The 72089-nt window shown below is 42.4% G+C and overlaps 2 long non-coding RNA genes across 2 annotated transcripts in view; one reads left to right on the forward strand and one right to left on the reverse strand.

Moving 5' to 3' along the window:
* Positions 1–12170: 12170 nt before the first annotated feature.
* Positions 12171–13016, reverse strand: LOC121394215. The gene is made up of 2 exons (XR_005961560.1): positions 12813–13016; positions 12171–12487 (listed from the first exon to the last, which is right to left on the reverse strand). It is a non-coding gene; the product is annotated as an uncharacterized LOC121394215 (long non-coding RNA).
* Positions 13017–68241: 55225 nt separating this feature from the next.
* Positions 68242–72089, forward strand: part of LOC121394216 — a 13338-nt gene continuing 9490 nt past the window's right edge. The window contains exon 1 of the long non-coding RNA XR_005961561.1: positions 68242–68508. This is a non-coding gene — a long non-coding RNA (uncharacterized LOC121394216). The remainder of the gene's footprint in view (positions 68509–72089) is intronic.

A 72089-nucleotide genomic window follows, 5' to 3' on the forward strand; every position in this document is an offset into this window, starting at 1 on the left:
TTAAAACTTCCCCATCTATCCACCAGGCAATTGCAAGATCTTAACAAGCCAATTTCTATAGAAGAGGTTATCAACATTATTAATAATTTAAAAAAGAAAAAAGCTAGTGGGCCAGATGGTCTCCCTAAATTTTTTTATAAGACCCTAAAAATTAATATAAGCCCCTTTCTCACCAACCTATTTAATGATATCTTAACACTCCCTTCCAGTTCCCTTTCCAATCTGGTAATTATACCTAAGGAGGGTAAAGACCCTGCTCTCCCAGCTTCTTATAGGCCTATCTCTTTATTAAACTAAGATATAAAAATTCTTTAAAAATTTTTAGCTGATAGACTAGCCATGATTTTACCTTCAATAATTTCCAAGTCCCAAAATGGATTTATGAAAAATCAGTCTGGTATCAAAAATATTAGAACCTTACTTGAACAGAAATAAGACTCCTTGTTCATTGATGCTTAGAAAGGATTTGACAATGTGGTTTGGGGACATCTTTTTAACTGTTTGGATTCATTTGGTATCATTTTGGTCCCTTTAACAGTTTTATTAAGCTCCTATATTCCAACCCTATCTCTCAAGTAGTAATAGCAGGAGCTAAATCCAGTACATTTAAAATTATGAAAGGAACTAGACAAGGTTGTCCTTTATCTCCACTCCTGTTCAACATCTCACTTGAGCCGCTAATCAGAGCCTTAGACAAATTAGAGGCTTTTCAAGGTATTATATTAAACAAAGTCCACCTTAAGACTTTAGCATATGCAGATGATTTGTTATTAATTGTACAAAATGCCAACAACTCTTTAAAAGTCATCTTTAATCTACTTCAGGAATTTGGTAAATTCTCAGGGTTTAAAATAAATTCACATAAAACTGCAATTATGAATATTAATGTTTCTTTGTCAAAAGCGCTTACTAGAAATTTGAATCTTAACTCTCCTAAATCACAGCATAAATATTTAGGGCTTTTTATTCCCAAAAACTTGAAATCTCTTTACTCCCTAAACTTTGTTCCAGCCATTAAAAAAACAGTAGCACTCTGCCACAAATGGAAAAACTCCCCTTTGAACCTAAAAGGTAAGGTCGCTCTCTTTAAGATGTTGATTTTCCCAAAGCTGATTTATCCCCTAACCAACTTGCCAATCCTGCGATCCTGGTGTGGTAAGAAAGCAAAAATTTCCTTAACTAAATGACATGCTCCTTATGTATTAGGAGGTCTAAAGCTGCCTAACTTCAGAACTTTTCATTTAGCCTCAATGTCAAGATACCTCATGGAATGAGTCTTAGGTGGTGATAAATTCACAAATCCGGCTCTGGAACTTTGCCCCGTATCTCATACTCATATACTAGAGATTCTTCATTTGAAGTGGAAAGACATTCCCCTTGTATGTAAACTAAATCCACTGTATAGAGACTCAATCTTTACTTGGAAACTTTTACATTCTAGTCATGGTTTTAATCATACGTTAACCCCTTTTATGCCCATTCATCTCCTTTGGGGTAAAACTAAACCTGGTTACTCTTCCTGTCTTGTACATTTCAAGAAACATCATCTGTTTCTGATTAAGGATGTAGTTAATCCTACAAATGGGAATCTCCTTACTTGGGCAGACCTGAAAAATCAAGCAAACTTAAAAATCTCTGACCACTACCAATATATGATTATTAAAAGCGCATTTCTTTCGGTTTGTAACAAAAGGTGGTTTGCCATCCAGAAACATTGGATAGCGGAGGCGATAACCAATCTGAGTGACAATTTAGGGCTCCTAAACATCAACTATTTGGCTCGCACTTTTTGGGGTCCCCCCTCTGACCAGAAACACCCCCTTTCAGATACAGCTTTGAGATGGTCAAACTACCTTTTTAGGGACATTACCCCTACTCAGTTAACTTCTTCATTGGTTAAATTTAATAAATGCTTTTTCTCGGAGGACTGGAGATCTCAACATTTCAAATTAATTCATCTTGGTTATGGTGAACTTTTTCGTTCTTATAAGGGTTTAAGTCAGGTTTCGTTTTGTCCCAAATGTAATCAGGAAAATGTAAACCTTTTTCATTATCTTTGGAACTGCCCTCACATTACTCTAGTTTGGCAAAAAGTAAGAGATTTTATTAACGCTAAGTTGAAAATAAATCTAACTATATCTCCAGTTTATGCCCTTTTGAATATTGGCACCCCTTCTTTTGCTTTGAGAAAACATTGTAAATCTGATCCTGTTTTGATATCAAACTTAATTTTACGGTTTATGGCGGCTACAAAGAAGGCCCTATTTCTATTCTGGATTTCAGAGTCTACCCCATCCTTAAAAGAAATTTTAGGATATCTAAACCACTTATGCTGGCAAGAGGCCATAAAAATTAAATTTGAAGAACCACACATTAAAACTACGTTTTCTAATAATTGGTATCTTTATTTTGGTCAAATAGACTCTAAACACAAATCTAATATTCAAGAGCTATTACGGATTTAACTATCCTAATGTCTGGGCAACATAATTAACTCAGTGTCAAAAAAGCTTGTATTTTTGTAACTCCACCATGCGAGGTTTAGGTTTGTTTTAGTTATGTGTTGCTTTTGTTAGTTTATACAGTAGATCTGGTAACTAAACATTATTATATCCGTCATATGTACTCTTATTTGAGGCAAGTATAATCCTCATGTTTTCACAATTGTATTATTCCTTTGTCGTGGCAACAGCACGTTAAATGCATTCAAATAGTTTAATTATACTCAATTTATGCTGTGTAAAAGTAATTCTGTATGTTTTGGAAAACCCAATAAAAATGTTGGAAAAAAAACGTGTTTACGGTGATCACACAGATTAGAAGAAAAGATTAGAATATCGTCTAGATAGACCACTATGAATAACCCCAACAGGTCCCGGAAGATGTCATTGACAAATTCCTGGAACACTGCAGGGGCATTAAAAAGACCAAATGGCATTACCAGGTATTCGTAGTGGCCGTCCCTGGTGTTAAAAGCCATTTTCCACTTATCCCCTTCCCTGATACGGATGAGGTTATAAGCACCTCTAAAATCAAGCTTGGAATAAATTTTGGCATTTTTAACCTGATCAAAATGTTCAGAAATCAGAGGAAGGGGGTGATGATTTTTTATGGTGATCTTGTTTAGACTTCTGTAGTCTATACAGGGACAAAGACCACCATCTTTTTTCCCAACAAAAAAGAAACCTGCCCCTGCTGGGGAACTAGAGGGTCTAATAAAACCTCTTTCTAGGTTTTCCTGGATATATTCTCTCATTGCCTGGGCTTCAGGCAAGGAGAGAGGGTAAGTTCGACCACGAGGGGGAGTTGACCCAGGAATAAGGTCGATTGGACAGTCATACTGTCTATGTGGGGGTAAGGTCTCTGCAGCCTTCTTAGTGAAAACATCAGAAAAGCTTGCATAAGCTGCAGGTAACCCCTCAAGGGAAAAGAGTGCCACCACCGGAGGAAGGCAAGAAACCTTATATTTAGAACCCCATTGGAGAATCTCCCCCGTTACCCAATCTACACTTGGGTTATGTGCTTGAAGCCAAGGTAACCCTAAAATTAGAGGAGAAGAAGCACCCTCAATAATAAAAAAGGCTAGTTCCTCATAGTGCAAGTTATTCGAACACATGGATAAGACTACAGTTTTCTTGGTTACCAGGCCTGAACCTGAGGGTTTTTGTCCACCGCTAATATTCTCATAAGAGGGGCTTAGAGAGGTTAAAGGAACATTAAACCTTACTGTGAAGGCAGCATCCAGAAAATTCCCCTCCTCCCCAGAATCCACAAAAGTGGAGACCTTGACAGAGCCCGTAGGCCAGGTTAATTTAACCGGTATCATAATCCTAGAGGAAGAATGGGGAGAGGAAACTTCTTTACCCAAATGGAGCTCCCCTTCTCCATTTAGGCTTGGAAGTTTCCTGGCCTCTTAGGACATAGATTTAGAAAATGACCCTTTTTCCCACAGTAAATGCAAATACCCAAAGATCGCCTGCGGGCCTTTTCCTCAGGAATTAGATGAGATATGCCTGAGGTTCTTCCTGAGGTAAAGGCACAGAGGGATTAGGAGGTTTGACATTAGTAACCACATTGGGAAGGAAAGACACATTGGGAAGGAAAGAAAAGGAAAGAATCTACAAGAGCGGCCACAGAAGGGGTGACTACTGGAGCTTGAGACTGAACAGAAGCATCCAGTCGACGGGTCAAATTGTGAAAACCTTGCATCAGGTAATCTTGCCTCTGCTCGTGTTCTTCCAGGCGCTGTAACAGTGTGGTGAGTAGCACTTCAGTGGTGGAAGGAGCAGTGGCATGTAACGGTTGGCACCCAGAATTTAGAACCAATGCCAAGCACCCTGGTCTCGGCTCGTGCTTCCGCCTGTAGTAACCGCCTTTGGCCTCGGGAGGAGCCCTCAGCTACTCTGATGCCGCCAGGTCTTAAAACAAGAGGTGCAACGTGAAAGGTTCTAAACAAGCAAAGGGACACAACTGTAAGCAAAGTCTTTGGGCAGAAGGTCTTGGTGCAAGGTGTTTAGACAGAATCATAGTCGAAACAGGCCAGGTCGAGGCAGGCAGAAAGTGAGTGTAAACAAATCAGGCCGGGTCTGGGCTGGCAGAGTTCAAAGTTCTGATCTCTCCAATCCTGATCCTGCCTCTCTGTGACTATTCTGACCTCTCCAATCCAACCTTTGCCTGTCCATCGACTATTCTACGCTCTTTATCCTGATTCCGGCCTGTCTGACCATTCTATCTGCTTGTGCTGGCCTGGCCTGCCTGTTCCTGGTGGTGTTCTTCCTTCCAGTATCCTGGTGAGACGATAGTGCCCCTTTGCTTGTCCAGAACAGTTAGCTTTGCTCATCTCTCTGTTAAGACCTGGCGGCATCCAATAAGCCGAGGGCTCCTCCCGAGGTGAAAGGCGGCGGTTTAAGGCAGAAGTGAGAGCCAAGACCAGGGAGCTTAGCTTGGGTTCTGGATATAGGGTGCCGAACGTGACAGTACAATGGGCCCGTGAAATGGAAGAAGATGGAAGAAACTATTCTGCAAACTACCGAATTGCTGTACTTGCCCCTCCTCCAGCGCCTTGATGAACAAGAGGGAAGAAAGAACTTTATTATTCAAGGTCTGCAGTCTCTTTCCGAGAGGTTGGATGCACAGCAATCTGAGATTCCTGAGGGGTCTGTTCCGTCAGCTACTCTGGGTAATAGAGGTTTTTCCCATGACCCAAAAATCCCCTTCCCTTATAAGTTTAGTGGGGATAGGAGTAAATTTTTTGTTTTTCAAGAGGCATGTAAATTATACCTCAGTTTGAACCCTCACAACTTCCCTACTGGTGAGGATGAAGTAAGGTTCATTATGACCTTACTACAAGGTGACCCACAAGTCTGGGCACTAAGATTACCCCCTCTGACCCTGCCCGTTTATCCCTAGAAGAATTTTTTGCTACCATGGCCATGTTATACGATGACCCGGATCATGCTAGCTCTGCCGATTCCGCTATTCGTAAATTCCGTCAAGAGAAAAGAGTTATTGAGGAGTATTGTACAGAATTCCGCCGCTGGTCAGTTGAGATGGGGTGGAATGATTCAGCTCTTCGTAGTCAATTTCCGGGTGGGTCTTTCTAGCTCTGTCAAAAATAGCCTGGTTAATTACCCTCCTTCATCCACCAACTCCCTTGTTTCCTAACCCTGCATTTGGGGGCTACACACTTGTCTCCCCAGGAAAGGTCCCGTAGGCGATCCCTGGGTCTATGCATGTATTGTGGGGATAAGGGGCATTTCCTTAAAAATTGTCCCAAGAGGCCTGGAAATTCTCCAAACCTATGTGGAGAAGGGAAGCTCCATTTGGGTAGAGAGATTTCCTCTCCCCAATTCGCCTCAAAAAACTTAGTACCTGTAGTTTTGTCCTGGCCTGGGGGTTCAGTTACAGTTTCGGCCTTTGTGGATTCTGGGGCTGGGGGAAAATTTTTAGATGCCTTCACAGAAAGGTATAATATTCCCCTTATTCCCCTCACACCTCCTGCGAGGATTTCTGCTATTGATAAAAGCCCACTGGGTCAGGTTTGTTAACCCAAAAATCCAAGGCATTATCCATGTGTGCGAACAATAGGCATTGTGAAAAATTAGCTTTTCACATTCTCGATGGTTCCTCATCCCCATTAATTCTGGGGTTACCATGGCTACAGGTACACAACCCCCACATTGATTGGGTAACTGGGGAGGTTATTCAGTGGGGTTCCAAGTGCAAAGACTCATGTCTAGCTTCCACTCTAATGGTGGCAGTTGCTTCCCTAGAGAAACTCCCTTCTGTCAAGCATTATTCTAAGTCTTGTTCTGGGGTACATAATTCCCTATCGGCAGCTACATCCGCTCAGAAAAGAGCAACCGATAAGTCCCATAGGGAAGTATCCAAATTTCAGGTTAGGGACTTGGTTTGGCTAGCCACAGGGAATATTAAGATTAAAATCCCATCTCTTAAGCAGGGGCCCAGATTTATAGATCCATACCCTATTGTGGAGATTGTGAACCCAACCATTGTCTGTCTTGAGCTTCCTGACCTGAGTTTTCTAACCTGTTTCATGTTTCTGTGTTAAAACCAGCTATACAGGTCCACCAGCAATCATGTTTTCCTCCAGTGTTGGTGAAAAGTCTGGTCATATCTGATGCCATGGTAGACCACCTTAGGAGACAGTCCCATCCCAAGTCTCCTGGTAAGTTTGAGGGTCCAGTGGCCCCTCCTAGAGGGGGGGTACTGTAATGAAGTTACCTGGTGGTCTAGTGGGCAGCAGCGGGGTGATGACGCCAGCGCGCATTGGCGCGAAATGAAAATAGTATAAAAGGCTCATTGTCATGTCTCCAGCATACGCTTTTACCATATCTGGGATTTCCCTATTCATTTGCTTGGAGCTCCCTCCTCTGGACACTTGTTGTAAGTGCACAAGGTCACTTCCTATTTCCATTTTACACCTCCATAATGCTTATGACAGTATTCTGGACTGATTAGGCTACCGTACTGCCACCACGTGACCTAGAGCAATGCCTTGTGGGAGCCAGGACTCCATTTTACAGACCATGCTGCTGGAAGAAGCACACAGTTCTGCATCTCCCTTATGATAGAATCGCTGGTAAGGAAATAGTTGCACCAAAACACCTCCACAGCTGCCAGCACCCCCCAGAGACATTGCTGCATAGACATTTCATGCCAGCTAACATTTTTATGTTGCATGTATATGCTTATGTGTTCATTTGCATATTTGATAGTTCATTGCAAAGCTTACTCATTATATTTTCTGTTATTGTATTACAGTTTCACCTCTATTCCACTTGCTTATTCAGTAAAATCTACAGACTTCAGTAGCTTAGTCTCTTTATTAGATTGTGGGAAGGTTTAGCTGCATGTCAAACTACACACTGCCCCAGAGTAATACGTAGCGAGGACAGAACAGTGAAACAGCGCTACCACAAAGGTGGGATTGAACTATAACTCACTGCATGCGCAGTAAAACAGCAGCTGACACACAAGTGATTAAACCAGCTACGCTGCAAGTGCAGACAACAGCATATTACAGTGATCCGGATACAGACACTGCCATTACAGCACAGAGGAGCCACTACAAAGGCTTATCCAGTGTCGCATAATGTCACAGAAAAAGACATCCCCATTAGTGACCAGTTCCCAGGTCTCAGGCTCCTCTCAACACTCATCTGTTACTAATGCTGCCGCCATTGCCCGCGCAGAAGCAGCAAAGGCCCGTGCTGCCTTCGCAGAGAGGGAAATGGAGGCAAAAGTAAAAAGTGCGGGACTTCCTGGGGGGTGGACCCAAAGATGGCCGCATTTTAGAGGAGCTCCTTCGTTGGGATTACAATCTACAGCCATCACAGCTCTCTACATCACAGATCACTGGGAAAAAAAGCCTTCCCAACCTAAGGATAGTGAGGGGAAATAATAATTTCATCTATTTGGCTCATCCCTCAAGTGCTTACCCCTGAAGTCAACGTCCCCATGTTGCGGGCCTGAACCGGCTGTCTTCCACACCCTCAGGATCCGGCTGCCAGTAAGAGACTCACTCAATTCTGCCACCTCCAGACCTATTCCGGTCCTAAAATCTATAACATCTGAAAACGAAGGTCTCTGTGCCACTTTCCAGCCACCGGAAGTGCAGACAGGAAACCGGAAGTGCAGACCCGAAACCGGAAGTGCGGACCCGCACCAAAGCGCAGCTATACATGTGAGGACAGTGATCAGTGAGTGTACACCACCCGACCCTTACCCTCCCACAAGCTGCGATACACTCCAGTTGCGGGAAGACACTTGCACTGCTACCCGTCCTGCTACTGACACTGGGAGCCAGAAGTGCAGACCACACGTGAGGCATCACCTATATCTCAAAGCACCTGCAACTGCCTCTGCCTCTATCAACAGGATAGTGTGGGGAATACATAGCCGTAGCTATTTCACTCATCCCTCTACTGCAATCCCTGGAAGTCGCCATACACTTGAAGCGCTCTCTTCGTGGACCCGAACCAGGCCGCCATACCCATCTGACCCCACTACAACGCTGGTCGGTAAGTGTGACTACACCCAACCACACCTATTCGGGCGTAACCTGGTTACGGGAAGGCGAAGAGCGCATTACAAAGACATCTCAGACGGTCAAACCGGAAGTGCGCACCAGATCGCTATCCACTCTGGAACAAGACACATGCACCTTGCCAGTACCTAAAATTACACTTGGCTAGTGCACGCACACCACGCAATTCTCCCTGTGGACCCGAACCCAACCGCCTTCCATATCCGACACTACTGCTACACTGGTCGGTGAGTGTGCCCACATCGACCACACTCACTTCGGCGACATCCAGTTGCGGGAAGGCAGGGAACGCAATACCGACACCTTAGACGGTCTGGCCAGTAAACCAGAAGTGTGCACCGAATCACAACTTACCTCGGAACAAGGCACGAACATCCTACCGCTGCCTAACATTCAACTTAACTGGCGCATACTTACCACGCCGTTCTCCTTGTGGACCCGAACCTGTACGACTCCACTTAAACGCTGGTCGATGAGTGTGCATACATCAATCACACTTAGCCAGGCGCAACCAGGTTACGGGAGGGCAAGGAGAGCTATAACAGTAACCCTACTAAACTCACTGGGACACCAGAAAAGCGCACCAGATTGTGTTATAGTCCAACTATCCTATTGGTGCCAGAATCCACATCACCCTGGTACTGTCAAAGGGCATTAACAACTCCCTGTACACTGCCAAGACATAAGGCAAATTGTGTAGAAGCCTTAACAAGACTTCTTGTACTGCCACGCTGCTTGAACCTTCCCAATTACGATTTCTATGCGTAACCTTACTCCATAACCTTTCCACATACCACAGCTCGGGCTATAAATAGTGACTTTGTGACCACCACAGCCCGCATTGCAATCTAAACACCTCGTAACCATCCATTATATCTGGCTTACAGGTCCTCTCACAACCTACGATCACCTTACACAAAAGCGCCAACTGCTTTTGGGATCATTACCAACTGCTAAACTATTCCACCCTAATGCAATGATTATTATGGGACCATGAGGAACTAAGCACTCTCAACTTGCCCACAAAGAGGAGATATCCACCTCAATCCAAAATCTAACAAAAAGAACTCCTTCCACTACCAAATCGCCTACCAAACTTCTAGGAGTTCTACCTGCAATTAACCAGCCTACGGCTACACTGTATTGACTATGGACAAATATCTGGGCCACTCAACTACTAAATCACAAAAACAAACAAAGTCTAAAGCCAAAAAGGCATCCCGGGAAGTCGACCCTACAGACTCAGAACCTGAATTAACCATGGACAAATATCTGGGTCACTCCACTACAAAATCACAAAAACAATCAAAACTAAAGACCAAGAAGACAATTCAGGAAGCTGATCCAACTGACTCAGAACCTGAACCAAACCAAGCAGAAGATTTGATGAAAATACTAGGCCCATGGCTGGTCCAAAGGCTGGACACTATTAAAGAATCAGTATCAGAAGTGCTTCAACAAATCACTAACCATAACCAGAGAATAACAGACGCTGAACAGAGAATTGGTACATTGGAAGATGAATTGGAGAAAACACAACAACTAGTTGACACCCAACAAAGAGAAATTACAATTCTAGCCGAAAAAGTAGAAGACCTCGAAAACAGGAGCAGGAGGAATAATCTCCGTATAATCGGCATTCCAGAATCAATCAAAGGGACTGAACTGGAATCTTTTCTACACTCTACCCTTCCATCCCTCTTAAAAATGGAGGAAGATCAATCTCATTTCTTGATTGAGAGATTCCACAGGATCGGCCCCCCACCAGCTGCTGACGCCAAAAAGCCAAGACAGGTCATATTCAAGTTACTCAACTACACTGATAAAACCAATATTCTCTCAGCCTACAGAAGAACTAAGAACATTTCTTATGACGACAACCGCTTATTAATGTTTCAGGATTCTCTGCCTCTTTTACTACGAAAAGGAAAGAGTTCTCATCGATCTGCACAACCCTCTTCAACTCTGGTTACAGGTTCTCCCTGTTGTTCCCGGCGAAGCTCAAGATCATAGACAAAGACAGTGGCAAACCTTTATTTTTTGATACTCCAACTCTCGCTAAGGATTATTATGACGGAAAGTCAAGAAATGCAGACAACACTTAACTTACAACTTGAGACACTAAAATTTTGTCGAACATAATGATGGAATTCCCGTATTCCACACTGGAACTTAACTAACTCCCGAGAAACCTTTTGAAAGATCTACTTCTTCTATAATTGACACTGATCTCCTCCACATGATTGAACTGTCAAGGATGGACTGTACTACTACGGGCACGATATGATATGTTTATTTCTTTGATTCCATTTTTCCCTTCTTCTTTCTCTCTCATTTACCTACTATGTTACTTTACAGGTTGAATAGTTTTTGTTTATGTCAGCTCACTGTAATCTCAGATAAGAACCAATTTTATATGCCATGGCTTCACCCTAATCCAGGGAAAGGGTCTGCTCGCTGGGACAGACCACTCCCAATGCACACTCATATTTTACAATTTGACCACTTGAAACTGGGTATAGGTTAGATTATGCACTCTACACATACGACAGGCTCCAAAAACACTTTAGATAAACCTATTGAACACTTTAAAATAGTTTCATGGAACGTGGGAGGCTTAAATACCCCTATCAAAAGACGAAAGGTATTGGATAAACTACGAAAGGAAAAAGCCCAAATAGTGCTCCTACAGGAAACACACTGGAAACACACAGATACCCGAAAATTAAACGATAACTGGATACGAACAACACTAGACGCCTCTTATAAAACCAAATCAAGAGGGGTAGCGATACTAATTAGCAAAAACTTACAATGTACTGTCTCACGAACCTACAAAGATAAAAATGGCAGATACCTGATAGTAGACCTAGATATTGCTGGCGCTAAGTACACAATAGTGAATGTTTATGCACCTAATGACGATAACAAATCTTTCTTTGCAGATATGTTACAGAAAATGACTTCCTGGGAGGCCGCAAATCTCATATTGGGAGGAAACTTCAATGCAGTTTGGAATGATTTCATGGACAAATCAGGCAAGCCTACCACACACTCACGTACTAGAGCGAAACCTATACACTTGACATGCGATACTTTAAATCTGTATGACACCTACCGACACCTATACCCCACAACTAAAGACTATACGTTCTATTCGGGTGTCCATGGCACACACTCCAGAATTGATTATTTATTCCTATCACAGACATTACTACCACTGTTGGAATCAGCTACTATCAGCCCCATAGACATCTCCGACCTTGCACTAATCTCAATCACTTTAAAACTACCCACACCCTGACCCAACTCCTATAACTGGAGATTCCCAACATATCTGTGCACTAGTGAGGATTTTCAAACCTTCTTAAAGACTAGTTGGGCTAATTTTATAGACGATAATATTGATCATTGGGATGACCCACAACTACTGTGGGCAGCGGCTAAACCGGTGCTGAGGGGACAAATCATCTCATACCTAATCAGACAAAAAAAGAATTATAATGAAAAATATAACTTCCTACAAAAGCACAGATCGTTATACGGCTTTTAAAAAGACAAATACGCAAAAGGACAAAAATAAATACAAAGAAACAAAGGAACTTTTTGACATTTTACTAACAGAAAAAGCACACAAATCAATCAGTCATACTGCAAACAAATTTTACAGATTTGGTAACAAATCGGGAAAATTATTGGCACAAATAGCTAAAAGAAGATCCCGTAACACATTTATACAAAAACTCAAAACACAGAATGGATGGACACATGACACGACACAAATTAAAAACATAATGGCAGAACATTTCAGGAAATTCTATGAGTCATCTTCCGATGATCCACAGGATGGTGTGGAATTCCTACGAGAAGCAGATCTTCACAAATTGTCAGTTCAGGACCGTGAGATATTGGATGCCCCTATAACGGAGAGAGAAATAACAGAAACAATCACACATTTGAAAAATGGGAAAACACCAGGTCCTGACGGCTTTTCTGCAGAATTTTACAAACATCTATTACCAGACATAACACCTATTCTGTCTAAACTGTATAACGACACTCTACAGGGTACACCTCTGTGGCATGAAGCCAACGTAGCCAGAATAATACTAATCCCCAAAGAAGGCAGGGATTTGACTACCCCAACCTCCTACCGGCCGATATCTCTACTTAATCAAGACCTTAAAATATTAACTAAAATTATGGCAGATAGACTACAACAAATATTACCATCAATACTTACCGAACAGTCCATAGGCAGCAGAAGATGGTTTCAGATGGGGGGGCCAGGACGAGAAGCAATTTTTGCAATTTTTTGGTCACGCCCCATTTTAGCCACTCCCCTTTGACTCCACCCACTTTCCCGTGTGTTTTCACCGAATTTTCAGGGAATTTCAACTTTAATTTCACATTTCAGGAAATTTCATGTATAAATACCCCCAGACTGAATGGCACAGTGGAAATTTAGGGTCTGTTTCTGCTGAATTGTGCTTAGTACAGGGAATACCTATGCTGCCATAGTTTTATGGGATCTCTCTGTACAGACTATGAGCAAATTTAGGGACTGTTCCTGCTGAATTGTGCCTTTGACCATGTCCACTATAGGAAAAATATTGAATATATAGATAGCTAAACGTTTCTTTTTAATGCACATATACTGGCGCCTTTTTCCCTGCCAGCGATTGGCTGTCATCTGTCCCATAGCTGAGGGCACACAGGGGACCTAAGGAATGCTCCTTCTCCCACCTCTCGACCACATACTTGCTCAAACCCCCACGCCCTCAGTCTGCTCAGGCTGAGCAGTCCAGATAGAAAAAGAAAAGAAAACAGACACGGCCCCTTGGGGTGGGCTCTTCCGACTAAAGAAAGAGATCTGTTAAGGTCACTGTTACTGCACGCACATCGTTTGGTGCGGGAGGAAGTCAATTGCAAGATTTTGCTATGGTGGGGGCCCCCATGGGCACAGGGACAGATTGGGCCCAATAGGTCTCATTAGCCTAAGACCAGCACTAGGCAGGAGGAAGGCGCAGCAAGTCCAGCTGTCTGTGATCTCTCCCTCCCCTAACACACGCCCCCTCCCATCTTCCAGCTAAACACACACACGGGAAACCTCTGCAGCAAACCTCTGCAGCATATAATTAAATCTTTAGCAATACATCACGTGTCTGTCTGTACGGAGTTTATTGGAGACGGAGCAGCAGGCAGAACGTCTTCATCCACGCAGAGCCACACACCAGATCCTCTCTCTCAGCAATCAGCATGGTATAAGCGCAGTATCAGCCTATTTGCACCTAAACGTTTTGGCGACATTATGCAAATAGGCTGAATTGGCCAGTTTTAGTCATGAGAGCTTTCGGCTTCTTCAGCCTCAAAATAAATGATAATGGCGTCAGGTTTTGGCACAAGTATTTTGAAAAAGGCTGCTCAAGCTGTTAAAGCAGAATTCTTAAAAAAAATAAATCCAGGAGAATTTTTTTTGGGGAGGCCGTGGCCCCTGTGGCCCCCCCGGTTCTGACGCCTATGCCGAACACCAAGTAGGTTTCATCAAACATCGCCATCCAGTCCAAGCACTTAGGAAGATAATCACAGCAGTTTATCATTCCAACCTGGAACAAAGAAAACATGGAATGTTAATAAATCTAGACGCAGACAAAGCTTTTGATAGGATATCACATGCACATTTACGCCGCCTGCTTAAATTCCAACACTTTGGCATTCAAACCTTTCACCTATTTAAGACACTATACTTATCACCTACTACATTCCTTACGGTTAATAACACTAACTCAGACCGATTCGTAATTAGCAGAGGTACCCGCCAAGGTTGTCCACTATCGCCTCTTTTCTTTAACATAGCAATCGATCCACTATTACGACATATACTGAACTGCCACCAAATACAGGGAATACAAATAGGCCAAACTAATCTAAAAGTGACAGCTTTTGCCGATGACATCCTGCTTTTTGTCAGTCGACCAAAGACGGAGTTACCCGCTCTTTTGCAGATTATACAAAGATTTGGCAAAATAGCAGGTTTTCAAATCAATTTAGATAAATCAGAAGCCCTTCAACTACATCACACGGTAAATACAGATTGTAAATACAAGCTTTTTGGGAAGAGGTCATTTCATATGGTGCACAGATGATTGAGAAATCCCTCCAAATACACATAGAATGGGCTCTGTTTAGTAACACTACTTCATTCACACATATTACAACTACCGAAAAACATCTAGCGGGGAGATTGGCGGCGGCAGCCAGGAAAACGATATTGCAACAATGGTTACACACTACGCCCCCACGATTGCTATTGGTGAAACAAAAATTACATTACATTTTCCATATGGACTGGTTGGAAACCTTAACTAAAAAAGAACACAATACGTCCAAGTTCTTTCATATGTGGTCTACCTACATAATACATTTCCCACAAAGAATTAGATGCCTCACAGTCTACACCTTTAGACACACGTCATGGTACGATATGAAATCTTTGAAGGATCACCCTTTGATCATGGAATCATCCCAATATCTAGCCACGTCACAACAAGAACAACTACAACCTGATAATGCGCCTCACAGGAGTCATCAGATTAACAGATTGCTAACCTCTTATCTGAATTAATCCTCATAAGACCCGCTCCCTCATGCTACTTGCCATAACTGAGCTGACTGTTTAAAAAGTTTGTTGAAAAGTTTTGATAATAATAAGTTGTCATAATCACTATATTCTTTGCTTTACTATGTACAAATGCTCTATGTGATTATAATCTATTATCCTATAATAAAAACAAGTTATAAAAAAAAAAAGTAAAAAGTGCACGCTTAGAAGCAGAAAATGCACGCCTAGCAGTAGAGGCAAAGCTGGAAAGTGTTCGCTTAGAGGCAACCCTAGAAAAGCTGGCCAGTGAGAGAGAAGCTGCAGCAACTTTGGCAGAAGCAAAAGCTCTAGAGATGATTGTGTACCCTAGCAACGAAGGACACAGCGAGGTAGCTAATCTTGAGACTGAACCCCATGACCCACTACAACGCACTAGAGAGTATGTCTACCAGCACTCCAAACAAGACACAGATTCTCTTTCAGCACAGCAACCAAGCCAACATGCTGCTCCTGAACCAAGCCAAGGATGCCATACACCTCCAAAGGCCATCAGCAAGCTGCAATTGCATCAGAGAGACCACGTTGAGCTAAGTGATCCTGCCTACAACACTCACTTCAGCCAGGTACTGAAGCCTAGGGTTAACCCTGCACCTACTTCCTCAGCTGTGTCACAACAGTATGTCACAGTCCAGCCTAAAAGAGAACCTCCAGACAGGTATGACTATACAACACCTTCTCACTACTACACTCATCCACCCTCTTATCCTGGTAGTAACCAGGTAACAATGGACTTTGCCAAGTTCTTTGCACGACCTGAGCTAGTCACAAAAGGACTTGTAAAGTTTAACGACCGCCCAGAAGGCTTCAGAGCCTGGCGATCCTCCTTTCGGAACACTATCTGAGACTTAGACCTTTCATACAGTGAGGAAATAGACCTCCTTATCAAATACCTAGGAACTGAGTCTGCAGAGCATGCCAAAAGGATCAGAGTCATTAACATAAATCACCCAGACACTGGTCTCAGAATGATTTGGCACAGACTTAATGAGTGCTATGGCTCAGCAGAGGTTGTAGAAAATGCACTCTTCAAGAGAATTGATGACTTCCCTAAAATAACCAATAAAAGTTACCAAAAACTTAGGGAATTAAGTGACTTGTTAATGGAACTACAAGTAGCCAAAGCTGAAGGAGACCTACAGGGGCTTGCATTCCTAGACACAGCCAGAGGTGTTAACCCCACACAAAAAATTAACCTATAACTTGCAAGAGCGGTGGATGGCACACGGGTCAAAATTCAAAGAAATGCACAATGTTCCATTTCCTTCTTTCACTGTATTCATGGACTTTATATACCAACAAGCCAAGATGAGAAATGACCCCAGCTTTGATTTCACTTTGCCACATACCACCCCTTCAGTACCTAATACTCGCAAAGCAGCAGTAACAGTACATAAAACTAATGCTTCCTCTTTAGATTCCTTTCACAGATCTGCAGAACCTTCTCATGAGGAGACAAGGAATAAAGGCCCTGGTAAGCAGTGTCCTTTACACCAGAAGCCTCACCCCCTTCTGAAATGCAGAGCCTTTAGAGAGAAGTCCATAGAGGACCGCAAAGCTTTCCTAAAGGAAGACAACATCTGCTACAGGTGCTGTTCATCAACATCTCACCTTGCCAAGGACTGTACGGTCAGTGTAAAATGCATAGAATGTGACAGCACGCATCACAACACAGCTTTACACCCTGGGCCAGCCCCATGGACTGTACCTTATGCCAAGAGTGCCAGCAAGCATGGCAGGGAGGAAGATAGCACTGTCACAAACACACAAGAAATCACTTCCCAATGCACAGAAATCTGCAATGGTGCCGTAGGAGGCAGATCCTGCTCCAAAATTTGCCTGGTCAGAGTATACCTGGCAGGCCAAACAGATAAAAGCATTAAGCTCTATGCAATCCTGGATGACCAGAGCAACAGATCTTTAGCCTGCCCAGCCTTCTTTGATGCATTTAAAATCAAGGGCCCAAACACTCCCTACTCTCTAAAGACATGCTCAGGAGTTGTCGAAGACAGCAGGAAGAAGGGCATCCGGATATCAAGTAGAGTCCATAGACGGAAAGGTACGCCTACCCTTACCAACTATAATAGAATGCGTCCAGATCCCAGATAATAGATCTGAAATCCCTACACCAGACATAGCTAAGCATCATGTACACCTGAAGCGCATAATGCATTTAATCCCCGAACTCGACCCTAAGGCTCAGATAATGCTTCTCCTTGGAAGGGATATCCTGCGGGTCCACAAAGCAAGGGACCAGATAAACGGCCCTCACAATGCACCTTATGCCCAGAAGCTAGACCTCGGATGGGTCATAATAGGAGACGCTTGCCTTGGAAGTGTACACAAACCAGCCTGTGTAAACAGCATGCTCACAAAAACATTAGAAAATGGACGCCCCTCCATTTTCCCACCATGCCACAACCAGTTCCTAATAAAGGAAAAACCTTACAGCACCAGCCTGGGCACACACCCATCCACCTTTCTGATGATAGTTTCACCCATGACAGTGATCAGGATCATTTAGGATGCACAGTGTTCCAGAGGACAACCAATTAGCAATGTGTATTGAAGATAAACTCTTTCTAAAAATTATGGAACAAGAACTAGTTAAAAACAATTCAAACAGTTGGGTCGCCCCTCTACCCTTTAGGCCTCTGAGACAACGCCTACCTAATAACAGAGAGGAAGCCCTTAGACGTTTCTCTTCTCTCAAACGCAACTTTCAAAGAAAACCAGAGATGAGAGATCACTTCTTTTCTTTCATGGGAAAAACATTTGAGAATAACCATGCAGAGATAGCACCCACCCAAAGAAACCAGGACAGATTAGAGTGGTCTTTGATTCCAGTGCCAAATTCAAAGGTGTTTCCCTAAATGATGTTCTCCTCACAGGCCCTGACCTCAATAACAAACTTTTGGGAGTTCTCCTTCGTTTCCGCAAAGACTCTATTGCCTTTATTGCTGACATTCAACAAATGTTTCATTGTTTTCTTGTCAGAGAGAAAGACAGAAATTTCCTGAGATTCCTTTGGTTCAGAGATAACGATCCTTCTAAAGACATCACAGAGTACCGCATGTGGGTGCACATCTTCGGCAACAGTCCTTCACCCGCAGTCGCAATTTACGGGCTCAGGCGCTCTGCTCAGGAATGTGAGGTAAGGTACGGGTCAGATGTTGCACAATTGGTAGAAAGAGACTTCTACGTAGATGACTGCTTAAAGTCCTCACCCTCAAGTGAAGCCGCAGTCAGCCTTCTCAAAAGAGCACAAGAAGCACTTGCCTGCTCCAACCTCAGGCTCCACAAAATAGCTTCTAATAGCAAAGCAGTTGTGGAAGCCTTCCCTTCCCAAGACCATTCAAATGATCTAAGAGACTTAGACTTGGGAGCTGATTCCTTACCCGTGCAACGGACTTGGACTTCTGTGGGACTTAAAGTCTGATACCTTTGCCTTCCAAGTAAACAGAGAAGAAAAACCCTTTACTCGCAGAGGTGTTCTGTCTACAATAAATAGCCTGTATGATCCCCTAGGATTCGCTGCTCCTGTCACCATACAAGGTAAAGCACTTTTAAGAGACTTAACCCAGGAATCATCTGATTGGGACACCCCACTGGCTCCTAACAAAGGTAATTCGTGGAGAGAATGGAGTTCCCTAAAGGCTCTAGACAACCTTTGTGTTACACGTCCATATGCCCCGGTACCTTCTACAGAGGTACAAAGCCAAAGACTTTGTGTGTTCTCCGATGCTTCGGTTAAGGCCATAGCTGCTGTAGCATACCTTAAAACTGTGGATATCTATGGTCAATGTTACATTGGGTTTGTTATGGGCAAGGCAAAACTGGCGCCAATCCCAGAACACACTATACCCAGACTAGAACTCTGTGCTGCAGTCCTAGCCGTAGAGCTAGCAAAGCTCATCGCAACAGATGCAGGCATAGAACTCAAAGAGACTGTATTCTACACAGACAGCAAGGTAGTACTAGGCTACGTCTATAACGAAACCAGAAGGTTTTATGTTTTTGTCAGCAACAGGGTGCTCAGAATCAGACGATCCACTCATCCAGGACAGTGGAACTATGTATCCACGGACTGCAACCCTGCAGATCATGCAACTAGAGCTGTTGCCGCAAGTCATCTTAAAGACACGTCTTGGCTCACAGGACCAACATTCTTGTACAACACAGAGCAAACTAATCCCGAAAGCGAGACATTTGAACTAGTAGATGCCAACTCAGGTGGTGAAATTCGTCCACAAGTGTCTACATGTCATACAACGACCACTGACAACCAACTTAAGCCCAGCAGATTTAACAGATTCTCAACTTGGAAATCACTCATCCGAGCTGTCACTTGCTTAACCCACATAGCTTACTCCTTCAAACATACTTCATCTACAAATGTAAGTACCTGCAAAGGATGGCATCACTGCCAGAAGGTCTACACAGTGGCAGAACTTCAGAAAGCAAAATATGTCATCATCCGCACCGTACAACAAGAGACCTATTCCAAAGAGATTGACTGTATCATAGGAAAACAAGCCTGTTCCTAAAGATAGCACTTTACGGAAGCTTGACCCATTCCTTGACCAGACTGGCCTATTGAGAGTAGGAGGCCGTCTCAAAGGTATGAAATTAGAGTTTGAAGAGAAACATCCTCTAATCATCCCTGGTCACCACCACATTGCAAGTTTGCTTGTGTGCCACTACCACGATCAAGTCAAATCAGGGTCGTCAATTTACAGAGGGAGCCGTACGAACGGCTGGATTGTGGATAATTGGAGCAAAAAGATGTGTTAACAGTATCATTTACAATTGCATTCTTTGTCGTAAACTCCGTGGGAAGCTGCAAACACAAAAGATGGCCAATCTTCCAGCTGACAGACTCAGCTTAGACCCACCTTTCACCAATGTTGGATTAGATGTGTTCGGCCCTTGGTCCGTCTCCACACGCTACACGAGAGGAAGTCATGCCAACAGTAAACGTTGGGCAGTCATATTCACTTGTATGACCATCAGAGCTGTCCATATAGAGGTCATTGAGTCAATGGACACTTCAAGTTTCATAAACGCTCTGAGACGCTTCATTGCAATACGAGGTCCCGTGAAGCACATTCGTTCTGACAGAGGTACTAACTTTGTTGGAGCAACCAAGGAGCTGCATATTCCTTCAAACGTCAATGTTAAAGATGTTGAAAGATACCTAACTGATCAGGACTGCATCTGGACATTCAACCCACCTCACTCTTCTCATATAGGAGGAGCTTGGGAAAGAGTGATCGGCATAGCCCGAAGGATCCTCAATTCCATATTCTTACAAGTGGGAACCCATGAGTCTCTAATTACATTTAAGTTTCAGCTATTATAAATGCCAGACCTCTTACTTCTGTCTCAAATGACCCAGAAGATCCTTTCTTGCTTACACCGGCCACTCTGCTTACTCAAAAGACTGAGACAATTAGTGTTCCTTCTGGAGAGTTTACTACCAAAGACTTGTACAAGCGCCAGTGGAGACAAGTACAGTATCTCGCAAACACCTTCTGGGACAGATGGAGAAAGCAGTATATCTCTACTTTACATCCACGAAACAAGTGGCAAACTATCAAACCCAATCTCAGACTTGGTGATGTTGTTCTCGTGAAAGACTGTCAATCGCAGAGAAACGAATGGCCCTTAAGCTGGCCATAGACGCAAAGATCTGATCGTACGAATCGAGGATTCGTACGATTTTCGGAACGTGTGTGGAGAGTCCCGACATTTTTCGCCCGGCGGCGATCGGTCGTTTGGTCGATCGGACAGGTTAGAAAATTTCTGTCGGCTGCCGATAATATCTCTGCGTGTATTGACGATCGTACGATTTTCAGTGGGAGACTGTCACTAGCTTTGGTTGGACATAGATATCGTACGATTGCTGTCAGGGGCAGAACATCGGCTGATCTGTTCTGTAACTAATCTGACTGGTAAGACTTTGATCTGAATGGTTAGTGGCGGGTCGGGAGATGGGAAAGTCCGATCGTACGATGATTCGTACGATCGGATCTTTGCATCTATGGCCAGCTTTAGGTCTGGTCACCAAAACATTCCCAAGTGAAGATGGGAGAGTCCGCAAAGTTGAGGTCAAAACCTCCAAACAAGGAGAAACAAAATTGTTCTTCAGACCAGTAACAGAACTAACTTTATTGTTGTCTCCTGAGGAATAATGGTGCCATCCATGGATGCCAGACGGGGAGTGTCATGTCTCCAGCATATGCTTTTACCATATCTGGGATTTCCCTATTCATTTGCTCAGAGCTCCCTCCTCTGGACACTTGTTGTAAGTGCACAAGGTCACTTCCTATTTCCATTTTACACCTCCATAATGCTTATGACAGTATTCTGGACTGATTAGGCTACCGCACTGCCACCACGTGACCTAGAGCAATGCCTTGTGGGAGCCAGGACTCCATTTTACAGACTATGCTGCTGGAAGAAGCACACAGTTCTGCATCTCCCTTATGATAGAATCGCTGGTAAGGAAATAGTTGCACCAAAACACCTCCACAGCTGCCAGCACCCCCCAGAGACATTGCTGCATAGACATTTCATGCCAGATAACATTTTTATGTTGCATGTATATGCTTATGTGTTCATTTGCATATTTGATAGTTCATTGCAAAGCTTACTCATTATATTTTCTGTTATTGTATTACAGTTTCACCTCTATTCCATTTGCTTATTCAGTAAAATCTACAGACTCCAGTAGCTTAGTCTCTTTATTGGATTGTGGGAAGGTTTAGCTGCATGTCAAACTACACACTGCCCCAGGGTAATACGTAGCGAGGACAGAACACTCATTAGGGCTTCAGGTCTTTGCCCGTTGTTAGGTTCTATTTAGAAGTTCCTGGGTGTTAATTCCTTGTGAATCCTTACTGATCTATTATATTTTGACCCTTGCCTGCCTGATTTACTACTCTGATCTCTCTGATCCTGATCCTGTCTGTGACTATTCTGACCTCTCCAATACGACCTTTGCCTGTCCATCGACTATTCTACGCTCTCTATCCTGATTCTGGACTGTCTGACCATTCTATCTGCTTGTGCTGGCCCAGCCTGCCTGTTCCTGGTGGTGTTCTTCCTTCCAGTATCCTGGTGAGACGATCGTGCCCCTTTGCTCATCCAGAACCGTTAGCTTTGCGCCTCTCTCTGTTAAGACCTGGCGGCATCCAATTAGTGGAGGGCTCCTCCCGAGGTGAAAGGCGGCAGTTAAAGGCAGAAGTAAGAGCCGAGACCAGGGAGCTTAGCTTGGGTTCTGGATATTGGGTGCCGAACGTGACAGGATACAGAGGTCAGAATCATCAGGAACAGGCAGGGGTCACAACAGGTAGTCAGAATCAAGATCAGAATAAAATCCTATAACGGGCAAGGTTTTTACACATAGATGTCCCTTTTAAACATTTGAATTTCATGCCATTGTGCACTAACGTCACGACGCCAGCGCGCATGCGCTTTTATATACAGGAGATGCGCACGTGCCTTAGGAAAGTTTCACTAAGGAGGAACACATTGTGGCGGGCGTCCCCGCCGAGGGGGTGGCAGGCGTCCCCGCCGATGGGGCGGCAGGCGTCCCTGCCGTCCCCCCACTAGACTACCAGGGTGAGTCTCTTTTATTACAATTTATCAACAGATTTGCCAGCATAGTTGTCTAATGTTGCGTCCAGTACTGCTGCATTTTCTGGTTATTTTTGTCTGGTTGATGCCTACCAAGGCTAATACAAATGTTGCTTCTAATACTGCTGAATCGCTGGTTTATTTTTTCTGGTTGAGGCCTACCTCTTCTAATTCTAATTTTAATTCTAATAATGTTGATGCTACTACTACCATAAGGTTGTCTAATATCTTCTGGTTGGGGTCTGTCAAAGCTCGCATAAATTATGTTGCTTCCAATACTGCCGCATTTTCTGGTTAAGTTTTTTTAGTTGAGGCCTACCTCTCCTTTTTTTTTTAATTTAAAGTTTTTATCGATTTTCAATTTTCAGGTGAAAAACAGGTTACTGTTGACAAAGGTAACAGGATTACATTTTGAGAAATACTGTACATATAACTGACTGAACAGCATCATGACATTTTAATCCTCAATTAGTAGGCATCTGAGCCGGGGTGAGTCTCCCTTATCATGGTATCGTTGCGCCAACAGAAATTAAATAAAGTTTTACATTAGAATAGGCAAGAGGCGTGTAGTAAAGGAAAAGAGAAACGGGGGGGGGGGAAGAGAAGAGAGGGAAATATATCAGGTCCTAGCTATATAAGGTCAGAATATCTTGCGTTCAGTTTGTGATACCTCTAGGCTGTGAGTTCTCCAGGTGCTGAACCCACGGATACCACTCCAGCTCATAGCTTCTGTCCTGAAGTTTGTCTCTTATGGATTCCATTGCTCTGATCCAGTTTATCTTTGATGTCATCCTGCCTGCCTCCCTGGGATTTTAGGTTGTTTCTGGTAATAGAGATCTTGCTGCAGTGAGGATGTGAGTAGCTAATCTGCAGGATTGTTTAGAATGTATGGCTCTGATCTTCATTCCTAATAGGAATGTGTGTGGGGCTGCTTGTATGTTGCAGTGTAGAACCTTAGAGAGCAGAGTAGCTACCATCCCCCAGAATTCCTGAGCTACAATACAGGTCCACCAGGTGTGCAGGAAGGACCATCTTTCTCCGCAACCTCTGAAGCACTTAGCATGATCTGGGTTATCGCTAAGTTTACTGTGTGGGGTTGTATTACCAGCGGAATATAATTTTGTATGCTCTTTCATTAGAGACTGCGCATATTGATGTTTTTTTGGCTGTTTCCCAGATTGCTGACCAGGTTTTCTCCGAAATCCTGATATCTAGATCTTCTTTCCATTTTGACATATAAGGTTGTTTTTTGTCTGTATTATTTGATGCGAGATGGAAATATAGTAATGAGATCCAGTGTGATGGATATGAGTGGTTGCGACACATTGTTTCAAAGGATGAAAGGGTCTGATTAATTTGTGTTTGAAGTGAAGTTTCCACATAATGTCTTAATATCGGAAGAATAATTTATTAATATCGGAAGAATTGTGTATGTGGGATATCATGTTCTTCCCTATACTGAGTTAAGTGTCTGATCTGTTGTAAAGTCAAGCAGAGTTAGTAAGTTTGCTGTAATCCATGGTCTGAATTCCATTGGGGGAGCATCCTGGTGGGAAACCTTTATTACAGAAAATAATTCTGTATCTGGTAGTTGAAGTGCTAAGCTTCATTTGGTTGCTATGGCGTCCCAGAGATCTAGTGCTTGTTGTGATGTGGGTAAGAGGTCTGGTGGGGTAACTCTAGATGTCTTGGGTATCCAAAATAAGTGAGCCAATGTGTACCATTACTTCTAATCTGCTGGCCAGATAGTATCTATATAGATGGGGTACTCATAGTCCTTCTAATGATTTCAGTTTGGTCATGATAGCTGCTTTAATTCTAGGTTTCCTCCCCCAGACAAAATCTGATATAACTTTTTGAAGCGATGAGGCTATTTTGTAATGGAAATGTACTGGCAGTGTCCTAAATAAGTATAGCAGTCGAGGTAATAGTGTCATTTAACAGCTGCTATCCTGCCAAACCAGGATAGGTTGTAGGAATGCCATTATGTCAGGTCCTTTTTCCGCTTGTCTATCAAGTCAGGATAGTTGGCCTTGTATAGGGTCAGAAGATGGGGTTAGGTGTATTCCTAAATATGCTAATGAATTTTTTTCCCATTTATAATCAAAATTAAGTTGTAATAATTTTAATTCTGTTTTGCTCATTTTTATTGGTAGAGCATGTGACTTTGTAGTATTTATTTTGTATCCTGAGATTAGTTGGAAGTGTTCTAGGATCCTTAATAAGTTTAGTAATGGGGGAATGTGAGTGTGAGGAGGATGTCATCTGCGAACAGGTTAATTTGATATTCTTTGTCTCCCATTTGCAAACCTCTGATGTTGGGATGTTGTCTAATGGCGTGAGCTAATGGTTCTAGATATAAGGCGATTAGTAAGGGGGACATGGGGCAACCTTGAAGTGTTCCTCCTTTTTATTTCAGTATGGTCGGATTGAAGCCCCATGCTAACCACCTGAGCTGAGGGTGCCGTGTAGAGCTGTTTTATACATTTAAGAAATGGTTTGGGTATCTGTAATTTATCTAAAACCGCGAACAATCTATTCTGTCAAATGCTTTTTGAGCATCTAACGAAAGAAGGAGAGAGGATGGGGTCATACTGATCAAGTCTATTGCTTTACGGATATTATCTGCCGCTTGGCGTCCTGGCACAAATCCTACTTGATCATGATGAATGAGGTTAGGAAGTACCATTGAGAGTCTGTTAGCTAATATTTTTGCAAACATTTTTATGTCAGTATTGATTAGTGAAATGGGTCTGTAGCTATCACAGTTTTCGGGATCTTTTCCTGGTTTTAAAATCATTACAATGGAGGCCATTTGCATATGTTTCGTAGGGGGGAGGAGCCCTCTATAAACGATTTAAAAAGGTCTTTCAAGTGGGGGGCCAGGTTTTTGTAAATTTTTTTGTAGTATTTTGATGTGTATCCATCAGGACCTGGTGCTTTACCCAGCTTAGAGTCCTTAATTACCTTTTCAATCTCTTCAATGTCTATTGGTGCAGCTAGCATTTCCTGGTCTTCCTGTGTTATGCTAGGTGGTGTCCACTTGCCCTGTAGGTATTTAAGGTAGGGTTTTGTTTATGTGTGATAGCCAGGTCTTGTAATCTCTGTGATAATTGCAAGGTTTTCTCCTCTCTGCTTTTTTTGCATCTTGAGGCATGTTTGATAAATTTCCCCCTAATTATAGCTTTATGGGTGTCCCATCTGATAGCTTCCGATGTATCAGTTAGGGTGTTTGTTTTGAAGTATTCTGTGAGTGTGTTGGAGATTTCTGTGCAGATGACAGTATCTAGCATTAGAGATTCATTCAGTCTCCAGCACCCATGACCTCTTTTTTTGACCCATGTAGCGAATACCACTTCTACCATTCCATGGTCAGACCATGTAATATCATGTATTGTAGTCGAGTAGACGTAGCCTACAAATGTGGACTTAGTGAATATGTAATAAATTCGTGAATAGGAGGTATGAATGGCAGAGTAGTATGAGTAGTCTCTATCGATAGGATGTTTTTCTCTCTCCATATATCTAATAAATTCTCAGCGGTCAGATGTTTAGCTAGGTGTTTGGAGTCTTGATCTGGAGTCTTAGTGGGTCTGGTTTCCAGCACATCTCGTGACCTGTCTATGTTTTTATTTAACGTTGTATTGAAATCTCCGCCTATTATGACTCAATTTAGCAAAAAAAAGCCTCTGAAGAAGATTTTCCTAGAAGTGTTTGGGGCGTACACTGATCCCAGTGTGGTTAAGTGATTCTGTAGTAGGCCTGTTGTGATTATGTATCAGCCTTTTTGGCCTATGTATTGTTGTTTGAGTTGGAACTTGATCTGTTTGGCCATATGAATTGCCACTCCTTTAGTTTTGGAGCTAGCGAGATATACCTTAGGGCAGGGATCCCCAACCTTTTGAACCTGTGAGCAACATTCAGAAGTAAAAGGAGTTGGGGAGCAACATTAGCATGAAAAATGTTCTTGGGGTACCAAATAAGGGCTCTGATTGGCCATTTAGTAGCCCCTATGTGGATTGTCACCCTACATTGAGGTTCTGTTTGGCAGTACATCTGGTTTTTATACAACCAAAACTTGCCTCCAAGCTAGGAACTCAAAAATTAGTACCTGCTTTGAGGCCACTGGGAGCAACATCCAAGGGGCTGGAGAGCAACATGTTGCTCACGAGCTACTGGTTGGGGACCACTGCCTTAGGGTAATGTTTTGATATGTATTTAGGTGACGATGTCTTTCTAAAGTGTGTCTCATGTAACAGCAAGATATCTATTCTTTTTTTGAAATAGTCAGAGAAGGCCATTGTCCATTTTTGTGGAGCATTCAGGCCGTTCCTTTAGAACATACCTTTAGATCAAAGAAAGAAAGAAAGAAAGAAAAAAAAAAGGGGGGGGCACGAGTTTGGGTTAGCAAATAGGTAGGTAGGGGGGTTAAACAATTAAAAATTCACAAAAATTAACCACACAGTAAAGTAATTTGGAGTCTTGTAAAAATGAGACTAGATGAGGTTTCCAGAAGTTAGGCAGGGCCAGTCCACCACCGTTAGTGGGGCTTAAAGTGATTATAGGGCCAGTCTGGGTCATTCACTTGACCATATGAAGCCTCTTATGAATGTGTCAATGGTCTTGAACCAGGTTCGGGGCAGTGTCCTGGGTGCATTATGCAACACATACAGGAATTTGGGTAAAAAGACAATTTTCAGCAAATTACTTTCCCAGGTACTGATAAGGGGAGACCTAAAGTCCAGATAAATTGCCAAAGTTTGTTAGCAACCAAATCAGGGCTTGTAGAGAGCCCCTGGAATCTGCCAGATATAAAAGCATATCATGGGCGTATAATGATACTTTTTCCTCCAAATCTCCTATATGGAGCTCCACAATTTCTCTGTCCTCCAGTATCTTAATGGCTAAGGGCTCAATAGCAAGTGCAAAAGGAGAGGTGATAGTGGACAGCCCTGCCTTGTTCCCCACCTCAAATGCACCACTGGTGAAAGTGCACTGGCCACCAGGACTTTTGCTTGAGGTCGTGCATAGAGTGCCTTGACCAAGCCTACAAATCTGGGCCCAAAGCGGGTAAGGGCTTCACACAAATTGGGCCAGAATACCGTATTGAATGCTTTCTCTGTATCCAAAGCTACCACTTTTCTGGAATCTGAGTTTTGATGTTGAACACAGGAGGCTAGTTAAACAGATGCCCGATAGTTGCCCTGACTAGCATAAACCCAGTCTGGTCTGGGTGTATCAGATCCGTTATCACTCCCCGCAATCTCAGTGCTAGATGTTGGCATCACAATTAAGCAATGATATGGGTCTATATGATTCACATTTAGAAGGGTTTTTACCCTTGTGTGCCTCAATGCAAGAGTCAGGGAGGTGTGAGTCTGGTGTCACATTGTTATATATTGAACACAACTTGGGTGCAAGCAGTTTGGAGAACTGTTTATACCATTCAGGCAGGAACCCATCAGCTTTCACTCTGGGTAAACTATTTATGGCCTCCTTAACCTACTCCAGTGAGATATCCTTATCGAGTTCTGTAGCCCCTGTTCCAGTGAAAACTGGGGTATCTATAGGGTCTAGAAAGACTCGCATACCATCTGGTATCTGAGCTGGTTGAAAATCATAGAGGGTTTGATAGTATCGTGCAAAGCAGTTGACCATTTCTGACTTAGCAATGGTCAAGGAGCCATCCTCCAATTGTAGCTCCTTGAGGGCCCAGTAGGGTGTGTACAAGCCGCACGGGATTTATAGTGGATGGCAGATATGTATCCCGGGTTTTTAGGTTTAAGAATGTTCCCTTTAAGAAACACCAGAGGGTTAAGCAGCCAGAAGGTGGGCTGGACAGCCAAGGGGTGTTTAAGGGAGTCAGCAGCAGGTGTGGGAGAGAAGGAGCTGCACAGGAGGGCTGGGTTGTATTTTTGGAATGGCTGTACTTTCAGAGACATGGGGGGCCTGATAGCCAGGGGGATATTTTCCTGGTGTTTTCCCCACAGACCAAGCCTGGATAGTACCTTGGGGTACTGAAAATGTAACTGTCTTACACAAGGCTATCATTATCCGCCAGCACTCCACAGATGCTCAGTTATTGGCGTTGCGAGAGTCTGCAACTTCACAGGCAACTACCTTACAAGAGGCTACAATTACTCAAGCCAAGGTGTTGGCTGAGGCTTTTCAGCAGTTTGCTCCAGGACGGGAGTCCGTTGTCATGGCCCAGGGGAACCCGGTAACCACCCGGGCAAGTCATTTTCTCCAAAAGCTGAGTCCGACGGATGATGTGGAGGCCGTTCTTTCCATGTTTGAGAGGACTGCAGAGCGAGAAGGGTGGCCCGAAATATGGGCCAGCCTAATAGCTCCATTTCTGTCTGGCGATCCACAAAAGGCTTATTACCATCTTAACCCAGAAGACACCATGAATTATGATCGGCTAAAAGCAGAGATCCTGGCCCGCCTAGGGGTAACCACTGCAGTAAGAGCTCAGAGGGTGCACAGGTGGAAATATCAAACTAAACTATCACCTAGATCACAGTTGCACGACCGTATCCATTTGGTTACCAAGTGGCTGCAACCTGAGGATCTGAATGGACCCCAAATTGTGGAGCGGGTTGTGACAGATCGATACCTTCGGTCCCTCCCTGTTGACCTGCAGCTTTGGGTGAATCATGGGGACCCTAAAACTGTGGATCAGCTGGTCGAAATTGTTGAGAGGTACATGGCTACAGAGGAACTACTTGCTCCCACCGGTCAGCGACCGTTCACCAGCTCACGTCCAGAGAAATCTACGCCAGCTCGGGAAAGTTCCCTGCAGAGTCCTAGACTGTGAAAAGAAAAGTGGAGATGTGCCACCCCCTGCACAACAAGGGGTACCCCAGAAGGGGGGGGAACATGCAATGTTGGAGGTGTCAAGCCTTTGGCCACACTAGAGCACAATGCCCATGGAGTGTGGGGCTCTCCAGCAACTGTCCTGTTATACCCACAAAGTTTGCACTGCATGCCCTGACTTAGTTGAGGGGCAGTTCGAGCATACTGTCCACATTAATCAGGTTCCAGTCAAGGCTCTCCTGGATTCGGGGAGCATGGTGACCCTGATTTTGGACAGTGTTATTGGCGAATTTGAACCAGTGTCCAAGTCACTCTGGATAATTTGCATCCAAGGAGATACCCGGTCTTACCCGCTAGTCCCAGTGACCATCACTGTTGCTGAGGAATCCATGGTGCATGAGGTGGCAGTGGTGAGTAAACTGCTACACCCAGTTATTGTGGGGCGTGACTTTCCAAAGTTCTGGGAATTATGGGACAGTATGGAGAAGAAAACCACTGACTTGAGGGTGGGGGTGGGTTCCCAAAACCCAAGGGGTGCTGAAAATGATATAATGCATGAATGTAAAAATGATATTGTGTCACAGCCCCAAACTCTGGAAAAGGGTAATAAGGTAATTGAGGATCCTGGTCAGAGGATCGAGCCGTCCTCTGAGAGGGGGATTTCTTCCCGTTACAGGTAATGCTTGGGGAGGATGATGAGGATGATTCATTAAGCCCCGTATCTCCTGATCTAGATGTGTCAGGAGGAGCCTTTAGCACTGCCCAGATGCAGGATCCTACCTTAGTTAATGCCCGAGAACAAGTGGTGGTGATAAATGGGGTTTCCCAAGAACCAGGTGCAGAGAAGTGTTGGCCGCACTTCGCTATAAATGGCGATCTACTCTATAGAGTCACCAAGGTCCGTGAGGAGGTGGTGGAACAACTGTTAGTTCCAAAACCATACAGATGAATGGTACTTGACCTGGTGCATGATGAAGAACTGAGTGGACACTTGGGGGCAGAGAAGACCGAAGCAAGAATCACAGACCGTTTTTTCTGGCCAGGTTTAAAGTCTGAAGTAAAAACTTACTGTGCGTCCTGTCCTACCTGCCAATTAACAGCTCCGGCTTCTCATTTTCGCAGCCCCTTGGTGCCCTTACCCATTATCGAGGTACCATTAGAACGTATAGCAATGGACTTGGTAGGTCCCCTGGTAAAATCTGCCCGAGGGCATCAGTATATCTTGGTAACAGGGCCGGAACTAGGGGTAGGCAGAGTAGGCGGCTGCCTAGGGCGCTATCAAGGAGGGGCGCACTTTAAAGATGATTTTTTTGTTTGTTTTTCACTTAGTTTTTTTTAAGCGCTATTTAATAATTTATTTATATAATCATGGCACTCAGAGTCGCTCGGAATCCACCTCCCACATCACCTCCCTCGCCTTATTCCTGTTGCCGGCAAGTACTAGACAGCTGCTTCTGTCCGGCGGAGCAGCCAACGTCCGTACGCATGTCACTGACATCAATGACACGGCGATGCCATTGGGTTTTTGCTGACGCGCCTGACCAACAGTTCGCGCAAAAGAACTCCTTCTCCTGTCATGTCCTGCGAGCGGCTGTTCCGTAGAGGTTTGTTTGAGAAGGTATAGGCCCGGGCTGGAGCAGGGCATTTAATATTTGTTATTAGATGGGTTTGTGGAGTGGAAGGTGGCTGCGGGGACAAGTATGGGTTGATGCCTTTGCGCTTTATTCCTGTCGTTGTGTTTAAATGGTTGGCACCATTGTTCTGCTGATAGTAACACTTGGTTTCTCTATAACTGAGGGGTCAGTAAGCGACCCCCACAAATGCTAATAAACACACGCGCACACACACACACACACACAAAGGGGTCTCTATTATATCAACATACGGCGTATGATTCTTAAGTCCAACTCCCTCTGCTGCCAGCAATTGCCCAACAGCAAGGGGTTAAAAGGGTTGTTCACTTTTAAATTAAAGGGGAACTATCGTTGCTGAGTGCTCGTAGCCTTGCACAGTTGCACTGAAGAATCAGATTAAAGATATTCTTTCTGTACTGTGAAGCTTCCTGCTGGCACAGCCAGGTACAGATTTGGGGGTCATATTTTTATATTTTTTTTAATGTTGCTGCTGGGCTGGCACAGGTACATAGAGGGGTAGGTGGCAGTATGATCTGATGTATTTTTGGCTGCTGCTGCTGGCACGGGTAAAGATTGTGTCCAGGGGCAATATGATGGCTGCTGGGCTTGTGTGCCAGGTACAGGGGGCAGTATGATGGATGGCTGCTGGGCTTGCTGGTAGAGGTACGGGGAGGCTGTATGACAGATTCCTGAGCAAGGCCACACCGGGCAGGCGCCTAGGCAACCTGGCCGGCCCCTCTGCCTGGCTGTGTGCGCAAGCGAGTAGTGACGTCAGCGTGCATGCGCGAAGTGACGCAGGCACGCATGCACGAAGAGACGGCGTGCATGTGAGAGGCGATGCCGGTGTGCATGCGCAGAATCTGCAACCAGCACAAGAAGAAGCCGGGGAGTAGGGGACCGGACGTGGGGAAGGCGATAGAGTAGGTACGTGCCTGGCGCCCCCCCCAACTTTGTGCCCTAGGCACATGCCTACTCTACCTACCCTTGGCCCGGCCGTGATGGATTTTTTATTTAAATATCGTCATGGTAAGGTGGGAAATGGCAATGCTCGACGGGGGGAGTGGGGCGCTGATTGAAGCTCTTGCCTAGGGCGTCAAACTACCTTGGCCCAGCCCTGCTTGGTAATCCTTGATTACGCCACCCGATATCCGGAAGCCATTCCCTTAAGGAATGCCACATCTAAAGCCATTGCCCGGGAGCTGTTGCTGATGTTTTCAAGGACAGGTTTTCCCAAGGAGATACATGTCAAAGGTTAAGTCAGGTGTGTGCAAATTGTTCCAGATAAAGCAATTACGTACGTCTGTCTACCATCCTCAGTAGAACAGTTTAATAAGACCTTGAAAACCATGCTTAAGCGGGTGGTACAAAAAGGCAGTAAGGATTGGGATTGTCTATTACCTGCTCTTTTATTTGCAATTTGGGTGGTGCCTGAGGCATCCACAGGGTTCTCCCCCTTTGAGTTAGTGTACGGGCGCAGGCCCAGGGGACTGCTTGATATTGTCAAGGAGGCTTGGGAGATTGAAGCTACTCCCCACAAAAGTGTTTTGGAGCATATCTCTCAAATGAGGGAAAGGATCACAGGAGTGATATCACCCAGTACAACTGATTCAGGGAGAGAATTCCACATCTTCACAGCTCTCACTGTAAAAAACCCTTTCCGAATAATTAGGCAGAACCCCTTTTCTTCTAATCGGAATGCGTGACCTTGTGTCAGCTGGAAAGACCTACTGGTAAATAAAGTATTAGAGAGATTATTATATGATCCCCTTATATATTTATACATAGTTATCATATAACCCCTTAAGCACCATCTCTATAGCATCAACATCCCCAATTTGGCCAGTCTTTCCTCATAGCTAAGATTTCCCATACCTTTTACCAGCTTAGTTGCCCTTCTCTGTACCCCCTCTAATACAATAATGTCCTGTTTGAGTGATGGAGATCAAATCTGTCATCCCTTAACAAGCCTCCAAAGAATTTGCCCACCACAGATGTCAAATTTACTGGCCTATAATTGCCAGTCTGAGATTGTAATCCCTTTTTAAATATTGGAATGACATCAGCTTTTGTCCAATCCATAGGTACCATACCAGATAAAAGCGGATCTGAGAAAATCAGAAATAGGGGCTGGTCTAAAACTAAACTAACGGGGGAGGCGCATGCACGGCGAAATAAGATGGCCGCAATCTGATAGAGCGAACTGGGGATCCCAAGTGAGCGGAGCGACTGTCTGAATTTGCTGACATGGTCAAAAAGAAGCAGAAGGACGCAAGTACCTTATCTCCCTTCCTACACCGCAGACAGCCACGAGGACCGGAGGGGCAGTCCCAAGATGGCGCCGAACACTTGAGCCGAACTTCCACATCTCCTACGCACTTGGCCCTCACGGACTCACAGAGCAATGCAGCCTCCTTGTCCCCTCAGTCAGAGACTATTGCAGCTCACAACACTGAGCTGCCAGAGGTGAGCAAACATAGTCGGGAGGAATATGAAGGGGATATGGTGACGACTGCAGATCTCTCTAAGCAGCTAGAGGGGCTATATGACAGGCTCACTAAAACTATCACAGACATTATAAAGTCTACTATTATGATTTACAAAAAGACATCAGGGACCTGGGGGAGCGCACAGATGAAGTAGAGCAAGCCTCAGATGCATTGTTACAACGACAAACTTTACTTGAGGAAGAATATGCTAAGCACAGGGAAGAGGTACAGAAATTGCAAACTATGCATGAGGATCTGGAAAACAGAGAAAGGAGACAAAATCTCTGTATAAGAGGGATTCCAAATACTGTTTCTGCAACGGACGTGAGAACATACTTAAGACCCTTCTTCTCCACAATGAATCCAGAACTACCCCCAGAAGCCTGGTGTATGGACAGGGCGCACAGAGCCCTTGGCCCAGCAGCAACAATTAATAACGTCTCCAAGGATGTAATCTGTAGGCTCCACTACTACGAAAGTAAGGAATCGATAATTATTAAACTGCGTAATCAATCTTCCTATACTTTCCAGGGACATAAGTTATAAGTCTTCAATGACCTATCTCCAATAATGCTGGCTAAGAGACAAGCTATGTGTCCAATTACACAAAAGCTGAGAGATGCACAGATCCCTTATAAATGGGGCAACCCCTTCAGGTTAATTGTGATCAGGAATGGGCAACAATACATCCCCTAGGGGCTCAATTTCTTACCCAACTGGGTATCACAACCCAGACAACAGAAACATCTACATCACAGCATACATCTCGAAGGAGACCAGACCAGACACCCCTATGGACAGAGATACCATCTAAAGGCAGGAGCTCATCCAGCACCATCTACTGGGAAGTCCGCTTCACAGCATGGAAGTCCACATCCATCTCCAAAAAGTTGAATACCAAGATGGTCTGAACTATACACTACACCAAGACCAAGGACTTAAGCCAAGGTCTGAATGTTTTAGAAGGATAACGCGGCTCACAAGTAACTAACGGCTCCTCACTATGGTTCAGTATATAACATTTGGACTTCAGAGGCAATACCTTTAATTCGATTTTGTCTTCTATCACCTCATGCCCTCTTTAGTAAGGGGACAGATCCCTTCTCCATGTTGGAGTATATGGTAAACTGGTTATGCAATGTTGTTTAATGTTCTTTAATATGCATGACATGTTTTCAGAATTACTATGCTTAAGTAACCAGAGTGGTAATGGGCAATACACCATACAAAAAAATCTTTATGTCAGAGATCATGATGGTAAACTTAACGTCAGTAGAATTAAGAAGGAGAAATAGGAGGGCTTATTTCGGACCTCAGGGAGAGAGCATAGAAATACACAAATATTTCTTTCAATGATTAAAGTAATTTCTATGAATGTGAATGGGTTGAATTACCTCTTAAGCAGCAACTCCTAATGAAGGAAATATATACTCTTAAGTCAGAAATTGTGCTCTTACAAGAGACACACCATAAGAGAGGGGATCCCTGGCGTCTATACAATAAGTTATACCCTAACCATATCTTTGCCTCTGTACCCAAAAAGAAGGCTGGCGTAGCTATACTGATGCTCAAAGACTCTAGATTCAAGCCTGAAAACATAATACGGGATCCAAAAGGTCATTATATTTTTGGTCGGGGAAGGGTAGAAGAGATCCCTCTATTGATAGTCAATATCTATGTACCAAATAAGCGATCTATAGCTTTTGTCACTAAATGCTTGCATAAGATTGAGTCTCTCAAATGTTCCAATGTGATTCTAGGGGGATATTTTAATATGGTGTTGTCCCAAAATAAGGATAAGGCTCAGATGGAACATAGTAGGATAATCCCAACTAGCGAACAAGTAACTAATAAGTTTAGAGATCTGTTAAAAGCCCATGCATTCATAGATGTCTGGAGGGTAGGACACCCTACCGCAAGAGAATTCCCATGTACATAAAGTACACACCAGAATCGATTATCTTTTATTATCGTCATAACTATGGACAATGAAGAACTCCTCCAAAATCCATTCTATTACGTGGTCAGACCATGCCCCCATAGAACTAACAATAGGACTAATGAAAACCCAGAGGGATGGAAATGTATGGCGATTGAACGAATCGTTACTGAAAATTCCAACTTTAAGAGACAAGCTGAGGGAGGTATTCTCAGAATATTTCACAATTAATAAAGGGTCAGTAACCTCTCCAGGGGTTTTATGGGAGGCACATAAGCCTGTAATACGGGGTCATTGCATTTTGTTGAGTGCAGCATTGAGGAAATCAACACAAATGAATATACAATTGAAGGAGGTCCTATTGAAGGAGGCAGAGGAGACACAAGCTAGGACTCCCACTAGAGCTAGACTGGCTAAAATAATACAACTAATGAACCAAATCAAAGATTTAAAGATTTACCAAGCAGAAAAAAGTTTGACTGCTTTGAAACAAATGTATTATGAGAGAGCAAATTGTTCTCACACACTGTTAGCAAGAAAGCTGCGCCAATGAAAGTCAATGAACACACCGCAACCCCCATAGAATTATGGAAGAGTTTAGTAAATACTACTACTACAACTTGTATAATATGGATCGGAAAAGCTCACAGAAAGCTCCCATACTAATAGGATTCAATCCTATCTACAGGACACACGCTTTCCAACTCTAACAAAAGAAGAGCTGGAAACTCTTAATGCGGACATAGATGAGGAGGAATTGCAGGAGGCGCTGAAGCTATTATGAGACCTACAAACAAATTCTACCCCACATATGTTGTGAATGTTTAACGGGTTTTTGAAAGGGAAACTGGTCTCCACCACATTCAAAGAGTCATATATTACACTCATACCAAAGGAAGGCAAGGATTTAACCAGATGTAGCAATTATCACCGAATTTCCTTACTCAATTCAGACTATAAAATCTTAACTTTGATTCTGTCTTTAAGACTGAGTAGATTAATTCTAACTAATTCAAATGGATCAAGTAGGCTTCATAATGGGCAGGAAGGTAGGAGATAACATGAGGAGGATCATAGATCTAGTAGATAAAGCTACTCCTGAGCCTGGACGCGGAAAAAGCATTTGACCGCCTTAACTGGGGTTTTATGTTTACCACTTTACAGCAAATGGGTTTCTCGGGTGAATTTATGATGGTCCTGCACTCCTTATATAGAGATATGGGAACAAAACTTAAAATAATGGAGATAGCGTCTCAATCAATACCTATAAACAATGGCACACGACAGGGCTGCCCTCTCTCTCCATTATTATTTGCCCTTAGCAGACATACAGGGCCTAGTGGTGCGGGGGACACAATACAAAATTGCCATGTATGCGGATGACCTTACAATTAATGTCCCAGATCCTCAGATTAAGCTTTTAAAACTGAATTTCCCATATAATTGGCAACTTAAATCCATTACATACCTGGGAATAAGAATAACCATGAATTACAGTTCTCTATATGCAGCCAATTACCCTAAATTGATAGATAACACTAAAGAAAGATTTGCTGGAATGGAACCGATATAATCTATCATGGTTCAGGTGCATTGCGTCTATAAAAATGAACCTGCTCCCTCGACTGCTATACCTCTATGATACCTTACCTATAGCAATCCCTAGGCGGACTATAGAGGACCTCCAAAGAGCAATCATAAAATTTATATGGAACGATAGACACAGAATAGGACAAAAAGTTCTGATGGATCCAAAAACCTTGGGAGGCCTATCGGTACCCAATCTATATCACTACTACCTAGCAACCCAAGTAAAACAGGTATTAGGGTGGTTCTCTGAGTACCCATTGACAAAATGGGTGGAAATAGAGAGGAATTATTTACAGAAGGGCACCCTCGCATGCACCCTATGGACAAGATGTAAACAGGCCACCAATATTTTACCATTAGAATCAATGAAACAAACAGCTTCAAGTTGGATTAAGGTGACGTCTCATTTAAGATTTATCCCTAACAAATCCCCGTTGATCCCGCTACAGGATAACCCTGATTTCCCCCCAGGGATGTCGCATACTATTAAGGAACACCTAACCTCGGCCAAAATAACCCATCTCCACTCTCTATTTAAAACAACAGATGGTACCTTATAGAGTAATAACAGAAAGGGAAGACGAATGCCGAATTTTCCCCTTTCTGTATATACAATTGAGACATTATGCTCTAACCATATACCCAACAGCACGTCTTCCACAAAAACACCCTCTTATTGAATTAAATAAACAATCCCTAACACAAAGGGGCCTTATCACGAGGTGGTACACAACCATTAATGAAACGGATATTGAAAAACATTCCCAGAAGTATATGGTATATTGGGAGGAAATGCTTGGAACTGAGATACCAATCTCCACTTAGGAAAAAATCTGGAAGAATGCTAGGGCAACATCTGTTTGAGTCACCATTAAGGAGAATATATATAAGATTATAATGCGGTGGTACCACAGTCCTTAACTCTTACTTAAATTATTTCCAGATACAACAGATTCCCATTGTTAGAGATGTGGGGAATGAGGGAGCTCACTCTTACATATGTTTTGGAGCTGTAATAAACTGAAAAGGTTTTGGGATATGGTCAAAAGATGGATAGAGAGGGTGATTGTGGTACATCTGGATCCATTGGTATATGTGTTGGGTAATAGGATCCCCAAATTGAAGAATCCAATACAAAAATGGTTAATTGTATACTTACAGCAGCAAGGGGGTTAATAGCAAAGAATTGGAAAGCATTGACCCCCCCAGTCAGAAAAGGAACTACTGGAAAGAATTAGATATGTTCAAAGAATGGATTATTTAACAGTGCTCAAAAATGACAAGGTGGACCAGTTTGACAAGATCTGGGGCAACTGGGATGCTATTGAGGCCATGTTAAACACCTAAACTATGGTAGAGTAATGGAGAGGCAAAGGATAAGGGGATATCAAACAAAACCAAAGATGTTACATAGGTAAAAAAGTATGGAGGATTTCTGGTATAACATGTATTTATGGCGAAGGAGCAAAATAATGGTGAAAAATGTCACGGCCCATTGAGGGCAAATTGTTAGCTGTTTGTGTGAAAAATAAATAAATAAAAATTTTACTTAAAACTGAATTAAGCTCTCTTAGGACCCAGGGTGTATGCCATTATGCCCTGGAACCTTGTTTACATTAATTTTTATTAAAGCTTTATGGATCATATCCTGAGTCAGCCACTGACTAGAGCTGAGCCATCAGTGCAGTTATGAAGTGAGCCTGGGAACTCATACTCCTCTATTCTATACACTGAAGAAAATAACTGATTTAACACATTTGCCTTTTCTGTATCTGTTACCACCATACTGGTACCATTATTTAAAGGAGCAACACTCTCAACATCTTTTTAATATTAATATACTTGAAAAAATCCGGGTTAGTCTTAGCTTCTGTTGCTATGCTCTCCATTTCCTTTCTTTGCCTTCCAGATTGCTTTTTTACAACATTTATTATAGTGTTTATATTCATTAAATGCAGCTTCTGTCCCAACAGACTTGTAGTTTTTAAATGCCTTTCTCTTCTTTCCTATAACTTCTTTACTTCTATATTAAGCAACATAGGGTGATTGTTAGTGCTTCTACATTTACTCCTTAAGGGAATAAATTGAGAACAGTAACAATTTAATATAATTTTAAATGACAACCATTTCTGTTCTGTGTTTTTAGCTGAAAACATAATGGCCCAATAAATGCTCTGAAGGGTTGCCCTCAAGGCACTAAAATTAGCATTTCTGAAATTCATGGTTTTTGTGGCCCCAGTGTATATTTGTTTTTTGCAGCAGACTATTAAATGATATAAAAATATAGTCACTAATACCAAGGGGTTCAATGACTTGTACATTTGCTATTAGCCTTTATATAAGCTTTTAAATACTGCCTGACAAACAGACCTATCCCTCCTCCTTTCCTATTTCCTCTGTCCCTCTGAAACAAAGTATACAGTTAGGTCCATAAATATCTGGACAGAGACAACTTTTTCTGATTTTGGTTCTGTACATTACCATAATTAATTTTAAATGAAACAACTCAGATGAACTGCAGACTTTCAGCTTTAATCCAGTGGGTTAAACAAAAAGATGCATAAAAATGCGAGGAACGAAAGCCTTTTTTAAACATAATCACTTCCTTTCAGGGACTCAAAAGTAATTGGACAAATTAAAAAACTGAAAATAAAATGTTAATTTATAATACTTGATTGAAAACCTTTTTTTTCTCAGCCTGAAGTCTTGAACTCATGGACATCACCAGATTCTGGGTTTCCTCATTTTTAATGCTCTGCCAGGCCTTTACTACAGCGACTTTCAGTTGCTGTTTGTTTGTTTGTGGGCCTTTCAGTCTGAAGTTTAGTCTTCAACAAGTGATATGAATGCTCAATTGGGTTCAGATCAGGTGACTGGCTTGGCCATTCAAGAAAATTCCACTTCTTTGCTTTAATAAACTCCTGGGTTGCTTTAGCTGTATGTTTTGGGTCATTATGAAAGCCTCCCAATCAATTTGAATGCATTTAGCTGGGTATGAGCAGACAGTATATCTCTGAACACCTCAGAATTAATTCGGCTGCTTCTGTCCTGTGTCATATCATCTAGAAACGTAACTAGAGGGGGGGGGGGCCTGGCGCAGGATGCGCAGCCGGGCCCCCCACCCCCCTCCGTATGCCCGGAACTGGCTGGGAATAAGCGGCGCACAAACTGGCCCGCTCGCATTCCCTGCTCCCCTTGTAATTCCGCCACTGATATCATCGATAAACACTAGTGTCCCAGTGCCACTGGCAGACATGCGCACCCAAGCCATCACACTGCCTCCGCCATGTTTTATAGAGATGTGGTATGCTTTGGATCATGAGCTGTTCTATGCCTTCTCCATAATTTAGAGGTTAATCACACTGCCTCCGCCATGTTTTATAGAGATGTGGTATGCTTTGGATCATGAGCTGTTCTATGCCTTCTCCATAATTTAGAGGTTAATCTTGGTTTCATCTATTCAAATAATGTTTTTCCAGAACTGTGCTCTCTTTTTTAGATGTTTTTTTAGCAAAGTCCAATCTAGGCTTTCAATTCTTTATGCTTATTAGCGGCTTGCACCTTGCAGTGCACCCTCTGTATTACTTTCATGCAGTCTCTATATGGAAAAGCTGAGTTCACCAGTGCTTTCTTTCTTTCTGTACCAAACTGTAGATTTTGCCACTCCTATTATTGTAGCAAATTCTCGGATGTTTTTTTTTCTGTTTTTGCATCTTAAGGATGGCTTGTGGAGACTTCCGGTTTTGGCTCCTGTGAAGATGGGGGTGCAGAGCTGAGGTGCCCACTAAGTGGGGTCAAGAATCGGCATAAAGCTGAGAAATAACTTATTTAAATTCTCCCACCTAATAATGGAGTGTGCCTGAAGTCCACGGGAGGTGTGAGGAGACCGGCTGGCAGCTGTTTCAGATGCAGGTGGTGCTTCTGCATTGCGCATCTTAGGACACGAAGTTTCTCCCAGTCCGCGCCATTGCTGCTGCTAGGAAAGATACGGCTCTGCATATAGCCGTCGGGTCAATTTTCTCACCTAGTGCTGGAGTTTGCCGTAGGTCCGTGAGGGGCTAGAGGAGAATAATTTGCACTAGTTTGAAGTTGCTCTGACACGAGCAGTGTTTATAAATTACTTTCTCAGTCGGCCCTACCTGTCAGTGCAGGACGACTGGGGTTAAGTTGATCCTCTCTGGAGGCAGGACAAACTGAATAAGTTCTTTTCCAATCTCCTTCATCCAACTGGCTCCACCTCTTCCTCCAGTTTTTTCAGTTTTTTCAGTTTGTCCTGCTTGGAGGCAGCAACTTCTCCTTCTCTCGACTATTTTATTTTATTTTATTATTTATTGTTATTATTCTCTTTTATTACAATGGAATATAGTTGTTTGGTTGAGCCCTGTGTGTGCTCCCTAACATCACATATTACCCTAGGTAGAGCCCAGTGTGTGCTCCCTTTCTACTGGACCGACCGCGGCGAATCCTACAGACAGTTTACTGTCTTGGAGTGCTCCCGGGTTTCCCAGGTTGAGCCCCACATAGAACGCACTGCTGCCTGCAGTCGTTGTTCGATCATTTGCTTCACCCTGTTCAGGTGCGCTCCCGGTTGACCAGGTTGAGCCCTGACAGAGACCGCACGGCTAAAGGGAGCCTCCAGGCGGTAACAGGGAGTGAGCTCCCCTGTCACTGGGTTGAGCCCGTGGTTGCGCTGCATATTGCGCAGGTTTTAAACACTTAAACAGTGTTCTACTGCGCCTCACCTTCGCGCCTTAATTTCGCACCGACAGTAAGGTCGCAACTTCCGCTCAGTGCGCATTGTGGGAACTTCCGGTTCACGCGCTCCGAACACAGCGCTTATGCACGGAAGACTCGCGCCATTACTGCACAGTAAGCCTGCATCTCATAACGATCGTAGATCTTCCCTATCAGGTAAAAGACCTCCTTACTTCAATATGGCTAGTCAGGAGGATGAACTTTTGTCACTGATTGAGGAGATAGATCTCCCGGACAAGTCTCGCAAGGTTAAAGCCAAAGTAAAAAAGCTTGTCAAATCTAACACAAAACGGAGGGATCAATCTCCCTCACCTGCACGGCAGGAGCTTAATACCGAATCTGGTTCTAATATGATCACTGTAGCCATGGTTCATGCTCCTCAGGAGTCTCAACATGCAGCTCAGCCATCACAGACAACCCACATAATTAATGCGGGACAAGATCAAAGTTCAATGGCACCAGCTACTGACATGTCACAACTTATGGCATGGATACAGTCTACCATTAATACTTCTGTCTCTCAAGCAGTCTCTGCTCACTCAGTCGCTGAACCCAGTAAAAGAAAGCGCAAACGCTCACCTTCCCCTACTTCCCATCCTGACTATGATACTCAATCTTATCAATCATCAGGGGAATGTAGTTCTACAGGGTCAGAAGACTTCCCTTCATCTGATGACCAATCTAGTGATACTGATGAGCCAACCAGACAGCCAGACGCAACTAAGAATATATTAAGAGATATCTTTGCCACTCTGGATATTAAGGAGGAACAGTTGACACTATCCAAAGCAGACAGAGTATTGGGCAATACATCAAAAAAACCAAAAACATTCCCAGTCTGTAAAGCTATTTCAAAACACATTGAAACTGAATGGCTTCAGCCAGAGCGAAAAAACACTATTCCTAGTAAGTTTTTCAATACGTATCCCATACCTGAGGATTATAAACACTGGGACAAGATTCCCAAGGTAGACCCAGCTATTGTTAGACTGGCACGAAACACTACCTTACCAGCAGAAGACGCTGGATATCTCAAAGATCCAATGGACAAAAAGATAGACTCTGCGCTTAGACGCGACTTCCAAAATTCAGCAGCCATTTTGAGACCCGCAGCTGCAGCTACCACTGTGGCCAAGACGGCAAAATTTTGGTGTCAGGAGTTACTAAAGAATCCACCTTCCTCACCAGACCAATTTACTGAAGAAATAGAAAAAATCAAATCTGCCCTTTCATTTTTAGGCGAGGCGGCCATTGACACAGCAAAACTTGCGGCAAAAGCCTCAACAGCCTCAGTTACTGCTCGCAGGGCGCTGTGGCTATGTCAGTGGTAGGGCGACACTGCATCTAAACACAAACTAACATCACTTAAATTTGCGGGAACACAACTCTTTGGTCCCGAATTGACACAAATAATTTCCGAAGTCACTGGCGGCAAAGGGGCCTTCCTACCACAAGGTAGACGTCCCAGGCGAGACTTCCACAAACGTAACTTCCAACACAAGACTTGGAATTCTTCGAACCGCCAGCAAAGAGGTTCCAGACCTCTACCACAGGCGCAATCTAGCAGGAGATACAAGGCCCCATGGCAAAACCAAACCAAAAGCATCCGCAAACATACTCCAACAAAGAGTCAGGATTCCTGACTCCAGCAGTATGGCATCTCCACCCCCGGTGGGAGGAAGGTTGGGCGATTTTGTGAAGGTTTGGCAAAATTCAATTACCGACAGATGGGTTATAAAAATTTTGGATCAGGGCTACAGTATTCCCTTTGCCAAGAGACCACCAACTCAGAGGTTCACATCATGAAAAATACCTCAAGATCCAGAAAAAAAGCAAGCCCTACTCAATATTGTTTCAGACCTACTTCAAAAGAACGTCATTGCTCCAGTGCCCACTCAGTACCGGTTTCACGGATTTTACTCCAACCTTTTTTTAGTGCCAAAAAAAGACGGGGGGTTTCGCCCAGTACTAAACCTTTACCCTCTCAACAAATTCGTCAGTTACGACCGCTTCAAAATGGAGTCTCTCCCATCAATCATAAGGTCCCTAAAACCTGACATCTTTATGTCCAAAATAGACATCAAAGATGCATACTTGCATATTCCCATCAATCCAAGCCACCAAAGATTCCTACGTTTCGCAGTGGGACAGCTTCATTTCCAATTTCAGGCTCTCCCATTCGGCCTCACATCAGCACCCAGGGTCTTCACAAAGATCCTGGGGGCCTTACTAGCAGTCCTGCGAATCAGAGGGATCCATGTTGCAGCATATCTGGACGATCTCATCGTCATGGCAGACTCCGAGGAATTAGCCAGCCTCCATACAAACCAATGCCTCCAGTCTCTGCAGCAACACGGCTGGATCATAAATTACGCAAAGAGTTGCCTACTACCAACACAGACCCTGGAGTTCTTAGGCATGCAGATCGATACAAAGATCAGAAAAATATTCCTACCAACTCCAAAAGCCATCACCTTGAAACGAGCGGCACACGCGATTCTTCAACACCCGCAGGCTTCAGCTCACGACATCCTTCGTCTGCTCGGGCTGATGGCGGCCAGTATCGAAGGCGTGCCCTTCGCAAGGTCTCATCTACGACCAGTTCAATGGGAATTCCTCCGAAGGTGGAATCGAGACCACCAAGATTTATCTCAAGTGATCCATCTCTCACAAAGAGCATTGTCCAGTCTAACGTGGTGGACACACCTTCCCAATTTAACACAAGGCAGGGTCTGGGATCGTCCAGTCCAAGAAATAATCACAACGGATGCCAGTCTCAAAGGGTGGGGGGCAACATGGCCACCCCGAGTATGTCAAGGCACATGGTCATACCAAGAAAGCAGATTGCACATAAACGTTCTCGAACTCAGGGCGGTTTATTATGCCCTATGCAATTGGCAAGTTCACCTGAGACACAGGCATATCAGAATTCAATCCGACAACAGCACGACCGTTGCTTACCTGAATCGACAAGGGGGAACCAAGAGTGCTTCAGCATTGTGGGAAGTGTCCCGGATCATGGATTGGGCAGAAGCCAACAAGGTCTTCATAACTGCAATCTTCATTCCAGGGGTACAGAATTGGGAGGCCGACTTTCTAAGTCGCAATACCTTGGATCCAGGGGAGTGGCATCTCAAGCCAGCAATCTTTCAACAAATAGTAGACAAATGGGGCCTGCCATGTCTGGATGTGATGGCATCCCGATTCAACACACAGCTTCCACGTTTCCTAGCAAAAATGCACGATCCACAGGCAGTGGGAGTGGACGCTCTAACCTGCCCATGGAACTGCAAGTTAGCGTATGCGTTTCCACCAATTCCGATCATTCCACGACTACTACACAAAATACGACTGGAAAGAGTAACCACCATAGTGATCACCCCCTGGTGGCCCCGCAGGGCATGGTTTGCAGAGCTCATCCAGATGTCGGCAACAAGGCCATGGTCTCTTCCACTAATACCGGATCTACTGTCGCAAGGCCCAGCACGGGCAGACCATCTTCACAGGCTCAATTTAACGGCATGGCTCTTGAAGCCAGACTATGGAAAAGAGCAGGGTTTTCAGACAAGGTAATCCACACCTTACTTGCTGCGAGAAAACGTTCCACCTACCTCACTTACCACAGGATTTGGAACTGTTTCATTTCCTGGAGTAGAGAACATAGCATACCATGGCAATTCCCTTCTTCTGCACATATTCTAGATTTCATACAGAGTGGAGCAGATAAAGGACTCAGTACTTCAGCATTGAAAGTGCAGATCTCGGCACTTTCAGCTCTTCTTCGTAAACAATGGGCGCTTCTACCAGAGGTCAAGCTGTTTTTTCAGGCACTCCAACAACTACGTCCTCCACTGAGAGACCCTGTTCCTCCGTGGAATCTCAATCTAGTACTAAGGGCCTTACAACGTGCTCCCTTTGAGCCTTTGGGTTCTGTTGACGTAAAATTTCTTTCCTGGAAAGTGGCATTCCTCCTTGCTATCTGTTCAGCCAGGAGGGTGTCTGATCTGGCAGCTCTTTCTCATAAACCTCCTTGGACAATTTTTCATCAAGATAAAGTCGTCCTTAGAACAGTTCCTTCACACTTACCTAAGGTCACTTCAGAGTTTCACATCAATGAAGAGCTGATCTTGCCATCGTTCTGCCCAAAACCGAATAATCCCACAGAACAACAACTTCATACCCTGGATACGGTACGGGCATTGAAATTTTATATTCACAGAACAGCTGACTTCAGACGGTCAGACGCTCTCTTTGTCCTCTTTGGCAGTAATAAAAAGGGTATACAGGCATCCAAACGCTCATTAGCTAGATGGATAGTTTCAGCTATACTTGAGGCCTATAAGTCCATGCATCAGGATCTTCCCTTTCAAGTAAAGGCTCACTCCACGAGGAAAGTTAGTACTTCCTGGGCCCTTCATAACCAGGCTTCCATGGAAGCTGTTTGCAAGGCAGCCACTTGGTCTTCCTTGCACACTTTTTCTAAGTTTTACAAGTTAGATGTTACAGCCTCTTCAGAAGCGGCTTTTGGCAGAAAGGTGCTACAAGCAGCTGTGGCACATAGATAGCTTCTGCACTTTTCATAGTTCCTTGCATACTGTTTTTTTTTTGGCCCCTCCCTATTTGGACGGCTTTGGGACTTCCCCAGTCGTCCTGCACTGACAGGTAGGGCCGACTGAGAAAAGGAGATTTTCTTACCTGAACAATCTTTTTCTCATAGGCCCGTACTGTCAGTGCAGCATCCCTCCCTTTTTTTGGGGTGCCGGTTTTTGCTGCTCGACCTTTAGTTTAGATAGCTAGGCAGTTAGGATTGTCTCCACCGGCAGGCTCTGGTACAAAACTGGAGGAAGAGGTGGAGCCAGTTGGATGAAGGAGATTGGAAAAGAACTTATTCAGTTTGTCCTGCCTCCAGAGAGGATCAACTTAACCCCAGTCGTCCTGCACTGACAGTACGGGCCTATGAGAAAAAGATTTTTCAGGTAAGAAAATCTCCTTTTCTTGGGACTTGCGGTTTCTCTCAGCCTGCACCATTGCACCATTGCTGCTTGGAAAGATTTGGTGGCAAGCTTCTTAAATATTTCCAGACAAAGGGTCCACTGTGCTGTTGATTCATCTGGTAAGGAGCTTTGTTATGTTCAGAGCCTCTGACCCCTTCTATACCTCTGTGACACACCTGCAAAATTTTGGCCTAGAAACAATTGCCATATCTTCATATTGCAACATAATAGGCTGACTACCATTCCAAGCTTCTAGACATAGCTACAAGACAATAAATCCACTCTTGGGGGAGTTATCTGGTCCTTGCTGATGGTTTTCCAGTAAGTTTGGTTTTCAAAAAAAATTGTTTGGTAATTCAGTGAGATCACCCTCTTGTTCTCTTTTCTCAAAAGTGAAGAAGAAAGTTTTGGCTTGAAAAATGAATAGAAAAGGGGAAAAGAAGAAAATACATTTAAAAAATAAAAATACAAATAAAAAAAGAGAAAATTTAAAAAAAGTAAAAAACAATAAAAAGGAGGAGAAAAATAAGGGGGGGGGGACAAAAACCCAAAAACAAACTAAAACAAGAATATAACAATTTTATCAAAGCAAATAAACAAAAAGAGGAAAAGAAAGGAGAAAAATACTTGGCGAGGAAAAAGCAAATTAAAAACCACCACACTCTATATTCATCACATTCATCATATTGCAACTGATTTCTCCTTGCACATGGAAACATTTTCTCCTTCATTTACAATGTCTTCCAAAGCTAATGGTAAAACGTATGAAAGAATTTACTTCTTTATCTCATAAATCTGCTTCTTCCAGACCATCACTGAAGACTACTCTCTTCAGTGATGCATCTGAAGTAGCCAGACTTATAAATCCAGTCATTGAAGCAACAATTGAAAAAGCTATAGACAAACTCCAGTCTAAAATATCTGACATTTCAGTTAAACTTTCTGCTCATGATAAACGATTTGGGGAGATAGAGAACACAGTCTCCCAAATCCAAGGTGAAACATTTGACTCTGCAACTAGGATTGAGTCTCTAGAGAAACAAACTCAAGAGGTAAAGTTGAAGCTCGATGATATGGAAAACAGGTGGAGGAGACATAATCTTAGATTCATAAACATTCCAGAATCTTTCCAAAATGACTCTCTAAATATTTTGATCTCTAAAACAATTCCACAAAAACTTGGTCTCCCTCAAAAATGCTGTAACTTCAAGATAGAGAGACTTCATAGAATCGGTCCTCTGAAGGATATACAACCTTCTAGACCTAGAACAGTGATTGTTAAATATCTAGACTATGCTGAGAAAAATAGACTTTTTCAAGCCTACAAGAAATTGAACTCACTCGAAGTGGAAGGAGTTAAATTGTTGATTTTCCAATATTACTTGTTAATTATCTCTCAAAAAATGAAGGAATTCTCCAAAACTTGTCAATCTTTGGCAAATTTGCATTTAAATTCTCTTTGATGTATCCGGCGAAACTGAAAATTTTTATGCCTTCTGGAGCCAGAATTTTTAGTGATCCCAGAGAAGAGTGAGGGGATATGAAAATTCTTCCCAATTCAGGGTTACCAGAGATTTAACATCTACCCACAGTCAGGCCAATGCTAGGTCCAGATCCAGGTCTCCACTTCCTCCTAGAGTTAATAGCCCTCCACATTTCAGTGAAGAAGGCATGATCTCTGACACTTGACTCTCAAAGAAAGTTGATCCTATTATCACTTTTATGACCCTGTAGCGGGTGATATTTGCTCTGTTTAACGTCTCTCATTGAGAGAGTTTATTTGACTTACATCTTTAAGGAAAAAAGGAAGTGTCTTCCAAATGTTTGCAACAGTGTTTACGGTTTGCATGATAAATTTGATAAGCTGTTTTAGTTCTACAAGATACTGTTTCCAGTTTAATATGCTAACTTTGTCATCTATTGTATGCTTTGCTTTGTTTTTACCAGTGGACTTATCTATATTTGTATTGATCTATTTAAATCTGCTCTGAATCTTTTTTCAGGCTGACGTTCTCGGCTAAATCAAATACTTTATCCATTGTTTCCTGGAATGTAAATGGGTTAAATCACTTTTCCAAGAGGAGCAGTATTCTAAAAAATTTTAAAAATACCAAATGCGACATAGCATTCCTACAAGAAACCTAACTTAATGGCCCAGAGAATGCTTGGTTGCAAAAAGACTGGGTAGGTGAGCTAGCCTTCTCCCCTGCTGTTAAAAATTGTGGGGTAGCTATCTTATTTCATCAAAAAAAATGAATGTTGCTATTACTAAAGGTGTAACAAACAAGGGAAAGTTGTGCTCACCACTAGTTTTTAAAACCATTAGGCGGGGGTGCAGCGAGGCTGTGACCACAAAATACATATAGACAATTACAAAAGTCCTCAGCACTCAACCCATTATCAAAATGTCTCTGTCTTAAATATATTGATAATGGGTTGAGTGCTGAGGACTTTTGTAATTGTCTATTACTAAAGGTGGCCATACACGGGCAGATAAAGCTGCCTATATTTGTAGTTTGGACCAATTTGACAGCTAATCTGCCCATGTATGGAGGCTTCCGACAAGTCTTTAGATCAATATCTGGACACGATATAGATTGGGAAGGTTTGATTTTGCTCCCGACCTACCCGTCGGAGTCCATTGCGCTCGTCGTAATCCGATAGTTCGGCCATATGGCCGAACGTTCAGATTACCCCCCCGATATAGCCCTGTCAGTGGTATTTGGGGAAAAGATCCGCTCTTTTGGTGATGTCGACAAAGGAGCGGATCTTATAGTGTATGGCCATCTTAAGTCAACTAAAGATGAACTTGGCAGGTTTATTTACACTGAAGTACTCATTAATGATGTTACTTGGCACTTATGTTCAGCTCCAAATAGTTCCAAAAATTTCTTCACTTACAGCTAATAATATTATTCTGGCAGGGGACTTGAATGAATCCTTTCTTAGTTCATTAGATAGATCTGATTGGAAATTTAATAATCCTTGTAAGAAGTCTAGTCTTCTACATGATTTCTGCAAAGACACTAATCTTGATGTTTGGAGGCTTTTTCATCCTGCAGAAAAAAGATTTAACTTTTTTTCATCTGTTCATCACGTAGGAACAAGAATAGACTATATTTTCATTTCCAACAATCTGATAAATAGAACTATTGAAACAAGTATAGGAAACATGTCTCAGACCATGCACCAGTTTCTCTTGTGGTTTCCAAGTTTCCAGCCCCTAAAAACTTGGTCTTTTCCAGATTCACTTAAAGAAAATCCTGATTTCATTAAAATGTTACATAATAGATGGGGTCTGTTTTTAGATGAAAACAAAATGTACTCTAATGACCCATCCTTAATGTGGGAAACTTGGAAGGCAGTGGCTAGGGGGGAGATATCTCACTTTTTTTTAAAAAAAAAAGTCCATAAAAAGTTTTTGAACTAAGTAAAAGACAGAGTGTCCTTTTTCTTCGCTTTAAACAGCACCCCTCATTTGAAAATGGCCAAAAATATAAGAATATTTTAGAGGAACGAAAAATTTGGATTAAAGTGAGACATCATTTTTTTGCATCTTACTCACAGGCTAAAATCCACAATTTGAGTAACAAAGCAAATAACTTGCTTTTTAATCTCACCAAGGCAGAAAATAAGAGGGCTAAGCTTATAAAGATAAGGGATACTCATAACCAGTTAACAAATGATCCTAATAAAATTGTGGACATTTTCAAAATTATTATAAAGACTTGTACTCTAATCCTAATGTTAACTCAGAGAAAATTAAAACATTTTTTGAAAGCTGTAAAATCCCTCTGATCTTGAAAGAACAATTGGAAATTCTTAACAGTCCAATTTCCACTAAAGAAGTGTCCAATATTATCAATAATTTGAAAACTTCAAAAGCAGGTGGTCCTGATGGCCTAACTCCATCTTTTTATAAAATAATAAATGACAAATTCTCACCTTTCCTAACTAATTTATTCAACAATATTTTATGTACCCACGAGTGAACTATCGAATCTTAGTCATCCCGAAAAAGGACAAAGCCTTATCTCTTCCCTCATCCTATAGACCAATTTCTTTATTAAATCAAGATATTAAGATTTTATCCAAGGCCCTTTCTGATAGGCTCTCTTTAATTCTCCCCTCTATCATTTCAGAAACACAAAATGGTTTTATTAAAAATAGATCAGGAGTTAAAAATATTAGGGCTTTGATATATTTTCACCAAAAAAACATAAATTTCCCAGTTCTTTTCTGAATATTGATGCTGAGAAGGCATTGGATAATATAACATGGAAACATCTATTTATGTGCCTTCAAAAATTTGGTATCACGGGTCCATTTTACCAATCTATCAAATGTCTTTATAGAAGTCCCAAAACACAAATAATCTTGGGGGGAGCTAAGTCATCACCCTTTGAAATATTTAAGGGTATGAGACAAGGCTGCCCCTTATCTCCCATTTTATTTAACATTGTACTAGAACCATTAATTTGTTTCCTTGATCTGTCTAAATTGTTTAAAGGAATTACCATCAATAATAGGCAACTCAAGGTTTTAGCCTTCGCAGATGATTTGTTGCTGATTTTTGAGTCTTCACTTAAGATTGTTTTTGACTTGCTTCAGAATTTCCAATCTTTTTCTGGATATAAGTTTAATGTAGATAAAACTGAAGTGATGAATATATATGTTTCTTTTTCAAACACTCTATTTAAAAAATTCCAACTGAAATACCCCAAAAGTCAGATAAAATATTTAGGATTAATAATTCCTTCAGACTTAAATAATTTATATTCATTAAATATCACTCCAGCTTGTCAGAAGGTTTCCTCCATGTGTGAAAAGTGGACCAATGCTCCCCTCAATCTTAAGGGACGAGTGAATTTTTTTAAGTCTTTTATATTTCCCAAGCTGATATATCCATTAATTAATCTCCCCTTGCTTATAAAACATTCTGATGTCAAGAAACTTGATTCTGCTCTAATCAAGTTTATATGGAATGGGAAAAAAGCAAAGATTGCTCTCCATAAGTTAAGAGCTCCAGTTAAACTTGGAGGCTTAAATCTCGCCAATTTTAGAGCTTTCAATCTATCAGCCCTTACCAGATATCTCATTGAGTGGATCTCTCAAAGTAATACATTTACAAATGCTGAGATTGAAGTTTTCCAAGAACCTTACTTTGATATTGTATCTGTTCTACATAGTAAATGGAGTAGTATTCCTAGTGATTTTAAGAAGAATCCTCTTGTACGAGACTCTATTTTTGTGTGGAAACATTTATTCTGTCAACATAACTATAGTTATACACAAACTCCTTTTATGCCGGCTAAGCTCTTACTCATACCCTCATATTTTCAAAAGTCCTTTTATTTTCTTTTAAGAGAAAATTCCTAGTCTTGGGGGCACATTTTCGAATATCGAGGGTTAATTAACCCTCGATATTTAACCCTCAAAGTAAAATCCTTCGACTTTGAATATGGAAGTCAAAGGATTTACCGCAAATACGTTGTTCGATCGAGTAAAAATCCTTCGAATTGAACGATTCGAAGGCCTTTAATCCATCGATCGAGTGATTTTTCTTAGATCAGAAATAGCTTAGAAAACTTATGGGGAAGGTCCCCATAGGCTAACATTGTAGCTCGGTAGGTTTAAAGTGGCGAAGTATGTAGTCAAAGTTTTTTTAAAAGAGACAGTACTTAGACTATCGAATGGTCGAATAGTTGAATGATTTTTAGTTGAATCGAAGTCAAAGTCATAGTCAAAGGTCGAAGTAGCCCATTCGATGGTCGAAGTACCCAAAAAAAAAACTTCGAAATTCGAAGTTTTTTATATTCGAATCCTTCACTCGAGCTTAGTAAATGTTCCCCTTAGTGAAAGATGTATTAGATCCACTCAATGGGACTCTGTTATCTTGGTCAAAACTCCTGAATCTGAATTATTACCTAGCTTGTCAATGTGGCCTTACTTTGTTACATAATAATAGAAACTTTGTTTTGTCTGACCACAGGCTAGCTGAAGTTTTGGGAGAGTATCTGTAGATTCCTTCTTCGATTTAATTATTAACTCTTTATCTAAAAATTTTTGGAACGCTTACGGGTCAGACCCACACCCATTACTTAAAGTTTCCAATAAATGGACTGAGTTCCTACATTCCTAAATGTCCCCTTCAGACTTAGTGAAGTCTGTTTATGATTTCAATAAATTGATTTTAGCAGAGAGTTGGAGGATACAACATTTTAAGTTAGTTCACTTAGGCTATGGGACATTTTTTTTCTAAAAGTACCTCTTCTAGTCCTGTATCATATTGTCCCAACTGCGATGAGACCAATGTGTCCCTTTTCCACTATTTATGGTCCAAAGATTAGTAGGTTTAGGAGGGAAGTCACCAGTTTCTGAATATAAGTCTGAAAATAAAAATTAAATTTTCTCCAGGTTTTGCTTTGTTGCATCTAGATGAAAATAGGCTTTCTTCAATTTCTAATATAGAATTTATGTCCCAAGAGAATAAAATGTTGACAAATTTATTTTTAGCAGCCTCCAAGAAGGCATTATTTAATTTTTGGTTACAAAAGGAGCCCCCCTCATTGTCAGACATAATTTCTTATATGAACCAGCTTTGTTGGCAGGAAGCTTTATTAGTAAAAACAAAAGGAAATAATTCCATAGAGTCTTTTAGACTTATCTCCTTACCTTGGGATCTGTGACTCCAGCACAAAATGTGACTCCAGTCAAATATCTCAGTTCCTTCAATTGTAAATAGATTGCAAGTTTGGATATTTTACATTTCCGAGGACAATGAATATGCAAGGGATGGAAGACAAATTATGAGGGTAGACTGTCATGGTTGGGGTTGTTTTCTCTGGAAAAAAGGCAAGGGGACATGATTACACTTTACAAGTGCATTAGAGGACATTATAGACAAATAGCAGGGTACCTTTTTACCCATGAAGAGGATCACCTTACCAGAGGCCCCCTTTCAGAAGAAAGAAAAGAACTTTTATTTGAAGCCACATAGGTGGTTCTTCACAGTGAGGACAGTAAAGTTGTGGAATGCACTCTCGGATGATGTTGTGATGGCTGATTATGTTAATGCTTTCATGAGGGGCTTGGATGATTTCTTGGACAGACATAATAGCAAAGGCTATTGTGATACTAAACTCTATAGTTAGTATAGATATGGGCATATATAATTTATGTGAAATATGGAGGAATGTGTGTATGGATGCTGGGTTTTCATTTGGAGGGGTTGAAATTACATAGTAATATAGTAAGTTAGGTTAAAAAAAGACACACGTCCATCAAGTTCAACCTTTTAACTTTTTTTAACCTGCCTAACTGCTAGTTTATACTGAGGAAGGCAAAAACCCCATCTGAAGCATCTCCAATTTGCCTCAGAGGGGGAAAAATTCCTTCTTGACTCAAAAATGGCAATCGGACTAGTCCCTGGATCAACTTGTACTATGAGCTATCTTACATAACCCTGTATTCTCTCCCTTGCTAAAAAGCTATCCAACCCCTTCTTGAAGCTATCTAATGTATCACCAGTACAACTTATTAAGGGAGAGAATTCCATATCTTCACAGCTCTTACTGTAAAAAACCCCTTCCGAATATTTAGGCGGAACCTATTTTCTTCTAAAAGTAATGGATGACCTTGTGTCAGCTGGAAAGACCTACTGGTAAATAAAGCATTAGAGAGATTATTATATGATCCCCTTATATATTTATACATAGTTATCATATCACCCCTTAAGCGCCTCTTCTCCAGCGTGCACATCCCCAATTTGGCCAGACTTTCTTCATAGCTAAGATTTTCCATACCTTTTACCAGCTTAGTTGCCCTTCTCTGCACCCTCTCTAATACAATAATGTCCTGTTTGAGTGATGGAGACCAAAACTGCCTGGGAACTCACAATCCTCTATTGTATACACTGAAGAAAAGAACTGATTTAGCACATTTGCCTTTTCTGTATTTGTTACAACCATACTGGTACCATTATTTACCTTGATGGACTTTTCAACCCAATATAACTATGTAACTATGTAACCCTGGCTCCAGGCAAGAAGCAGACTGTTCGGCATGAAGGGTCCTTACAGCAGATTACCATATCCACCTTTCTAATAATTGAATCCCCTAACTAAAACATGCCTTTCCTTCCTTGGACTCCCCCCCCACCATCTGTATTCGAGCCACTGCTTTCCAGGGTACTCGGAGAGTCAGCCTGCTCCAAACACGCCAATTCAGAGCTTCCTCCCCAGCATCTTCAGCCAAAATGGTGAATGTGTTGTTTTGGACAAGCTGTGAACCAGCCCCCCTACCCTTTTGTCTCCTACTTCCCCTCTTAACTGTAATAAACCTGCCTCCCTCATTAGCCTCCACTGTCCCTTCTCCTCCCCCCACTCCACTGGCCCCTGCCAGTGGTTGCTTTGCGAGCCTCCTTTCTTCCCCCACATTAGGCTTTGCCCTCAATGCTGCAATTTCCCCCCTTAGTGTCTGCAGTTCAGATTCCAAGGTGAAAACCCACCGACATCTTTCACATATAAATACTGCATGGAACTGCTGCTCAAACACCACATACATGTGATAAGACTCATATTTACACTGGATACTTGCAGTCTCCAAAATGCAATTCCTCCAAAACACCTTTTTAGTTTTAAACGCCTTAAGATATTTAATGCTGTGTAACACTTAATTCACATGCAACAGTTAGATCACATGCAACACTTAGATCACATGCAGCTAAGCAGCTCCCACACTCGTTATGCAGCCACAGACTTTAAAGTTTCAAAACATATTAAAACGACCTAGTAATATTCCATTAGTTTGGACTGATTTAATCCATTATTTTGGTATTATTATTAGTCTCTCTGCAAGATTCACGGTTTCAAGAACTCAACCTGGACCCTTTGATTAGGCAGTTTCAGACCACTACATTGATATGGCAGTCGCTTCCCATTACTCTATGGGACAGGATTAATTTATTTAAGATGACCTTTCTTCCTAAATTTTAATATTTTTACCGTAACTCTCCTGTGTCAATCCTTAAAACTTTCTTTACTAAGGTCAATCTTCATTTGTATGGGCAGGTAAACAACCTAGACTTTCTTGGAAAGCTCTGTCAGTGCCTTTAGAAAGTGAAGGTTTACAATTTCCAGATCTATACTTGTATTATTTAGTTGCTCAACTGTAGCCTGTCACATTTTCATGCATGGTTTGCTCCAGATGGGGATGATCCAACCAAGTACATTATTACAGGCTTCGATTGTGGGCTTTATGGAAGCCTTGGCTTATATCAATTCAATGGATCGCTGTGGAGCGTTGATCAAAGCATTATTCAGACACACGTGACAGTTAAATTACAATGGTGGGTGTATGTATCTAATGCGTTTCGTGCCCATAAACTTGGCACTTCATCAGAGTGGACACGTCTCCATGTTTAAATGGAGGGAGGCTAAATGAAGGGAGGGAGGTTATGATGAAAGGAGGTAACCCCCCCCCCCCCCGAAACATTGATCTTACTGGTGGTATAACAATAAAAAGAGGGACCAAGTCCCCAACTGCAGATAATAACGTATGTGCGTATCCGTGTATTCACTACTCCATGTTTAAATAGCCACATGCGTGCACATCATTAATACTTTAAAGGCAAAATACACAGATCAACTGGCAGATAGGTAGTTAATAAAAAAAAAGAAAAAAAAAGGTTGAACTCGATGGACATGTGTCTTTTTTTCAACCTTATTTACTATGTTACTATGTTACTATGTTACTTACTTGTGAAAAATGTACTTATAATATGTGAATAAATACATGCGAAAAACGAACACTACTTCATACAGTATACATAGTTTAAATATATGTGTATATAATTGAAATATGAATATATTAATACATGTATGAATAAAATTATGTGAATTGGAATAAAATGAATTAATCCATATGTTCCATTTTACAATGTGTTTAGATTATACCTGTAACAATAAACACGTATGTGATCAAATAATGCTGTACGTTCATATGCTTAATTAATAAACATACATTAATGAAAAATCATGTGATATTATAATTCATACAAAACTTTAAAATTTAAAGACACATCTATATGTATTCAAAACCAATTATTCATTTCTCTATTATTGGACATTTTAACATAATAATTCATATGGTATTCATATCAAATCCATATTAAAGTGGACCTGTCACCCAGACACAAAAATCTGTATTATAAAAGTCCTTTTCAAATTAAACATGAAATCTAATTTCTATTTTTTATTAAAGCATTCATAGCTGTTGTAAGATCATTTAAAAATCTCAGCTGTCAATCAAATATTGTCTGCCCCTCCTCTATGCCGAGGCATAGAAGCGGGGCAGACAATTGCTTTCACTTTCCATTCAGCACTTCCTAGATGTCACTGCTCTCCCCACATTCCCCCATTCTCTTTACCATTTAATTGTGTAACCAAGGCATGGGGGTGGACATCGGGCCCCCTATTCTGGTGCACAAATAAGATTCTGAGATGATGCAAAGCTTGTCTTAATAACAGTGTCCACAAAATGGCTCCTGCCTTGCTTGTTATAATTACGAATTCCCAGACTGAAGGAAACAAGATTCAAATAATTTATATAGTGTAATTAAAGTTCATTTTGCTTGACCAATGTGATCAAATAGGATTTTGAATAATTTTTTGGGTGACGGGTCCCCTTTAATGGAACAGGATTCTGTATTCAGGAAATTCATAATGCTACAATTAATTGCTCACCCATTACATATGACTAATAAATTGCAAATTACAAAGTTATTTATTCCATAATCGATACAGTAGAGTATATTTTATTTATGTCAATTAATCTAATTATTGTATTTCTTTATGAATGAATTTCATTATGAATGACTTTATGTACTTATATGGCTAATTATTTATTTATTAATTTCTAAAATATAGTTCACTCGATGGTCATTAAAGTGGAGAAAATGTTTTATATGAATGTATATATATTTTGTATAAATATAAAATATTTCATATCACATTCTTTGTTCAACTCATTAAGGGTAACTCTGTCCAATCGAGTCATCCACTTGACCTCACTCTTGGACAACAATGTATCTATATCGCCTTTCCTCTTCCCCAATTTTACTGTTTCAATTACCTGAAAAGATACAAAGTATTCGTTAGCACTATGTTCTTGTATTACATGTTCTGCTATAGCGTAGGAGATGTCTAGTCTATTGATGCATGCTAGATGTTCTAAAACTCTTTCTTTCAGCAATCTTATTGTCTTACCAACATATTGCTTACCACAGCGACAGATATATATATAGATATATATATAATCTTCACCAAAGAAGCCGCACTACTCAGGACTTATTGCAAAATGGTACGTTTATTAGAAAATCTAACGTTTCGGCTGCCACACCAGCCTTTGTCAAAGTTACATGAATACAAACAAATTACCCTTAAATACCCAGGTTCTGGCGTGAAAACCCAAGAGCCCTCCCTCAAGTGACATGTTCAAATGCAGCCCCAATGTTAAATGGTATTAATAATATCCATAATTGTCAAGAGATCACAGATAGTCATAATATGGTTAGAGTGTAATCTCTTAGTTGCAAAAACCAACAAATGGCCACAATCGTATCTATTCGCAACTAAGTAACAATCTAGCAATCTGATCTCCAATCGCTACTATTTAGCTGGTCCGCCCTGATGTTGGTAGCTCTTAAACCTGTGGGAAAAGATTGACCTCTTAGGTTAGTATAGTGCCAAGCGTGGGCTTACCTCCTCCCTGTAGCGATCACCACTACTCGTGTTAGCACCCGCACCTCCGTGCATACCATCACCCATCAAAGTCCAAAGCACCGTGCCGTGTAAATACCAGCATTCCAGGGCTCACCCCCAGTGATCTACCAGCACCGTGTTAGCTGTCACTGTCCGCGAGCCGTGTGCGCTCGATCGTGCGTGTCATCCAAATCGCTGTCACAGCATATCACTTGTCAGTTCATTCAGTGAAGCGCCTGGCAGCGCACTCGTTGTGCATCAGTCAAATCCATGCTTGTGATAGGTCTATCCCAATTGTCTAACTTAACCGTCCGTGATGTGTAAATTTTAACCCCTTCCTGGGCCGTGTCTATATAAAAAAATACAAATGCAAAAGAAAACAAAACACCATCAAATATCAAGATAAATAAAATATATAAATATCCTTAAACAATTAAATAATCCTAAAAATTTTAAGTTCGTCTAAAAAATCAGGAGGTATATACCCTCCAAATATAAAGTTTAAACTTTGAACTACTCACCGGAGGTGCCCACCAGGAGATCAAAGTATGACCCAGTGACCCAAAGTATTGAGTATCTAACTCTAAATATTAGATTGCTCACATGCAAACATCAATATACTATTTTTGCCCTTCTATCAGGTGTACCCCTATAATTATGGAATAAATACACTAGACTCTCCAACCTTTCTGCCAATTTGGGTACTGTTATACCGCCCTCTTAAATATCTACGTAGAACAACGCCATTCCCCCAACCCTCTTTAAAAACAATAACTACATTTCCCATGTTACTATAGTTCTCTAGCGAAACTGGTACATTATATAAAATAATATCTAATTAATGTAGGAATGAATCAAAAGGACAAATAGCCTGTATTCACCCGATGTTCACTAGTCACTGAAACTGAGATCAGTCTGCCCTATTTATAATTAAACATCAATCACTTAGTTATCTCAACATGTTGCATTAAATCCCCCTTAATAGAAAGGCGCATAGGACACCATCTCATTCAGTCCTCCCGGGCTGATCGTGTTGAGTCTGTGTATCCATCTCAATTCGGCTTGCAACAATAACTTCTCACGGTCCCCGCCTCTGATGGGTGCCGGGACATGATCGATGATCATGCACCGAAAGCTCGCCAGGGTGTGTTTATACTTCAGAAAGTGGGATGCCACAGGAGTTTCTGCCTTGCCAGTCTCCAGTGTCTTATTGAACTTCTATGGTTGGCAATCCGGTCTCTCAAGTTGGTAATTGTTTTCCCCACATAAAACAATCCACAGGGGCACTTAATAAAGTAGATTAAAAATTTCGATGTGCAGGTAAGTCTGTGTCTAATTTCAATCTTCTTCCCCGTATGTGGATGGTTAAAGGAGGGCCCCACTATCAAGTGGCTACAGGTGATACATGAAGGACATCTATAGCATCCATTCTTCACCGCAGACAGCCACGTCCTCGTTTCCGCATTCTGATAGCAATGTATCGGGTCTGTTTTTACAAGGAGATCTCGTAAATTTCGTCCTCTCTTGTATGAAATACGAGGTTTACATCTAAAGATAGGAGGTAATGTCCGATCCCTCTCAAGGACAGACCAATGTGCATGTATAGCGTTCGTCAGTGGTTTGTTATCAGGAGTGAAGGTAGTCACATAAGTCAATCTCATATCCACCTCCTCATTGGTCGCAGAAGAAGCCCTCTCTAATAATTCCTCCTGGGTCCGCTCCAATGCTTTATCTTTACACTCAAGTAACTCCTGTCGGTTGTAACCTCTTTGTATAAACTGTTCGATCATATCATCAAGTTGTTCAATGAGCATAGTGCGTTCAGTGTTGTTTCTCACCATCCGGATCATTTGCGCATACGGAATGCTCCTCAATGTATGTGGTGGATGGCAAGAAGTGTGTAGTAAGATCGTATTGCGGTCAGTGGGTTTTCTGTAAGTAGTCGTTTGGAAACTCCCCTCCGCAAGTTTTACTGTGAGATCCAAAAAGGAGACTTGATGTTGGTCAATGGAGGCAGTGAACCTAATGGTCGGGGTTAGCGAGTTTAGATCATGCAGCATTAGTTCAAACTGTTGCTTGGTTCCCGTCCACACGAGGAACAAGTCGTCGATGAACCGATACAGCCTGTAAATGTACTTGCCATAGTGTGGTAATATCATCCTCTCCTCATACCTCGCCATATAGAGGTTCACAAAGGCCGGAGCCACGTTCGACCCCATACTCGTACCACTGATCTGCAAAAAATATGACAGTTCAAACTTAAAGTAATTGCAAGTGAGGCATAGCCTAAGGAGATCCACTAAAAAGTTAGTGTGCGGGCGTTTACTATCAGGAAATTCACATAGAAACTCGCAAACCATCTGAATACCCTCCTCAATTGGGATCACAGTATAGAGTGACGCCACATCCATCGTGACCAGCCAGGACCCTGCCGGTACAGGGACTGCTCCCCGTATTTTCCTCAAAAAATCGCCTGTGTCACTGATATAGGAAGAAGTACTCATAACAACAGGTTGCAGGAAGTGATCCACGTATCTCGCTAGTGGTTGTAGTAGGGAGCCTCTCGCACTCACAATAGGGCGGCCAGGAGGTTTTTCACTGTCCTTGTGGATCTTAGGGAGAGTATATATTATAGGGCAGATAGGGTGTTCACTTGTTAAGAAGTTCTTAGTATTATCAGTGAGATACCCCATCGTATAGCCCATACCAATAATTTTGTCAATCCGAGCCTTAAATTTAATTGTAGGATCCCCCGGCAATTGTTGATATACGGCCTTGTCCCCCAACTGGCGTAAAATTTCACCCCTGTAGTCACTATAGTTCTGCACCACCACTGCTCCCCCTTTGTCAGCGGGTCTAATTACAATATTAGTATTGTGGGAGAGAGATTGTATAGCATCACGCTCAGCTTTCGTTACATTAGGGCGAGTCACCCTTCCTGGGATTACCTTATGGGTCTCATCGACCAGAAGACGAGTAAATTCCTCTATGGACTTTGGGGTGTTGGCTGGTTCAAAGTTACTTCTTGTTTTAAAAGTTTCAACCTGCTGGCAAGGTACTCGAAAATGTTCTTTCAATTTCAGTGATCGCTGAAATCTATGAATGTCAGTCATCATATCCAGTGGTTTACTATAAAAGGAAGGAATAAATGACAAACCCTTTGTTAACAATTTGATTTCAGCTTCATTCAGTACCTGGGAGCTCAAGTTGAAGATCACTTTCTCGGTGGTTTCACCCCTCTTGTTGTTGATCTTGTGCTTAATCCCGCCCCTTCTTTTGTGCGGCCTTCCCTGTCGCCAGCCTGTGGGCCCGGTCTAAAAAAGGGGTTGAACCAAGAGGTGTAGACATGGGCGGATTTTCATTAAGGCTAGGGGAGGCTAAGCCTCCCCAAACCTTTGACACCTGAAAAAAACCACTGTGGAATTAATACAAAACAAACCTCCTCTTTGTCCAGAGAAGTCTGAGTGCAGGGAAAAGAATCTGGGGGCAGCGTCACTGCAGGCGCATCACAGAAGTCTTCTGTCATGCCTGCACACATAAGTGCTGTCTGGTTTTACGACCAGGTACAACTGCCTGGAAAACCGATTGGCTGTTGAGTGAACTTCAACCTCCGTCCAGCCAATCCAGTTCCTGCATGGCTTTACCAGGATTTTGAGCAGAGACCAAGCAGCATCAGAACGTGATCGTGATGTTACAGAGTTCCGAAGGAATAGATTAATTTTCTGTTAAATTTATGAGGCAGAGTCCTGCTGCTGACTTGGGAAGTTATCACCCCCACTACTAAGTGTTAACTTTAAGAAAATAAATCTCATCCTTTTTTATAGAACTGCTGTTTTATCTGCTTTACCTTCACCTCCCTCCCAAAACACAACTTTATCTACTCTAATCCTACAGCCCCTGTTATGGCTGCAACTTCTGTACTCTCTAACTAGCTTTGTTATTTTTTTTATAAAACCTATCATTTTTCCTGAGGTTATTATGTGTTGTGATTACGCCTGAAATTAGTATTGCATTTATCCAGCTATGGGTTTTGTGGATAATATACATGATATGTACGCTGCTTTTCTCCAATTTTGGGGGGGATTATAATAGATGGATTTATCCTACATTGTTTTCTGGGGAGCATAATACATAAAATTTGCACAGCATTTATTGTATCTAAAATTCAAGGGGCATTATACATGAAACTGGTAATTCATTTGCCTTAATGAATTGTAACCGTGATGTTTTACTGCTGCTCATTTCATATACTGTGCCTGGTGTATTGGAAATGTATCCACTTTGCTGGGGGTAAGTACCCACAGCCTTTCACTGTATGTAATGTGCCTGTTGTGTAAAACTGCCTTTCACTGTATCCTTTGGGCCAGCTAGCAGCTTTAATTTAGACAAAAGGCTCTGCTTGATTGACATGAGTCTTCTTTCAACCTAAAGACTTTTATTGTTGCTTTAGGTGCAAACAGTGTCTCTCAGTATGTAATGTACTTGGGGTACCAGCTCTCTCTCTAATTATATATAATGTGCTTTGGGGGTCTGTATCCACAGCCTTCCATTTATATAGTGTGGTAGTGGTGACGAACACTACAATTTTTGTAAAACATGATTGTGATCCCATTACCCATTTCACTCATGGTATGACAGCACACAATAGTCACATCCCTGTCTGTGAAGGCTACCAAAGTATACTGCATTTTAGTACTTCCCTTCAATATGTTGTGTCCTTGTATGTGGACAGGCTGTAAAGTTCCTGAAATATTTTCATTTTTGATTGCCTAGTCTGTCCTTGCACTTGAAGTCAGTTGGAACCATGAGAGGTGGTTGGGGGTGTTCATTTTTACATCAGTTGAGAATTCACTACTTCTGCCAACCTATGGCCAACTCTAGCCTCCCCAAACAAAAAAATCACCCTCCGCCTATGGGTGTAGATGCAGCTATCTGAGACCCCATTCCATCACGTCCACTGTTGGATGAGTAGGAGCGCCCACCCCTGCCTCTCGGGTACCATCTTCTCCTGTTCGTTTCAGGGGTATCCACCTCAGAAGAATTAGAGGTGTATGCAGAGGAATCGAGACGAAAAGCATGTCCTGCTGTCTGGGATCTCTGTGTTCTATTTAGCTGGTTCATCTCGCCACCCGTCAGCCACCGGTAGACCCGTCTATTTTGGTAGTCAGCATTGACCGTCACCACTTTTTGCTTCTTAAACTTATGCAGGTCCATAGTGTAACGGGATAGCTGTAGCTGTAGTTTCTCCAGCCATTTGGTATCCATATCAGTAGATAAATAAGTCAGATGTGCACTTTCAAAGGCTGCAAGTTCGCTGCGTGTAGAGATCAGATTTTTAGACACCTCTTCAATCACCAACATTAAGTCCATAGAACATTTGTTCAAAATTTGGCACCAGCATTTGCAGAATTCGACACTGCTCCGGCCGATAGTTGGTATGTTTCGTATTCTAAACCCCCTAGGGATATGTTGTTTTTTATAAAAGTCAGATAAGTATATCCCATGGAGTTTCAAATCCACCTCTCTTTCTCTGAGCCTCAGAAGATCATGATACAGGTCAATTCTGGAAGCCGAGGGACTGATCTCCTCCGCAGTTTCAGTGAAAAGGATCTCGGCTGCTTCCGCATCGGAGGACTGGTAGCCAGTAAGTGGGATGTCAATCACTTCTCCCCCTTCAGCAGACGCCATAACAGAGTATTAGTCGGGAATTTACTAATGTCTCTTATAGTTCACAATACACGGGTGCCGGTCACAATCACTGACACTTCCCCAAAATCCCAGCACTCACGATAAATGGTCGTCACGTTGCCTGGGTGCACGCCTCACAAAAGCTGCATACAATCTTCACCAAAGAAGCCGCACTACTCAGGACTTATTGCAAAATGGTACGTTTATTAGAAAATCTAACGTTTCGGCTGCCACACCAGCCTTTGTCAAAGTTACATGAATACAAACAAATTACCCTTAAATACCCAGGTTCTGGCGCGAAAACCCAAGAGCCCTCCCTCAAGTGACGTGTTCAAATGCAGCCCCAATGTTAAATGGTATTAATAATATCCATAATTGTCAAGAGATCACAGATAGTCATAATATGGTTAGAGTGTAATCTCTTAGTTGCAAAAACCAACAAATGGCCACAATCGTATCTATTCGCAACTAAGTAACAATCTAGCAATCTGATCTCCAATCGCTACTATTTAGCTGGTCCGCCCTGATGTTGGTAGCTCTTAAACCTGTGGGAAAAGATTGACCTCTTTGGTTAGTATAGTGCCAAGCGTGGGCTTACCTCCTCCCTGTAGCGATCACCACTACTCGTGTTAGCACCCGCACCTCCGTGCATACCATCACCCATCAAAGTCCAAAGCACCGTGCCGTGTAAATACCAGCATTCCAGGGCTCACCCCCAGTGATCTACCAGCACCGTGTTAGCTGTCACTGTCCGCGAGCCGTGTGCGCTCGATCGTGCGTGTCATCCAAATCGCTGTCACAGCATATCACTTGTCAGTTCATTCAGTGAAGCGCCTGGCAGCGCACTTGTTGTGCATCAGTCAAATCCATGCTTGTGATAGGTCTATCCCAATTGTCTAACGTAACCGTCCGTGATGTGTAAATTTTAACCCCTTCCTGGGCCGTGTCTATATAAAAAAATACAAATGCAAAAGAAAACAAAACACCATCAAATATCAAGATAAATAAAATATATAAATATCCTTAAACAATTAAATAATCCTAAAAACTTTAAGTTCGTCTAAAAAATCAGGAGGTATACACCCTCCAAATATAAAGTTTAAACTTTGAACTACTCACCGGAGGTGCCCACCAGGAGATCAAAGTATGACCCAGTGACCCAAAGTATTGAGTATCTAACTCTAAATATTAAATTGCTCACATGCAAACATTAATATACTATTTTTGCCCTTCTATCAGGTGTACCCCTATAATTATGGAATAAATACACTAGACTCTCCAACCTTTCTGCCAATTTGGGTACTGTTATACCGCCCTCTTAAATATCTACGTAGAACAATGCCATTCCCCCAACCCTCTTTAAAAACAATAACTACATTTCCCATGTTACTATAGTTCTCTAGCGAAACTGGTACATTATATAAAATAATATCTAATTAATGTAGGAATGAATCAAAAGGACAAATAGCCTGTATTCACTCGATGTTCACTAGTCACTGAAACTGAGATCATTGTCTGCCCTATTTATAATTAAACATCAATCACTTAGTTATCTCAACATGTTGCATTAAATCCCCCTTAATAGAAAGGCGCATAGGACACCATCTCATTCAGTCCTCCCGGGCTGATCGTGTTGAGTCTGTGTATCCAACTCAATTCGGCTTGCAACAATAACTTCTCACGGTCCCCGCCTCTGACTGGTGCCGGGACATGATCGATGATCATGCACCGAAAGCTCGCCAGGGTGTGTTTATACTTCAGAAAGTGGGATGCCACAGGAGTTTCTGCCTTGCCAGTCTCCAGTGCCTGTCTTATTGAACTTCTATGGTTGGCCATCCGGTCTCTCAAGTTGGTAATTGTTTTCCCCACATAAAATAATCCACAGGGGCACTTAATAAAGTAGATTAAAAATTTCGATGTGCAGGTAAGTCTGTGTCTAATTTCAATCTTCTTCCCCGTATGTGGATGGTTAAAGGAGGGCCCCACTATCAAGTGGCTACAGGTGATACATGAAGGACATCTATAGCATCCATTCTTCACCGCAGACAGCCACGTCCTCGTTCCCGCATTCTGATAGCAAAGTGTCGGGTCTGTTTTTACAAGGAGATCTCGTAAATTTCGTCCTCTCTTGTATGAAATACGAGGTTTACATACGAGGTTTGCACTATGCTCATTGAACAACTTGATGATATGATCGAACGGTTTATACAAAGAGGTTACAACCGACAGGAGTTACTTGAGTGTAAAGCATTGGAGCGGACCCAGGAGGAATTATTAGAGAGGGCTTCTTCTGCGACCAATGAGGAGGTGGATATGAGATTGACTTATGTGACTACCTTCACTCCTGATAACAAACCACTGACGAACGCTATACATGCACATTGGTCTGTCCTTGAGAGGGATCGGACATTACCTCCTATCTTTAGATGTAAACCTCGTATTTCATACAAGAGAGGACGAAATTTACGAGATCTCCTTGTAAAACCAGACCCGACACATTGCAGAATGCGGGAACGAGGACGTGGCTGTCTGCGGTGAAGAATGGATGCTATAGATGTCCTTCATGTATCACCTGTAGCCACTTGATAGTGGGGCCCTCCTTTAACCATCCACATACGGGGAAGAAGATTGAAATTAGACACAGACTTACCTGCACATCGAAATTTTTAATCTACTTTATTAAGTGCCCCTGTGGATTGTTTTATGTGGGGAAAACAATTACCAACTTGAGAGACCGGATGGCCAACCATAGAAGTTCAATAAGACAGGCACTGGAGACTGGCAAGGCAGAGACTCCTGTGGCATCCCACTTTCTGAAGTATAAACACACCCTGGCGAGCTTTCGGTGCATGATCATCGATCATGTCCCGGCACCCATCAGAGGCGGGGACCGTGAGAAGTTATTGTTGCAAGCCGAATTGAGATGGATACACAGACTCAACACGATCAGCCCGGGAGGACTGAATGAGATGGTGTCCTATGCGCCTTTCTATTAAGGGGGATTTAATGCAACATGTTGAGATAACTAAGTGATTGATGTTTAATTATAAATAGGGCAGACAATGATCTCAGTTTCAGTGACTAGTGAACATCGGGTGAATACAGGCTATTTGTCCTTTTGATTCATTCCTACATTAATTAGATATAATTTTATATAATGTACCAGTTTCGCTAGAGAACTATAGTAACATGGGAAATGTAGTTATTGTTTTTAAAGAGGGTTGGGGGAATGGCATTGTTCTACGTAGATATTTAAGAGGGCGGTATAACAGTACCCAAATTGGCAGAAAGGTTGGAGAGTCTAGAGTATTTATTCCATAATTATAGGGGTACACCTGATAGAAGGGCAAAAATAGTATATTGATGTTTGCATGTGAGCAATTTAATATTTAGAGTTAGATACTCAATACTTTGGGTCACTGGGTCATACTTTGATCTCCTGGTGGGCACCTCCGGTGAGTAGTTCAAAGTTTAAACTTTATATTTGGAGGGTGTATACCTCCTGATTTTTTAGACGAACTTAAAGTTTTTAGGATTATTTAATTGTTTAAGGATATTTATATATTTTATTTATCTTGATATTTGATGGTGTTTTGTTTTCTTTTGCATTTGTATTTTTTGATATAGACACGGCCCAGGAAGGGGTTAAAATTTACACATCACGGACGGTTACGTTAGACAATTGGGATAGACCTATCACAAGCATGGATTTGACTGATGCACAACGAGTGCGCTGCCAGGCGCTTCACTGAATGAACTGACAAGTGATATGCTGTGACAGCGATTTGGATGACACACACGATCGAGCACACACGGCTCGCGGACAGTGACAGCTAACACGGTGCTGGTAGATCACTGGGGGTGAGCCCTGGAATGCTGGTATTTACACGGCACGGTGCTTTGGACTTTGATGGGTGATGGTATGCACGGAGGTGCGGGTGCTAACACGAGTAGTGGTGATCGCTACAGGGAGGAGGTAAGCCCACGCTTGGCACTATACTAACAAAATAGGTCAATCTTTTCCCACAGGTTTAAGAGCTACCAACATCAGGGTGGACCAGCTAAATAGTAGCGATTGGAGATCAGATTGCTAGATTGTTACTTAGTTGCGAATAGATACGATTGTGGCCATTTGTTGGTTTTTGCAACTAAGAGATTACACTCTAACCATATTATGACTATCTGTGATCTCTTGACAATTATGGATATTATTAATACCATTTAACATTGGGGCTGCATTTGAACACGTCACTTGAGGGAGGGCTCTTGGGTTTTCGCGCCAGAACCTGGGTATTTAAGGGTAATTTGTTTGTATTCATGTAACTTTGACAAAGGCTGGTGTGGCAGCCGAAACGTTAGATTTTCTAATAAACGTACCATTTTGCAATAAGTCCTGAGTAGTGCGGCTTCTTTGGTGAAGATTGTAAGCAGCTTTTGTGAGGCGTGCACCCAGGCAACGTGACGACCATTTATCGTGAGTGCTGGGATTTTGGGGAAGTAGATATATATATATGTATATATATATATACATATATATATATATATATATATATATATATACACACTGTAACAGTACCAAATTTTACGGTCTTTCCTGTCAGGTAACATGCTAGGGGACAGGGTCAGACTGGGGGGCTTGGGGCCCACCGGGGCTACTGCCCCAGGGCTGACCCTCCACCCCCCCACCTCACGCTTGTGCGCATGCATTCTACACCAGATTTTTGCGCATGCACACGGTGCAAACAAGGAAGTATTGCAGGGAACCCGGTTACCATGGAACTCACGCCATTGTGCCGCTGGGAAGGCTCAGTCTGGTCATTGTCATAGTGTCTGCTCCCGTCCCAGCGCCTCTCTGCTTTCCTCTTCCCCTGTCCCCACCTTTTCCACTTGATCTCTGCTTCTTTTTAATCATGCATGCACAAGATTATCAGCATCGCCAGCATTAAGGAGCGGATCTGGGCCAGCTGGGCCCACCGGCCAGTCTGACCCTGCTAGAGGACACCTTGTCCCTCAAATTGTTTGCACGTCTATATATAAACAGTGGTTTTTTTCAAGTCTAGTTGTGTCAAAATAGGGTGTCAGGTATCATGGCGAGTTTGAAGGTATGAGTCTCCCCCACGCTTCCCACTGAGCTGTGCCCTGAAAGTTGGTACAGGACGGTCCCAGATAAGGAATAGCAGGAGTGCTAGGTGAGCCCGCAGAATAACAGTTCATAATAAGGACTCGGCACTTATCTGCAGTTGAAGAGACGAAGTCAGGGACAGACCGGGTCATACACAGAGAACGATCAGGAAGCAGGTGCCAATTGAAGAAAATCCAGCAGAGTAGTCAGGGAAGCCAAGGTCGAGATCAGGAATAACAAACACAGGAATCCAGGGATAATCAGAAGAATAGTCAGGAACAAGCCGTAGTCGTAATCAGAATAATCATCAGTAGTAAATACGCTTAGTGTCAGTAGAGATGATCACCTCGCATTGAGCCTAGGCCTGAGTGACCTTTTAACCCCAGGACGCATGTTTGCGTCAGAACACGCGCCTGCGTCTGAACGCGCGCCTGCACTGAAACGCGCGCACGCATTAGAACATGCGCCTGTGCTAGTAACAGGCGCTGGCGTAGGGACTTTGGCTAGAGGAGACGTCGGTTCAACCCGAACCTGACCTGCTGGGACCTGACATTGCCGGCCTGTCAGGATGAGACTTATGAAACAACTCAATAAGTTGAGGAGCATGTAAATTACTCACGGGTTCCCAGGAATTTTCTTCTGGAGGAAAACCTTTCCACTGGATCAAATATTGAAGCCGACCTTGCCGGAATCTAGAGTCCAAAATACCCTCCACTTCAAATTCCTCTACACCTTCAATAGACACCGGAGCTGGAGGATTGTGATTTCTCCCCGAAAAAGTGTTCTTCACCACCAGTTTTAGCAAGGGTACATGGAAAACAGGATGAATTCTGTAAGTGGCTGGTAATTTGAGTTTAAAAGTTACCTCGTTCACGCGTTGAATAATGGAGAAAGGACCCAAAAATCGCTGACCCAACTTCTTAGACGGACACGGAAGTTTGAAGTGCCGAGTAGACAACCATACCAGGTCCCCAACTTGAAACTCAGAACCCTAACTCCTCAAGCGATCAGCAAAAACTTTAAAATTGTTCTGTGCTTGAGACATCGCTTGTTGAATTCTCAGAGTATTATCGAGAAGAAAGGAAAGTCTCTCCTGTACTGCTGGCACCTCTATTCCCTTAGGAAGGTTAGGAAGCACGTGAGGATGGAAACCATAGTTGGCGAAGAAAGGAGTTTGCTTGGTAGAGGAATGAAGAGCATTATTGTAGGAAAACTCTGCCAATGGTAAAAGTTCACTCCAATTGTCCTGAAGGAAGGACGAGAAACAACGGAGGTATTGTTCCAACGTCTGGTTAGTCCTCTCTGTCTGCCCATTGGATTGTGAATGGAAAGCCGTGGAAAAGGCCAACTTGATTTTTAGAGCCTTGCACAATGCTCTCCAAAATTTGGACGTAAACTGCACTCCCCGATCCGACACAATCTCGTCTGGAACTCCATGGAGCCTGACAATTTCTCTAATAAACACCTCAGCCGTAGTAGATGCAGAAGACATTCCGGAGAGGGGAACAAAATGTGCCATCTTGGAGAGTCGATCCACAATTACAAAAATTGTATTGTAACCTTGCGAGGGAGGAAGCTCTACAATGATGGACAGAGATGGAACCCCATAATCGAGTAGGGACTGGTAAAGGATGTAGCAAACCCAGAGGCTTAACACGTGAATCCTTAAACCGAGCACATGTCTTACAAGAGGATACGTAATCTTTGCAGTCCTTAGCCATGTGAGGCCAGAAGAAAAATCTCTGAGCAAGATCCAAAGTCTTGACATATCCCATATGACCCACCAACGGGTGATCATGAAGTAACTTTAGAGTCTCCAAACGAAGAGCTTCCGGAATGAAGACTTTATCTTATAAAAAAAAAATAACCCGTCACAAACTTGTAAATCCCCGTGTGGAGATAAAGAAGAGGACGCCTCCTTGATCTTCGACAAAAGTTCACTCTGCAAAAGAAAGAAATTCTGAGGACGTAGTATCGTATCCGGAGGCAAAGGATCCTCTTCCTGACTGTGTAACCGTGAAAGGACATCAGCTTTCTTGTTCTTAGAGCCAGGCCTATAAGTTATATGGAAATTAAAACGAGAAAAAAATAATGCCCACCTGGCTTGTCTTGGCTTAAGACGTTTGGCGGTCCGTAAATATTCAAAATTTTTATGGTCTGAAAAAATAATGATCGGATGCAAAGCTCCTTCCAACAAATGACGCCATTCTTCCAATGCTGACTTAATGGCCAAGAGTTCCGGTCAGAAACGTCATAATTCTTTTCCGAAAAGGAGAGTTTCTTAGAAAAGAAAGCCACAGGATGAAGAGTGTTGTTATTGCCGGTTCTCTGAGATAAAATAGCTCCAATCGCAGTTTCTGAAGCATCAACTTCCAAAATGTATGGCAGTACAGGATTAGGATGTTTTAAGACAGAAGCAGTTGTGAAAAGATGTT

The sequence above is a fragment of the Xenopus laevis genome, chromosome 5S, assembly GCF_017654675.1.
Source record: "Xenopus laevis strain J_2021 chromosome 5S, Xenopus_laevis_v10.1, whole genome shotgun sequence".
In the NCBI taxonomy this organism is placed as follows: Eukaryota; Metazoa; Chordata; class Amphibia; order Anura; family Pipidae; genus Xenopus; species Xenopus laevis.